This window comes from Monodelphis domestica, chromosome 4, assembly GCF_027887165.1.
Source record: "Monodelphis domestica isolate mMonDom1 chromosome 4, mMonDom1.pri, whole genome shotgun sequence".
In the NCBI taxonomy this organism is placed as follows: domain Eukaryota; kingdom Metazoa; phylum Chordata; class Mammalia; order Didelphimorphia; family Didelphidae; genus Monodelphis; species Monodelphis domestica.
The window spans coordinates 382135039-382205377 of NC_077230.1; the positions used below are offsets into that span (position 1 = coordinate 382135039).

Genomic DNA, 70339 nt, shown 5'->3' on the forward strand with positions numbered 1-70339 from the left:
GAAATACAGCTGTAATCTTCCTGCGCGTAAGGGCAAAGCCCCCTTGTTTCCTCCAAGCAATCAGCCTCTGAAATTAATTACAGCTCCACCAGGGCTGACAGTCATTAGGCCCTTTCCAGGGAGGTGGAAAAAAACTCTAATGGAGCCCGCACTGGGCCATGGAGACTGGCCAAGCCAGGGACCTGCTGGGCCAGGGGGCAAAGGACAGGCCAATGTTGTTCTCTCTACAACCCCCCAACTTCGCCTCCATCCCCAACCCTCCCACTCCCATCCCTGCAGTGGAGCTCCGGCCTGCTCCAGAAAGACCCAGGAAAAGCCGAAGGATTGGGGAACCTTTTACAGGAGCACCATTTGGAAACAGTTCATGACCTTGGATTAGTATCTCCCCACTCCACTTCAGGGCTGGTTACTCCAGGAAGAATCTCCATAAGGAGATGGGCTTTTAGAGGAATGGGAGAGAAAGGGGCAAATCAGGACTAAATTGGGTAGGAGGAAAGAATGTTAAGTCTGTGTGATGGAGTGAGAAAAAACTGGGCTGGACCCAGAGTCAGGAGGCTGGAGAGTTCCAAGTTCCATTTCCAGCTTTGCCAATAACTTGCCTTTTGACCTTGGACAACTTTACTTCCTTTTCTTTTTAGATTCCTTAAGACCAGGGGCCCAATTTTATTTAAATCTCCCCCCCCCCCCCTTGCTCAGCATCCAGTAGAGGGATCCATACACAGTAGAAATAGAAAACATTTTATTTATTATTAAATGAATGAATAGGGTAGCTTTGTATTCTCCTCCATATTTAACACATCTTCTAGATTCAAATAGATTCTAACTACATTCTCAGGTCACTCTAACATAGCATTATGTGTGCTAATCTTTGACATTATAAAATCCCTCTGATATTCTTTATTTCTAAGGACCCTCTCAGCTCTGGTATACTATGTTATACAGTCACATTACATTCTGACATTCTGTGTTCTAAGATCTCTCTCAGTTCTGATAATCCATCTTTTAAAGATTCCCCCAGCTCTAATATTCTAAGTTCTAAGGATCTTCTTAGCACTAACATTCTGGGTTCTAAGGGTCCTCCCAGTTCTAACATTCTGGGTTCTAAGGGTCCTCCCAGCTCTAACATTCTGGGTTCTAAGGGTCCTCCCAGCTCTGACATTCTGGGTTCTAAGAGTCCTCCCAGCTCTAATATTCTGGGTTCTAAGGGTCTTCCCAGCTCTAACATTCTGGGTTCTAAGGGTCCTCCCAGCTCTAACATTCTGGGTTCTAAGGGTCCTCCCAGCTCTAACATTCTGGGATCTAAGAGTCCTCCCAGCTCTAACATTCTGGGTTCTAAGGGTCCTCCCAGCTCTAACATTCTGGGTTCTAAGGGTCTTCCCAGCTCTGACATTCTTGATTCTTAGGTTCCTCCCAGCTCTAACATTCTGGGTTCTAAGGGTCCTCCCAGCTCTAACATTCTGGGTTCTAAGGGTCTTCCCAGCTCTGACATTCTTGATTCTTAGGTTCCTCCCAGCTCTAACATTCTGGGTTCTAAGGGTCCTCCCAGCTCTAACATTCTGGGTTCTAAGGGTCCTCCTAGTGCTAACATTCTGGGTTCTAAAGTCTCTTCTAGCTCTGATAGTCTCGGTTCCAAGACTCCTCCAATCTCTGACATTGTGTTCTAAGGGACCCCCTAGTTCTGACATTCTGAGTTCCAGGAGCTCTCTCAGCTCTAACATTCTGTATTCTAAGGCCCTTCCCAGCTCTAACATTCCAAGTTCTAATGTTCCTCCAGGTTTTGATTTTCAATTATTTCAGTTCTATAATCTTCATCTTGAGATTGATCCTGGCTGAATTTTTAACTTGGGAAATATTGAATGAGGTTGGAACAGGTACATAGGATGAATGGGTCAACAGAACCATAGAATGAACTTCCTCCATGAGCCAGGACCTTATAGAAATACCAATAGGGCACAGAGTGAAAGATCTCTGACCAGAGAACTGAGACACATTGATTCCAGTCCTGCTGTTTCACTAACTTCTTAAGTGACTGATTATGTAATTTCCAATCTCGGGGATTCGTTTTCCTCACAAAGGAGGGTGTTGGACTATATCATTTCTCAGATGCCTTCCAATTCTGTGTGACTACATTCTAAGCTCCCTTTCTGATCTCTGGCTCCTGCCAGGTGGGAGGTTGGAGGACAAGGAGATTACAGGGAGTGCTTCCCACAACTGGAAAGGAAGGATCTCAAGGGCTTTGTTCAGTGGCAGACAAGGAGAAAAATCCAGGGAGTGTTTGAGCTGAAGCTGGAAAGGGACACTACTTAGAGTACAGGTTTGGTTTGAGGATGCTCCAATTTGTAAAGCAGTTTCCTCGGGATATTTTTATAAAATAGGTAGATAGGATAGGGTTCATTGTATCCATTTTACAAATGAGGAACTTAAGGCTCAGAGTTGAGGTGACTCCCAGAATCACAGTTAGAAACTGTGTGCCACAGGATTTAAACCTTGAGTCTTTCTGCCTTCACTGCCCCACCCAACTCTTTCTTCCAACAATAATGGGTTTATCTACCCCGTCATTTGGCTAGCCAAGATAATAGCAGTGAAAAAGCAGGAAGAAATTGGGGAAAGGAAAATGGGATGAAGGAAAGAATGAAGAGTCAAAGGGAGAAGAGATGAAGTCGTGACAATTCTGAAGGTTATGAAGAGACCATAAGAAGAATTCAGACTAAAGGGATGCACAAAAGATAATGGGGATGATGTGGAAATGACTAGGCAGACTCTTCCCTGCTCAGTCTCCCAGATGGACCCTGCTTGCCAATATGCATCATGTAACACCCATCAGGAGGAGTAAGATTAGAATGGAAGCAACCTTTCATTGGAGTTGACTGGCCCCAAACAGATCAGCCATAGGATTATACAGGATTTAAGTTAAGAGGACCACAAAACCCAGAATGTCAGAGCTAGGAGAATACTTAGAGCACTAAATGCCAGAGCTGGGAGAATGAGCCTTAGAATATAGGATTTCAGAGCTGGGAGGACCCTTAAAACTCAGAATGTCAGAGCTGGGAGGAACCTTAGAACCCAGAATGTCAGAGCTGGAAAGGATCTTAGAACCCAGAATGTCAGAACTGGAAGGATCTTAGAACCCAAAATGTCAGAGCTGGGAGAATCCTTAGAGCACAGAATGTCAGAGCTGGGAGGACCCTTAGAATTCAGAATGTCAGAGCTGGGAGGAACCTTAGAACCCAGAATGTCAGAGCTGGGAGGAACCTTAGAACCCAGAATGTCAGAGCTGGAAAGGATCTTAGAACCCAGAATGTCAGAACTGGAAGGATCTTAGAACCCAAAATGTCAGAGCTGGGAGAATCCTTAGAGCACAGAATGTCAGAGCTGGGAGGACCCTTAGAATTCAGAATGTCAGAGCTGGGAGGAACCTTAGAACCCAGAATGTCAGAGCTGGGAGGAACCTTAGAACCCAGAATGTCAGAGCTGGGAGGAACCTTAGAACCTAGTATGTCAGAGCCAGGAAGGACCTTAGAGCACAGAATGTCAGAGCTGGGAGAGACCTTAGAACAGAGGATGTCAGAGCTGGGAGAGATCTTAGAACAGAGAATGTCAGAGCTGGGAGAGACCTTAGAACAGGGAATGTCAGAGCTGGGAGAGATATTAGAACAGAGAATGTCAGAGCTGGGAGAGACCTTAGAACAGACAATGTCAGAGCTGGGAGAGACCTTAGAACAGAGAATGTCAGAGCTGGGAGAGATCTTAGAACAGAGAATGTCAGAGCTGGGAGAGACTTTAGAACAGACAATGTCAGAGCTAGGAGAGACCTTAGAACCCAGAATGTCAGAGCTGTTAAGAAACCTTAGAATATAGAATGTTAGATCTGTGAGGCTAAGCTCTTCCATCTGAAAAGGGCCTTCAGTGCTGAGGCCCAGGGAAGGGAACTGCCTTGCCCCTATCCACACAGAACATTCGTGACTATGGTGCTGAGACTAAAGTCTAGGCCTGACTGAGCCCAGTGCTCCTTCTTCTATACCACAAAGTCTACTGAGTTGACTTTGGAACTTTTGGGGGCCATGAATTGTTAATGGGAAACTTCCGAAAGGGGATTTCTTTGAGGTTAATGCTAGCATTGTTGCAATTCAACCTCAGTTTACTGAATTAAAGCCCAGGAGGCTGCCTGAGGGAGGGGGAGCCATCTGGGCTAGTTCCCATGGAAGGGGACTGGTTCCCTCACTGACAGAGACCCTAGGGCCTTTAAATGTGAAGCTTCTTCCAATAAGATCCATGTTTGGTGGTGGGGTTAGGGGGAGAAGGGGAGGAGGGAAATGACACTGGCTATTAACCTCTGCTAAAACATAGCCAGGGAAGAGGCCTCAAAGGGAGCCAGATCTGATCTGTTAAGAGCTCTAAAATGCATTTCCCACAAGTCAATATGGACTGATTTCCCCCAGAAATGTAGACACGGAGAAACTCCATGTGGGACATGCGGTCAGAGACCCAATTGGGCTGCTCAACTTCTATTCTTCGCCATTCATCCATATATCCTGGCTCCCCCTTTCCTCTGTCCGGAGGCTGCTGGGAAACATGAGGGGGATGGGAGGAGGAGAAAGGGAATAGAAGGCTTTTTCTGAAAACCGACAAGCAATGCTGAATGGTGACAGACTCCAGCAGTATTAGAGCTCAGGGCTGGGAGGAATCTCAAAACACAATGGCTGAGCTGGGAGGGCCCCTAGAACAGACAATGTTATCGCTGTCAGAGCTCTTAGAACCCAGAATGTCAGAGCTAAGAGGAGCCTTAGAACAGAGAATGTCAGAGCTGGGAGAGAGCTTAGAACAGAGAATGTCAGAGCTGGGAGAGACCTTAGAACAGAGAATGTCAGAGCTGGGAGAGACCTTAGAACAGAGAATGTCAGAGCTGGGAGAGACCTTAGAACAGAGAATGTCAGAGCTGGGAGAGACCTCAGAACAGAGAATGTCAGAGCTGGGAGAGACCTTGGAACAGAGAATGTCAGAGCTGGGAGAGACCTTAGAACAGAGCTGGGAGAGACCTTAGAACAGAGAATGTCAGAGCTGGGAGAGACCTTAGAACAGAGAATGTCAGAGCTGGAAGAGACCTTGGAACAGAGAATGTCAGAGCTGGGAGAGAGCTTAGAACAGAGCTGGGAGAGACCTTAGAACAGAGAATGTCAGAGCTGGGAGAGACCTTGGAACAGAGAATGTCAGAGCTGGAAGAGACCTTAGAACAGAGAATGTCAGAGCTGGAAGAGACCTTGGAACAGAGAATGTCAGAGCTCAAAGTCTTAGAAAAGAGAATTTTAGAGCTGCAGGGCAGTTTCAAACCCAGAATGTCAGAGCTGGGAAGGAACTTAGAGCAAAGAATGTTAAAGCTGGAAAGGACCTTAAAACCCAGAATATCAGAACTGGAAGGAACTTAAAATACAAGATATCAGAACGGAGAGCTCTTAGAATGCTAAATGGAGGGAACTTAGAACATAGGGTATGAGAACTTGGAAGAACCTTAGAATACAGAATGTTAAAACTAAAAAGAGACCTGGGAGTATAGAATATCAGAGCTGGGAGGGTCCCTAGAAGTTGGAATAGACTTTATAAAAAAAGATAGGAAGGACTTTATAAAACAGACAGAGCTCCAGGGGCTATAAAGCTTTGAATGTCAGAGTTGGAATATGCTCTTAGAACACTAAATGTTAGAATTGTGACCTGGATGAAAATTTAGGACACAGAATACATAAGCTGACAAGAACGCCAGAATATATAATGTCAGAGCTGGAGAGGGATTTAAACCCAGTTTAGTTCAACTCTCACATTTTAAAGAAGAAGAAACTGGGGCTCAGAGAAGAGAATTTTCTAAGTTCTATAGTTCATAGTGATGGTAAAACTGAAGCCCAAGTATTCTGACTCACTGCTGAGTGATCTTTTCGTTGCCTTCTCTGAGGGTCCTTAAGCATCATGCCTAGAGGGACCATCTTGATTGATGTGGTCATGCCAGGGTTGGAAACTAACATGCAGGGAGAAGAAATGAGGGAAATGAAAGGACAGACACAGGTTGTTTGCTCTAGGAATACATGGTGTGAGTAGGATTGGGGGAAATTGCAAAATTGTACCTTGAGGTATCTTAGAGCACCATAGTAAAAACCTTCAGAATCACAAGACCTTTATTCTACCTTGGCTTCCCAACCTGCACTGGGCTAAAGGTAAAGGAGTCTGAATCTTTCAAAAAAAGAGGAGTTCAAGTATCTGGGTAAGAGCTGAGGAAAGAAGGAAGGAAGGAAGGAAGGAAGGAAGGAAGGAAGGAAGGAAGGAAGGAAGGAAGGAAGGAAGGAAGGAAGGAAGGAAGGAAGGAAGGAAGGAAGGAAGGAAGGAAGGAAGGAAGGAAGGAAAGAAGGAAGGAAGGAAGGAAGGAAGCAAGGAAGGAAGGAAGGAAGGAAGGAAGGAAGGAAGGAAGGAAGGAAGGAAGGAAGGAAGGAAGGAAGGGAAAGGAAAGGAAAAGAGGAAGGAAGCAAACAAGAGAGCAAGCAAGGAAAGAAGGAAGGAAGGGAAGGAGGGAGGGAGGGAAAGGAGGGAGGAAGGAAAGGAATGAGGAAGAGATAAAAAGGTGGCCTTCTTAAGACCTAGAACAAGGCAGAAATCACTTGGAAACAAATCTTCCTCCAACTTAAAGCAAAACTTGGAGACATTTGGATTCTGGCAGTTTTAAATTCTTTTAGTCTGTCTTTCAATCTCAAAATATTGTAGATGGGTACCTTGTCTAGGTCCATTTGGAGCATGGCTTTAGATCTAGAAAGCATTTTTCTACCTTTTGAGCCCAACCTGTCATTTGACAAATATGGAAACTAAGGTATTGAGAGGTTATTTGATTTGAATAGGATCATATAGTTAATAAATGACTTGGGTGGGATTTAGGAAATGCTTCATTTGACCATTAATTTGAATGGTTACACTGGTCACCAAAGAGTATTTCCCTTAGATCTTGACCTCCCTGATGAACTACTCTCTCTGCCTCTGGCCCTGACTGTTGTAGACATGTGGCTGCCCAGAAACTGTGTACAACTTACATTTCCAACCTTATTTCACTCCATTTATAGAATTTAGACATAGGCATACACAATTTCATTAGAGCAAATACTCCAAGAATTTTCTTTTAAAATGAAAATTTATTAAATTATTAAGAATAAAGGACTGTATTTTTATTAAACTTTTAAATTTTATTAATTTTAAATTAATTTGCTTAAATTATTAAATTGGTTTTATTAGTTAATTTTATTATTTTTATTACTTAAAACAATTTTAAATTAACAACTAAAATTGCTTTAAAATACAAACTTTAAAAGCAAGACATAAAATATCAAATTTTATGGGGAGATGCTAGGATATTCCTGGGTAAATGCAACGCATTTCCTATTAACTCCTATGGATTCAGAGCTGTATGGGACCTTAAATACCCTCTAACTCTTCACACCTGTCACAGAGCAGAGACCTGAAGCCAAAGCTTCTACCTCCAAACTCATTGTTCCCTCTGGGTCTCCCCACATGATTGTCCCTTCCACAATCCTGTATGTTGATGGCTATTTAAATGAATGGAAAGGGATGGATGAAAGCTATTCTTTGGGGGTTTGCTTAACAAATCTTGGCAATTGATTGGTTATGTGGAGAGAGGGAAATGAAAGAGGCTTGGATGACTTCAAGATGGCGAATCTTGGTGTCTTGAAGGATGGTGGTGAACTTGACAGAAACAAGGGAGCTAAGAGGACAAGGAGGGTCAAGGGAAGAAGATAATGAGTTTCATTTTGTTGAGTTTGAGTTGACTATGGAGTAACTGGTTGGAAATGCCCAAAAGGCAGTTGTGGATGTCAGAATGGAACTCAAGAGTCATGGGATGATTCTATCGACCTGGGAGTCACCTGCAGAGACAGAGATAATCATTGAGCCCATGGGAGGTGATGAATACCCAAAAGGGAGGAGATAGAAAAAGAAAAGAAGTGAATCCAGAGCAGAGCCTTGGCGCACACCTATACGGAGGGAGTGGGACATATATGATGAGCCAGAAAAAGAGATAGAAAAGGAGTGGTCAGACAGGTAAGAAAAGAACCCAGAGAGGACAGTCATAAAATCCTGAGGAGAGGCTGTCCAGGAGATCAGGATGATCAGGGAGGAAGAATATGGGGGGAAAGTTATTTAGATTTATGATTAAAAGAATGTCAGTAACCTTGGAAAGGCATTTGCAGTTGAGGAGTAAAGGTGCAAAGATGAAAGGGACCACTCCCTTGTATTTCTCTTAGTGTCTTTCCTCTGCTCTAATAACATTCTCAAGGATTATGAATTGAGAGCTAGAAGGGACCTTAGAGGCAGGCCATCAAGTCCAATGTCTTCATTTGACAAATAAGGAAACTGAGGCCCAGAGAGGTAAGTGACTTTCCCAAGGTCATCTTGGAGTGTTTGAGTCAGGATCTGAGCTCCCGTTTTATTGACTCCAAATTGGAGTATTCTCTAAGTCTCCTCCATAGCTGTCTAATATGGTATTTATTTGTTCACACAATAACTCATATATACATAGCACATATTGATGCTATAATACTTTAGCTATCAACTGGAATGGCATTCCAAGCCAAATGAATACTTGAATAACTATCTGAATTAGTCTTCATACATGTTATTAGCATAAATCAAACATTCTTATTATGAAGGGTACTTAAAATGTCTTTTTTATGTTTACTTTAAAGCATTTAAAAGTAAATATTTGAGAAGGACTGGCTAAGACATCTTTAATCAGTACTGTAACAGAGTAAAATGACTCACTCGGTTTATAATCTCTCCTTCATTTTCTAAAAAATTATTAAAGGCACTTTTGCAATGGAAAGCTAAAGTTTATTTTCCTCACGTAGTCTATGAGGAAGGTGGTTAAAAATAGTATTGGCTCCACTTTACAGAAAAGGAAACTGAGTTTTAGAAAGACTGTGACTCGTCTAGACTCACCTAGAAAGCAGGAGTGCCAAGTTCAAATCCCATCTCCAAGACCAGAACCCAGGTTTCCTTCTTCCACCTCCAGCATCTTCCAGTGACACCTTGCCACCTCAAGTATATCATTCTTCCTACTAGTCGGGAAATCCTTTGAGGTCTGGCGCCATGTCTTTTTTGCATCTTTATATTCCCAGGTACCCAGTACTGTACTTTATATAAGCTTCAGTCAGGCAATCAATGAATGTTTTAAACCCGTACTGTGTGCCAGGGGGTTTAAAGAAAGGCAAAAAAGACAGTCTCTCCTCTCAAGGAGCTCATAGTAGAATGGGTGGGCCAACATGCCAGTGATGATGCCCTAACAAGGTAGAGACCGAGAAGTTGGAAATAATCAACAGTGGAATTAAGCAGATATCAGGAATGGTTTCCCTCAGTAAGAAGAATTTTAGTTGAGGCTTTAATACTCCAGCCTCTGAGGTTGCCTTGCGTATATTGGGTACTTGGCATATGTGTTGAATTAAATGAACTCTGCCTACACCTCTTATCTCTTTCCTCAGGGAGAGGGAAAGGAGAAAGGAGATGGCTCAGCTCAGATCCCAGAGTCCTAAGAGGCTGTGGCCCCTTCTGAAGTGGAGAGTTGGATCTTACAAGACAGAATGTCAGAGCTGGGAGAGACCTTAGAACACAGGATGTCAGAACTGGGAGAGAGCTTAGAACAGAGAATGTCAGAGCTGGGAGAGACCTCAGAACAGAGAATGTCAGAGCTGGGAGAGACCTTAGAACAGAGAATGTCAGAGCTGGGAGAGACCTTAGAACAGAGACTGTCAGAGTCAGAGCTGGGAGAGAGCTTAGAACAGAGAATTGTCAGAGCTGGGAGAGACCTTAGAACAGAGAATGTCAGAGCTGGGAGGGACCTTAGAACAGAGAATGTCAGAGCTGGGAGAGACCTTAGAACAGAGAATGTCAGAGCTGGGAGAGACCTTAGAACAGAGACTGTCAGAGATGGGAGAGAGCTTAGAACAGAGAATGTCAGAGCTGGGAGAGACCTTAGAACAGAGAATGTCAGAGCTGGGAGAGATCTTAGAACAGAGACTGTCAGAGTCATGGGAGAGACCTTAGAACAGAGAATGTCAGAGCTGGGAGAGACCTTAGAACAGAGAATGTCAGAGCTGGGAGGGATCTTAGATTCCAGAATGTGAAAGCTAACCGGTACCTTAGTATATAGAATGTATGAATAGAGACTGTCAAAGGAGGAAGGGATCTTAAACCACAAAATGTCAGCTAAGAGGAGCCTTAGACACCATCAAGTCCTACCCTCTCAGTTTACAGAGGAAGATCCTGATATTTATTGAGCTTCTATTCTGTATAAGATTCACTAGTCACCTCTCTAGAGCAGGTATTCCATTGCCCACTAAGGCCCACCAGAGAGAGAACCCAGGACAACCTCCCACAATCTGCTCCCAGCAAAGAGCAGCATTCTCTTACATTCCTTTGAAAGTCTCCCCAGTGTCCTTGCATTTGGGACTAGGGTGGGGGCTAGAACCCTTATCAGACTTTCCTTGTTCTCCCTCTACCCCCAGTCTTCTCCAGTTGGGGATTCCCACTCTGACCCAAAGCCTTTCTTCCTTCATCCCCAGAATCCACAGCCGGTCCTTTGGGTCAAAATGCAAACAGCAAGGGTCAGGGAACCAGGAAAGGGGGGAGGCAGGAAACTGGAGGGAGGGGGAAGGGAAGATGAAAGAGGAACTGGGAATGAACCACCAGCCACCTGCATAGCAGCCTAGGCCCCACCCCCAGAAAGCTCCCTGCAAGTTCTAGCTCTTCCAAGGGCCCTACCTTTGGCCTAACTGGAAGAAGGGAGGAGGCTGGGACCTGAGTAAATACTTAGCTCTGCTGCCACCCACAAGCATTTCCTGCTACCTGGCCTCAGGATCATAGGCTTTAAAGCAGAAAGAGCCTTCAGATCTCCTATCTAATCCAAGCTGCTCATTTTTACATTGCAGGAAACTGAGGGAAAGTGATTTGAGTGGCACAGTGAAAAGCTGGTTCAAATCTCTGCAATTTACTACCTTGGGCAAGTCACTTAATAACCACCCTGGGTCTCAGTTTCCCCATCTGTAAAATGACTGGGATCAGACTGGACTTCGAAGATCTCTTTCAGCTCCAAATGTGTGATCCTGTGACTTACCCAAGCTCACAAAGGTATGGAGCTGGGAGTAGAGCCTAACCAACTTGTAGTTTTGTAGTTAAGGAAATAAGTCCATAGAGAAGATGTGACTTGCCCAAGATCACACAACTAGTGAGGAGCAGTAGAGCTAGAATTTAAACTTAAACTCAGGGGGTTTAACAGCAATTCCAGTTTTCTTGAAATGTCACCAGGGAGGTTTTTAATCTAGTGTAGAAAAGATTCCCTAATTCCATTCCAAATAGCCATAATAATTCCCCATTGTACAAAGCTCCAAGCCTTACAGAGTAGCATGCATTCATTCATTTGATCCTGGGCTTAGGAGCTTTTAGCACCATCCCCATTTTATGTGTGAGAAAAGCCAAGTGGGAGGAAAGAGAGAGAAAAGAGACAGAGCCAAAGAGATTGATTCCTGGCTTGGCCAGAGGCTCCCAGCTAGTAGGCATCTGAGGAGGGATTTGAACCCAGGTCTACCTGACTCCCGGTCTAGCCCTCTACCACATTCCTGTATTCCAGTTCCTGACAATTCAGGACTGTCCCAAAGTGGAGGGGGCTGTCTCCGGAGGTGGTGGGCAGAGGCTGAAAGGCCCTTATTGTACATTTCTGTCTGGTCTAGGCAGCATTGGATGGATCCTTTCTGGGGTGCCTTCCAAGGCAGCTGAAGCCTGGAGACAGGTAGATTTGAATTCAAACCCAGCCCCAGACACTGATCCTGGCAAGTTATTTAACGCCTGCCTCAGCTCCCTAAACTATCAAAGGGCCAAATGGGGCACTTAACCTCAGGGTTGTCTTAAGGATCAAATGAGATGAAATTGATAGAGCCCGTAGCCCAGAGCCTGGCCCATGGTAGGTGCTTAATCCAGGTTTCTTTCCTTCTCTGCCCCGCCCCACCCCCGCCCCCAAACTCGCGTTTCCCTGGGCCCAGTCTGGCCTCTTCCGCCTCCAGGGGCTCTCTCTCTGGTCCCGACTGGTGGAAACTTGCGGATCTCATAGCCCCTGGCCGGGGCTGCGGTGACGGCCGAGGGCTGAACGAGGAGCGGCAGGGATCGGACATTTCCCGAGCAGCCTCCGGGGCGGCTCCGCTGGGAGCTGGGCCGGCCGGCCGCTGAGCTCAGCGGCGGCCGCTGAAAATAACCGACGGGCTAAATATAACCCAGGGCGAGGGGGGAAAAATAACAACTTTCCGGAAAAATGAACCGTGAGGTGAATATTTATAGAAACCGTTTCCAATCAGGAGTCCCCCACGGCCCTGGAAACGTGTGGATCCCACCCAAGGCCTAGGCACCGCTGCCTGGCACACGTGGAGAAGCCTGGCAGCGGCGCCTATATGGACTTTAAGATCGCTGGCTGGGCCCCCCAGGGATCGGGTGGGACTGGGCCTGGGGGCAGATCCGGCGGGGCGCCCGGGGAAACGGACTCGCCAGCTGGAAACCCCGGGCGAGAGGCTAAGCTTAGAACCTTAGAACGCCGAACGTCACTTCGGAAAAGGGCTTTAGGAGCGCAAAGTCAGACCGAGCACAGGCTTTGGAGCCCAAAGGGGAAACTTTGGTGCTTCCGAAGCCGGGGTTTCTCTTTTTCACTGCTCCATCCTCAATAATGGCCATCCCACGGAGGAGAGACGGGATTAGGGGGAGGAGGGCGCTCGGAATTTTTGCTTTAGGGAAAATTATTTTGCGGGGGAGATTTAGGAGGGCTTTGAAGTGCATAGTGTGCTGCAAAGAATTGCTAAATTTGAATTCAATGAACCTGCAGTCCAATTCCTGCTCCTACACTTCCTATGTGGGCTTGTCTCTAGTCTCTAGAACTCAGAACATTTAATTGAGGAACCAGATTATCCCTAAAGTCCAGTTCAGTTCTAATTATGAGCCGGGAATTGCGGTAACTCGAGATCTGCGAGCGGCGGTCTACACAAACACCACCGGACGCTACCTGGTTGGTCCCCTTCTAGATCTTCTAGGTCCCTTCGTTTTTCCTCTCTTCCCTGTCCCCAAATTAAAAAGATCTAAGACAGTGGCCCGACAGTAAAAATAAGGATAATAAATGATGATTGGAACTGCTAAGGAGCTCAAAAAGCAAGTGGCAACCATTTTTTCAGGATTGGGGTAGGGAGGGAATTCTAAAGTCATGCCGAAATGGAGCCCGGTTCCGGGAAGATATGTGCTGGAGTTCTAGTCTGCCATTACTTCCCCCAGTGGCTTTGGATCAGTTATTTTCATCTCTTTGCCTCAGTTTCCTCGTCTGTAAAACGAGAGGATTAGACTTGATCTCCAACACTGTATATTCCCTGACCCCTGCCAGCTCTTTATATTCGATGCTCTTAGGTTCCTTCCTCCTTTGATATTCGATACCTTAAGAAGGCCCCAGCCAGCTCGGAGATCCTCCTTTATTCTTCGCTTCTGTCGGGGCCTTCTCGGTTTTTCAAAGAGAATTTCAGTTCGGCCACCTCCAGACCTACTCTCTGTCTCTTCAGACCCCAAGAGGAAAGACTGGCTGCATCCCCAGTTAGTTGGGGTTGGAGGGCCACAGCCAGGAGGACAGAAGAAGGCCCCAAGACAGGAAGGCAGGGCAGGTCTCTCCGAGAATGGAGAGGAGGGGCGCGGAGGCTGGTGGGGTAGGAAAACTGTACTCTACTCCACCCTCAGCCGGTTCGGGGAAGGCGGTGGGCGCCAGAGGAAGCACCGGCAGGCTCAGCCCCAGGCTCCCGGCTAGCCGAGGGAGGCTGTTGGCTGAGGACACGTGGCGCTCAAGGAGCGCTGTCACTTACCAGCCCAGCCCTCCCCGACGCCGGGCGCTGCGCCCTTCTTAGACCTGGCGGGAGCCCTCGGGGCCCCTAGTGAAGCTCCGGGCGGACTCTATTGGCGCGCGGTTCTGTCCTGCCCCGCCCCCCAACTCCCTTATTCCCTGGCTGCCTCCGAGGCACACACAGCACCTAACTTTCCGCATGCACTCCCGGGCTCACACAAAACATTCAGGCTTATATTTAATATCCCAACTCGTGCACACACCCTTTCAGCCCTCCATGGCTCAGACACGACAACGCACCCACCCATATGCCCATGTTCACAGGCACAGGCATACACCTATGGGACCACGGGCGCCCCTTTGAGCCCGATCTCGGGCCCCTAGAACACGCCCACGGAGACTCCTAGAGTGCCGACACCCAGTCAGGCTCACACAATTCAGGCATTCCCACGCAGGCCACAGGGAAAACCAGACCCACTCACAGGTTTCTATTCACACCTGTCCAGCTGGCCCTGAGTAGCTGTGTGCGCCCGAGGGAGTCTGACAGTTAACAGTGGCACAATTCCCACCCACGGAAGGGCCGGCTTCTTTCCCCTCTGCCTAGGAACTTCTTTTGCAGATCTTCGTATTTGGTGTCTAGAGTACAGCAGGCGTTTAAAAAATGCTTGTTGACTGAGCTGAAGAGCAGGGATTAAAGGATCCGCGGCGCTCTAGGGACCAGCTGTGTAACCCCCTGGAGGAGCGGGTCTGTCGGACCCAGGACCGGAGCCTGGAGGAAGAGGAGAGAGGGACTTTTCTGTTGCTCCGTTTGTTAAAGAGAAGCTCCAATGCCCTGCTCTGTCCAGGGCTCGGAAAAAAGAAAGGACAGTAACAGTCTGACGGGTGCTCATCTATCCAGAATGCTGGCGGAGGAAGGGCATGGTTTTAAAAGGATGGAGACAAGGAGTATCAGTGAGTTTGGCCTGGGAGAAAGATGGGTGTCGGTCAGGTGGAGAGGGGGAAGAAGGGCCCCAGAAGGCAGTGAAAAAAGGAGTGAGTCTATCCACCCTAGACGGGAAGGTAGATAGATGGGCGTCTGCCTGTCGTCGGGGAGAGGGGGAATGGGAGCCACGCACCCGTCTCTCCCGGGATCCGAACTGACAAGAACGAACAGGTCAGCCCCAAGTCGCAGCTGCCTCTGCCTGGACAGTGCCGGCCTCAGCTGGGACACATCTGTGCGCAAGGCGGGCAGAAGTTGGGGGAGGGGAAGGCGAGTAGCCACCGACGGGACGCAGGCTCCAACTAGCGGTTGCAACAGGAATAGCAAACCGTTGGGTCCCGCCCAGTCTCTTCCTCTCCTGGCTAGGGCCAGAGGGAGCCCCAACCTACGGAGAAAGGGAGGGAGGGAGGTGCGGATTCCAGGCCAGCCGCTTCCCCAGGCTGCCTGCCTTTCGGAGGGCTGCGGTTGCTCTCCCCTGTACCGGATGCAGTGGGACAGAGACAGCGCTACTCCGCCCCCCTCCGCGGTTACCAGATGGGGGAGAGGCCTCTCTTCACCCCGGGTGGCCTGTATGTTCTGTTCCTTTCCCCCTCTGCCCCCATTTCCCCACTCCGTCCTCAGCCCGACTTTGAGAAATGGGTTTTGTAACGTCCCCGCACGTTTGAAGAAGCCAGCCGAATGACTACCGATGGAGTCAGGAGAGCCGCGATGGCACACGACTTGCAAACTCCAAACTTTCTCGCCCTGTGACTTTGGGAAAATAGCTTAACCTCTCTGAGGCTCGTTTGCCTCTGGGCAAAAGTGGGGATAAGAATCGCTGGCTCCTACTATCGGAGCTTGTTGGAAAGAAGGTTCTTTGTACATTAGAAGGCATTGGAGTGGGAGCTGGATCGGAGTGAGGCTTTCAGGTCGTAGGGCTGCTTGGAGAAACCAAGGGAGCTGGGACGGGAGTCTGGGGAGACGGGGAGGAGACGTCAAATAGAGTGGAAAAGGAAGAAAACCTGAAAAGGAGGAAAGGACCGGACCATTGTCGTCCGCCTCTGACTTTTCCTGCACGGTTTTTCTTTCCAAATTGAAATTGGACTTTCCGCGAGAAAATTGCTGGGGCTTCACTAGTGGAAGGATTCCTTCTTTGGGAATCAAGGGAACTCATTTGGCACAGTTTCGAGGAGTGACCTTGGGCAAGCCTTTTCCCTGTGGCGAGCAGGACTCAGTTTCTACCTCTTTAAAATGGGACTAACAGCTTCAGCTCCGCCTCCTTGTATCAGTCGTCGGTCGCTGTATACGGGTGTAAAAGAGATTTGGACAGAGTAACGCAACGGTCCACTTGACAAATCTGGTTGTGACTTTTTCCTCTATAGATGAATCCTTATAATTATTGATTTGTCACGTGCTCATTAAGGCCCCGGAAGGCGTGTCCGAAGAAGAGGTTCATAATTGGCCATTCAGACCGCTCCCACTTCCCCCATTCTCCAGTTCTCGTTTGAGCATCCCCGAGATGCTCGGAGAGCAGGATTCTGAGGCCAACTGGGTTGAGCGAAGGGTCCAGGCGAGCCTCGTCTTGCTTCGGAATCTAGCCCTGAGAGCCTTTGCCTCCCTAAGTGGCACTACAGTGTCCAGGCCTGGGGGCGGCTGTTGGTTGACAAGCTAGAGAGGCAATAAGAGAAGGATGGCCCAGAGGATAATCATTATGCTATTTGCAACTAGCATTTACGGGGCACTTTGAGAGCTGCAAAGAGCTTTACAACTATTATTTCACTTTATCCTCACAAAACCCTGAAAAGGAGATGCTATGATTATCCCCATTTTACAGAAGAGGAAACCTAGACTGGCTAGTTAAACGATATATTAGGGTCATCCAGCAAAATGGAAGTCCCCTGAAAGGGGATTTGAACTCAGGAAGGAAGGAAGGAAGGAAGGAAGGAAGGAAGGAAGGAAGGAAGGAAGGAAGGAAGGAAGGAAGGAAGGAAGGAAGGAAGGAAGGAAGGAAGGAAGGAAGGAAGGAAGGAAGGAAGGAAGGAAGGAAGGAAGGAAGGAAGGAAGGAAGGAAGGAAGGAAGGAAGGAAGGAAGGAAGGAAGGAAGGAAATAAACATTTAGGCACTGTACTAAGGCTGTGGCATCTGAAGAAATGCAGAAAGAACAGGGGACAGGAAGCCTAGGAGGGATGATGGTGGGCTTTTTTCTCTAGTAGCTGAATGAAGGGGCGACCAGTGCAAGAAGGATTAGACTGGCTCTTTGTGGTCCACAGGGCTGAACTAAAAGCCGAGGTGGGCGCGAGGCAGATTAAGGGACAACTTCCAGAACTGGAAGGGAGGGAGCTGCCAGGAGAGGGAGAGAGCTTCAGTTTTTCAACGGAGGCGGAGGAACTAACATGATGCTCTCCCGCTCAGGTTCCCGCGGAACTCTAAGGACTCCGAGGTCATTTACAATTCTAAGGTTCTGTAATTTTATAGAGGAGGAAACTGAGTTTCAGACTCAGGAGTTTGTGCACCACGCAGGACTCGCTAGGGGCAGCGCCCATCCAGTACCCAATTTAGTTTGGAAGGAGTCCCTAATGCTGTTTTAGTCCAAACACCCGCGGGACTTTGCTTCCACTCTTACTCCCAGCACCCTTTCTGAAGTTCTGACGTCTATGTATCTAGGCCTATGACGCGGGGACCGAGCAAGGGGGAAGTAGAAGAGGAAAATCTGCCTATAAAATGCACAAATAATGAGGGAGTCAGTGCTGCTGTCCTAATCCATACAAAGCCCCAGGGCTTCGGTCAAAGACCAGCCAGCCTCCCGGACTTCCCAAACCACCCGGAATCCGGGCTCGGTGGGACCAGTTGGGATACAGGCTTGGGGAATAACATTGAGTCCTAATCCTTAAAGAGCAGCTAATTCCCATCCTTTTACAGGTGGGTAAAATGAGACCCAGAAAGGGCAAGTAACTTGCCCAAGGTCACCCACATTCGCAAAGAGCAGAGCCAGGATTGTAAACCAGGTCCCCCTGGCTGTTTCCCCGCTCTCTGTGAGCAGTGCCCAGTTTGTTTCTTTGAGGACCAAGCCTCCTTCCCCCGTCTCCCTGCAATTCACTGCAAGCGGTTCCGAGGGGCCGGAGAAAAAGACCCTGAGGTTGGGGAGGGATCGCAGGCAGGAGCCCAATCTCTGAGACTGGGACCAGAGCGCCACGGAGACCACTCTCCCTGCAGGCGAGGAATGAATGAATACTTGAGTTTTGGCTTCCCAGTAACTTTCCCCATTCCTTGCTTGGCCCGGCCCGAGAAGGGGCCCCGCGGGCAACATTCACGCTGACCTCGGTAGTTAGGGTAGATCGCGCTGGACAAAGGGCCTCCTAAGGGTGTCGGCGCTCAGCTGGGACGGCCCCTTAGAGATTCCCCCTACACTTCAATCATCTAAAAGCGTGTGTAGAGGAAATTCCCCTTTCCCCCTAAGAAAACTCCCTTTCCTAAGGGCTGGCGACTTCCCATTTCGTCCCCTCTCCAAACCGATCCTGTTCCCTCCATGGGCAGATTGTCCTCCGAGAACGTGCCTATGACAGAATAGCAGATTAGCGACCAGATGAAGCAAAGACCAGTCATCCGGACTCCCAACCCCAATTCTCCCTACTCCCCTCTAACGAAGGGGAAGGGCGGTGGCCCTGCCAGGTGTCTTCAGTATTTTAGAGCATTTTCTACAGCGCACTGGGCGCACCAAACTGCGTTAACCTAGCCAACCCTTCGCCCTGTCTGGCCAGGGACCCCGAAAACGCAATCTCGAGGTTGGGGCCAACGGCTCCTCCTAGGACACAAGGAGAACGGGGGCCCTAAGCCAGGAAGCCAAGCCCCGACCCAAGGCCGCAAAACGGGTGGCCTCTGAGAGCCCGTTTCCTTTCCTCTTTCTTGGAAAGGCATCTAGGATCGCCACGATGTCCCTAGGTCAGAGAACGGGCGCAAGCGGCCCAGAACCCCGGCCTGGAGGGTCCCCAGCGGGACCGGCTAGTTCCCAAGTCTCCTTCTCTGTCCTTGCGGCCGACTTCTAGAGAAAAAGCAAGCCTTAAAGCAGCGACTTGTTGAAATTTCGTTTACTCCGCGCCCCGCCCCTGTCTGGCTGCTACAGTCCCTGCCTTGGCTTTGAGGATTTCTTGGGGTTATGGGGGGAGGGAGGGAAGGGGTGGCAGGTTGGGGCGTCGGGGTGAGGTTAGAGCGTGGAAGAGTTTGGAAGGACGGCTGAAATTGGGGGTTAGAATAGGCTGGAGTGTCGGGGGCGGCAGGCGGAAGCTTCAAGCCCCAGCCGCTAATTGCGGCCACTTAACTCCCCCCCCCCCCACGTCGGATCCAAGGGGGCTCTAGGAGCCTACCCTGGGCAAGAGGGGAAATTTCGCTCCAGGCCCGAGCGTCTAGGGAACGCAAGGAGGAGACTGGGCTGGGGCCCAGACGGCGGCGCCCACCGGGCTGGGGAGCTGAAACGAGGGCGGGGGTGTGGGGAAAGGGAGGAAAGGATTAGAGAAGCAGTGCAACCTCCGGGGACTTCGGAAGCTTGAGTTTTAACTGGGTCGTTTAGAAAAGAAATAAATAAATAGGGCAAACAGCCCCCTCCCCCCTCATCTCACCCTCGAGGAGCCACAGCTCCCGGACTCTGCGCTCCAACACCCTCCGAGGGCGGTGCCTAGTTGCGGCCCCGCCCCCTCCGCGCTGGTTTTCTTTTCTTAATTTTTTTTTTAAGTAAATCCTTTCCCCAGTAGGCGACACGGATTGGCCGCTCGGGCCGTCGCTCGTGGTCAGCCCCGCCCCTCGGCGGGCCCCCGGGTAACTACCCTCCCTGGGTGGCTGCGGCGCCGCCGCTTGATTATATATTTTTTTAGCTGGTGTCAGAGTCGGCGAAACGTCTGTGGGAAGCGGAGAGCGGGGGAGGGGACGCTGCCGGCGGCTCGTAGAGTTCGGGCCGGCGGGACTCCGCTAGGGGAGAGGCCTCAGGACTCAGCCAGCCGCCGTCGGAATCCAGCGCCGCCGCCGCCCCGTCTCGGGGTTGGGGAAGACCTACCAGAGGGGACGCGCTGATGCTGCCCTAGGAGGCCGGGTGGGGTCTGGGCAGGGGCCGAGGAGAGCGCGCGCACCGGGCGGGCGCTGCAGGCCCCAGGGGAGGCTCTTCGGAAGCCCTGGACAGACCGCGCCCTCGAGGCGAGTTTGGCCGCCGCCTGGCTTCGCTGTCCGCGGGCTGGGGACGGCTCGGCTGCCCCGGCACCCACCCCCTGAGGCCCCGGAGCGTGCCGGGTACAGGCGGCGTGTCCCCCCCTCGGGACTCCCCCTGGGCGCTGCGCAGCAGCCCCGGCGCATTTCCTGAGCGCCTCCGGGCCGTGACCGCTTCTCCTTTTCGGCGTTTCTCTCCCCCTCTCTCCGAAGCGGCCCCCGAAGGAGCCCGCTCGAGCCTCGGGGGCGCGCGCCTCCCGCGCAGTCCCCGCTGCTGCCCCGCCGCCGGCCGGGTGCCCTGACTCCCGCTGTTATGCGTATTCCCGTAGACCCGAGCACCAGCCGGCGCTTCACACCTCCCTCCACGGCCTTCCCTTGCGGCAAGATGGGCGAGAACAGCGGGGCGCTGAGCACGCAGGCGACCACTGCCGGAGGGCCGAGCGGGCGCGCCAGGCCCGAAGTGCGCTCCGTGGTGGACGTGCTGGCTGACCACGCGGGCGAGCTGGTCCGCACCGACAGCCCGAACTTCCTGTGCTCCGTGCTCCCCTCGCACTGGCGCTGCAACAAGACGCTGCCCGTGGCCTTCAAGGTGAGTACTTCCTCCCGACCCTGCAGGACAGGGTACCCCGGGGAGTTGGGAGGGGACCTGCTGCCCCGACGGCTCTCGCTGTCCGAGCGGCTCCGCCCCCGCGGACGGACAGCCAGCCGGGATGACCAGACTCCCGGCCTTTGGGGAGCTGCCGGTGATTTCGCAGAATCTATTTCATTATTGTTTGGGAGAGGAGGAAGTTGCGGCAACCGGGTTTTAAGAGATTTAGGGCTGGCAACAAGGGATCTTGGAGGTTCTCTAGGTCAGTTCTCTCCACCGTCACCCATTTTATATAGAGGAAGCTGAGGGCCAAAAAGGTTGAGGTGACTTCCCCAAGGTCACAGGCCCTAAAGTAGCAGGGCCAAGAATTCATACCCCGGTCTTCTGACTGCCAGTCCAGGACTCTTGGCAGAGTACCCCACTGGTGCTCCTGGCTTGGATGCCCACCCCCCCTTTTACTCCCCAACCTGGAGCCCTAGATTTTTTTTTAATTTCTGCAAACCCTGAGCTGAGATATGGGAACCCCCCTCCGCTGTCATCTGGAGGGATCTTTCTCTGCAACGCGGAGGCAGGAACTGTTTCGTTTTCTTCTTTATTTTTAATTTTTTTAAAAAGAGGCGGCGATGAAATGAAAGCAGGCGGTTTTCCCCTAAAAAATCTGTGTGAAATTCGATCACACACATCGTGAGGATGGGCAGGAGGAAGAAGGGGGAGGGTGAGGACAATAGCAGCTGCTGGGTGCTGATCCACCTGAGCCAATTCATGACCCAGTGAGGCCTTGCCCCATTAAGCAACCCCACGTTGGAAAAAAGGGAGACTGCCCTTTTCTGAGGGTGACATCCAAAATTCCTGTAAAATGTATGGGGGTCAGAGGGGAGGGAGTGGCAGTTCATGGAGGGGGGAAAGCCACTGTGACTTGAATAGCCCCATCATGGGTTGCACTGTCATTCCAGGCTTAAAAGGCATCTTTTGAAATTAAAAGAAGACAGGATGCTGATAGGAAATCTGGCCTTTTTAATCAGACCCCCCCAAAAAATTTTCTCCTTGAAATTATTCCATCTGGATTCCCATTCTCTGAATGCAGAAGTCATGTTCAAGGGACTGGTATCCGGGCTCCCCACCCAGTGGCTAACCCCCTAACTTGCAGAATATGCATACCCCCCTCCTCCCAGCCATAAGGCACTCTGCAGCCCAGTCATTTGTGCCAAGTAGGCAACATCCCCAGCTTCCCCGCCCCCACCCCCCAGTTAGACTGACAGGTGCATCCTAGGCTGGGAAGACCCTTGTATTTCTCTCCCTTTAAAAGCTTAGCTAAAAGAATCCCCGGTTAGAACCTCCTTAACCCAAACACTCCCATGATCCACTCCCTCCCCCTGAAACAAAACAAATTTTAAAACAACCACCAACACCCCCCCCCCAAAAAAACTCGCATGTCCAAGCGTTTGGCAGCTTAAGTCAAGCCCATTTTCTGCAACCACTGTGGCTAGGATTCTAGGGTCACAGACTGAACCCACAAAGCAGGCATTTGTTTCTCCACCTTAATGGCATCAAGGAGGACATTCTTTAAAATTATCTGTTGAGTTTCTTTTGTCATCAACAAACATTATTTTTTTCCCTTTATTTCCTTTCTGTCTTTTGCCCAGGAATGTGGACAGTGTTCTAATTCTTCACTAGGCAGGCTAAGCAAAGTCCCAGCTGTAGATAGACAGAGATTGATAGATGGGTGGATAGATGATAGAGAGAAAGAAAGAACACTTGGTAACAGATAAAAATGATTTTCTGCAACAACCTTATGAGATTGATTAGTGAGGGTGTTCTCTCTCCTACTTTTTTCTTTAACCAGTAAGGAAACTGAGGAGTTTAGAATTAAAATGATTTGTTTTTTATTGGTCCAGTGTATTGTGTTTTTTGCCTCCCCTCCCCTCCTTTATGCTTGGTTTTTGGTTTTGTCATATGGTTTAAGGAAGGAGAGCTGACAGGATGGGAGGAGGATATTGTTTGGGGTTTGCAATTGTAGATTTTTTTTTTTAATTCTCATCAGGTCTCTTGAATAGTAGCTTAGAATGTCCCAGTTGGAAGGGAACTCAGAATAGATCATAGAGAGCCACTTTAGAGATTATGTAGTTCAGAAAACAGTGAGAAGGAGACTTGTACAAGGTCACTCAGAGATGAGGTCAAAGAATATTGGGGCTAGAAAGAGACCTTACAACCACTTAGCCCTGGACCTTCATTTTATTGAGAAGGGACCTCAGACACCATCTAGTCCAATTCCCTTATTTGATGTACGTGGCCAGCCCAGGGATTTTTCCCTTTCCTTTGGGAGGTAAGAACTCTGAGCACTGTAGCTCTCCTTCCCCAAGGGCTCCTCTCCAGGAGATCCTAAACTCTTTTCCCCATTCTTCACAACCCTACCCTAGGTGGTGGCCCTGGGGGATGTCCCTGATGGCACTGTGGTGACAGTGATGGCTGGCAATGATGAGAATTACTCGGCTGAACTTCGTAATGCTTCCGCCGTCATGAAGAACCAGGTGGCCCGATTTAACGACCTTCGGTTCGTTGGCCGAAGTGGCCGAGGTGAGGAACTGGGGTTTATCCTGGCAGGGGTGGGGTGGGGGGCCGAGATGCTCAGGGGAGTTTGGACCCTTCCCCATTGAAGCTGAGGAAAAGGGGCTCCCCAAAAGGAGACGGCTCTGACGAGATGCTGGGTCCAGACAAGGGAGAAAGATGCAGGATGAAACCTCCTTGGGCTTTGGAGCTGGCAAGGACCTAAGGGGTCGTCCCATCCAGCCTCCTCCTTCAATTTTTAGTGGAGAAAACCAAGGCACAGAGGGAAAGGTTCAGCGATTTGCCCGCCGTCACCCAGGTAGTGAATGAATTGTAGACCTGAGATTGCAGACCCAGGTCCTCTGTCTCCAAATGCAGCCACTTTGCTTTGGGATCAGAATACATGAGAAGGGGAAATTCTGGCAGATGAGCTGTCTGGGAGCAAGTGATGGAGGCTCCGGGAACGGGATCCCCTCAGGATGGTGTTGTGTCTTGGGGCCCAGCCCAGCCGGAGGAGGTGAAAAGCCTCAGGGCCTCAGAGGTGGTGAGGAGGCCTCTGCGGGCAGGCTCTGTAGACCCAGCCTCAGTGTGGGTGACAGGCGGTTTAGATCTGAAACCTCCCTGGGACTTACATCGTGTCCCCAGCAGTGGGTAGGGGAGGACAAAAAGCTGGGGGCCGTGGGCCTCAGATGACTCTGGGGAGGCAAGGGACTCCATGCCGCCGGTGGCAGCAAATTATTAGCAGGGCGAATGCCCTCCCTCCATCCAGGCCCTCCTGGGGGCGACGGATCTGCCTGCCAGCCGGCTCTGTAAGGAAACCCAGTGGTGTTCCTTTGCCATCCCCTCCCTGATTCTGTATAAACTGTGAGGGTTTTGATGCTCAGTAAACAGAATTGTGCATTTCATCACCAATAAACAAGGACAGGGGAAAGGCTTTCGTTCCTTAGAAAGGGCCAATCTTGCGTTTAACTGGCATCTGGGCTGCATTTTTCCTCTTTAACTATTCAAATGTATACATCCAAACGTCAAACATATTTTGACTTTTCAGCATTAATTAAAACCAGGGCATTATTTGCATGTAATAACTGTTTATTCGTGCTTTTTATGAAACTGGAATAGTTTACATTCTTTTAGACGTTTCCTGTTCCTGCTGGCCTGATTTCCCGGTCGCAGATTTCTTTCAAACACTGCCCTTAACTGGTTACAGGTTGATGGATGGAAAATGTTTTCTTTTATGAATTAAGCTTTCATTGCTGCGCTAAATTATTCTGTTGGGCTCTTTTATTTTTTTTTTCATCCCCAAATTTCCAAACTGCGTGGAACTGAATCTGAGCCCCAATCTGGGACTCTGGATTCCCTCTCTCTGAATCTGGAGAATATCCTTGTTTTGGATGAGGTGATACAAAGTGGAGCAAAGGCACTCTAACCCTGGACACCCCTCCTCTTGCCTGAGGCTGCCCCTCAAACCTCTCCAGGCCTGACTGTGCCAGGAGCCCTCTCTGCCTTTGGGATGAGGTATATCAAGGCACTTTGGAGTGGTGGCTCCCAGGACCATTTGGGGACCAATCCCTTCTCTGTCTTTTCCCTTTGTGGACCCCCAAGGGACTCGCCTCTCCCCCCATTTCTCCTGTTTCCACAAATCGCCCTTTGTTCCCTCTCATGTATTCACTGATTGATCTCTTCTCACTCCTCTCCCCCTTTTAGTAGCAAATGGCTCATTCGTCTCTCCCTTTCTGTGCCCCCACAATTGGGCACCTCTTCATCCGTGTACCTTTAAGTTCTCACTTCTCCCTCCTCCCCACCCCACAAATCATTCATCTGTCTTCTCTGCCCCATGCAGCCAGAAATTGCTTTCTTCTCACTCCCTCCCTCAGACCCTCAAATTGTTACCTCTCGCTGCATAACTTCAGATTTCTCCCACCTCCCTAGGGGCCCAGGAGTCACCCACATCTCTGCCCTCTCCCACAGCAGACCCACAGATCACTCATCCGTCTCCCAAGTCCTTCTGAATCCCTCCCATCTTCCTCCTATCTCCGCAAATCAATGACTTATCCTACCTACTCGGGAATCTCTGTCCTCTCCTTCCTCTTCCCAATATCCCCACAGATCCATCGTCTTCCCTTCCTTTTCCCCGTGGACCGGTGAATCGATAATCGATCCCCTCTCCTTCTTCTTCCTGATTTCTCCACCATTCTCTCCCCTCCTCTCCTTCCCTTCCCCACTCACTCCCCCGGCCTTCCCCTATTTTTCTCCTCCCCTTCTCTGGGCTCCCCATCGGACCCAATCGCGTCCTCTGCCCGGACATAATCGCTTGAACACCCACGCGCACTTATCTGCTAAAGGAGAGGGCTCGAAGAGAACTGGGTATAAGTCCTGACAGCCAGAGACTTCCCCCCCTCCACCCAGAGCTTCAGGAAGTTGCCATCACCAGCAATCTTGTTTGGGCGGAAGGACCGATAAAACGGCAAACCCCAGCCCCAAGCCTCAACCCCAAAGCACACACAGACACACACATCCCCCCCAAAGGATTTCTGGGGTCGCTTAGTCGCGCGTGGTCCGACGGGAGCCTCTGCTCGTTTTATTCCTCCCTCCCAGGACATCCAGCCTGGTTCCTTTTCTGTTCTTGCCTCCTTTGCCTGCCCCCTCCTCGTGAGTGACTCGTGAGATGCTGCCGGGGGTCCACGGGGAGGGATGAGATGGAAAAGTCAGCGGAACGCAGATTCTTGGCTTTTTTCAGATCTCGGAGCTCTCCCCTCTCTCGTCACCGTCTGCTCCTTGGGCCAGCCTTTAGAGGGAGAGGCAGGGCAAGGATGGAGGCCCAATAGAGAGAGCGTAGAGGAAAAATAGAGGAAAATCCCTCCAGTGGAGGGCCGTGGCTTGCCCAAGGTCAGAGAAAGGACTGGAATTGGAACGCAGGTCCCCCGACTCCTCATTAAGTCAGTCCACGAAGGCAGGCTGTTGTGGTCAGCAGGAAGAATCCTGGCTCCAGACCCCACCTCGGACGCTCTGTGTCTCCGTGTCCTCCCCTGTAAATGAAGAGGTTGATCCAGATGACTCTGGAGGTCCCCTCCCAGCGCTAAAGGCGATCCCTAGATGGGGAAGGAGTCAGGGCGCAGACAGCTGACCCCGCACTGCTCCCAGCCACCCCCTGCCCTGGCCCCAGCGCCCAGCCCTCTCCCAGCCGGGGCTCCAGAACAGAGATGATTTGGGGCAGGGAAAGGTACAGGAAATCCCAGGAGATGCAAATCGTCTGGCAGGGTGGAAGAGGTAGAGGGTTCCCGCTATGAGTAAGCCGGCCTGTGCCTGTCCTGCTAAAGAGATCCATTTTACAGATTGGGAAACCCCCTTTAGAGAGAGCAAGCCTGTGATTGACAAGGGGGGGCAGGGAAGGCAGGATGGGGAGGCGCCTTCTTCCCCAATTATCCATCCCCCGCATCGAGGGAGTTAGACCCGTGGCCGGGGTCCGGGGCTCCCCCACGTCTGTAGGGCAAGCTGCCGGCAGAGACAGAACTATCCCCAGAAGGAAGGGGGCCTGGCAGAGCCAGCACCGGACCCTCTGTTACTTTTTTTACCCGTGTGAGTGGGGCAAATTGATTCCCCTCTCGGGGCTCCCTCTGTAACAGGAGGGGGTGCCCACGAGGTCCCAGGAGGTCCCTTCGGGCTCAAAAAGGGGTGTCTGGGTGGAGGAGGATGCCGAGAATAAAGCCCGAAGGCTCAGGCCTGCCGCCTTCTCTTCCTAAACCTCTATTTTCTGGGAGATGGAGGTCGTGATGCGTGTACTTCTCTTTCCTCCTGGGGTGGTTGTAAGGAAAGTGCTTTGAGATCCTTGGAGCCCCACAGAAATATTTTGTAGCCCCGGAGGCCACTGGATCCAGCCTTCTCGTTATACAGATGAAAACTCGGAACCCCAGAGAGAGCATCATCATTCCTTTATTGATGGCCCGAATGACGATTGCCATTAATTATCATTTACAAGATCTGATATTGATGGAGTACTTTAAGGTTTGCAAAGCACTTTACGGATATATCCTTTGACCTTCTCCATGACCCTGGGACCGAGTGCTGTTATTATCCCTGTTTTACACGTGAAGAAACAAGGCAGGCAACAATGAAGTGACTCGCCCAGGGTCACACAGCTAGTTAGTGTTGGACACTGAATTTGAATTCAGATCTTCCTGACCCCAGGCCCAGGCCCTCTTCACCAGGCCACCTGGCCACCCCTGAGTCTGGCACCAAAAGGGCAAGCTTGCTTTAAGAGAGAGGTGGTCAGACCAGACAGACCCATGGGGATGGATGGTCGTAGGGTCAGACTCACCTCGGCCCACCGGCATTTATTAAGCTCTAGGCTTTGGGGAGACAGAAACAAAGCAAATCTCACACTCTGGGGGTGCAGACATCCTCCAGGCTGGGTGTTGGGGTCCACAGTGGGAAGCCACAGCCTTATAGCCCCCCCTTCCCAGTGTTGGGAGAGACCTGAGCATCTCCCCTCACCACCACCAAGAGATGGGGCGGCTGTCATCTCTGGGAGTGGTCAGGTACTCCCCCTTCCCTCCTTCTACCAGAGCCCCCCATTCCTGCCTTCACTTCTCTCCATGCCCCAGAGGTTGGCCCCTCTCTATCCCTGAGGAGCCCCCTTGGAGAGAAAGCTTGTCTGGGATGGGGTCCTGGGGATGTGTGCCCCAGGGGAGGCCTGAACCCCGAGTCTGGCCCTCCTCCACCTCCAGGAATGGCTTCCAAGGACCATCAGACAGGGTGGGCCTGGAGTTTGCCCTGGGCTGTCAAAAGAGGAACCTAGGCTCCCTCTGGGATGGCAAAGGTCCTTCCAGTTGCACATATTCGTTTTTTAAACATTTCACTTCAGTTTTAGAACAGTGGAAGATGGGGAAGGGGGAGGCAGTGAAGCTTAAGGTTCTGGCCTGGAGTCTCTGATCTCTCTCCAGGCTGCCCTTTTGGGGTCTCAAGTTCCCCCTGGGGAAGGGGAACCCCAGCATGCAGATCCTCCCTTCTCTCCAGCCCCTGGCACGGTTGGGGCCTCCCAGGAGAACATGCTCCTGGCACATCCATGGCAGAACCCAGGAGCTAAGGATGGGGCTAGCCCAGGGCAGGCCGAGGTGAGCTAGCACATGCACTTCCTTTTGTTAGAAATAAATTTATCTGGAGTTTCCCTGGGACTTCTGGAACCAGAGTAATGAAAATAGAGCTTTGAGGTTGGCAGACCCCACCGTCCAAAGATCTCATTCGATCCTCAACCCTATGAGAGGGGCGCTGTTATTATCCTCCCATTTTACACGTGAGGAAACTGAGGCAGGGAGCAGGACCCAGAGTCTCACAGCCCAGAAAGGCCAGAGGCTAGATTTGAACTCTGCGTCTTCCTGATTTTAGCACCCCGTCTTCAGCACCACCTACTATCCCCTGTGCTTTCAACCTATAGAAAGTACATTTTTTGTCTTGGAGAGAGGGTGGGAAGATTTCACTTCTCAGTCATTCTGCTCTAAGGACTCCTGGGTCCTTAGATTTCAGATTTGAATTTTCCCAGGGATCTAGACCTGCTTTCACTCACAAATGCTGTGCAGACCATACGTTTTCCATGATAAAATTAACCTCAATCAAGCATGAGAAAAAGCATACTTAACACCAATTCCAAATTCTTTAGATAGATAGAAGATAGAATTCTTTAGATGATAGAAGGAGCAATTACATTTCTAGATATGCCCGGAACTCCCACTGTGGAAACCCCCTTCGCTGATGCAGCTTGGCACCTTATGCGTACGTTAGTCTTTTTTGGGGAAACCCTCCCCTTCTGTCTTAGAGTCAGTGCTGGAGCAGCAAGCAAGGGCCGGGCAGCGAGGCTCAGTGACCTCCACACACCAGTACGTATCTAGAGCTGTACGTGCAGACACACGCCAGTGTATACATATACTCCTGTGCCCATTTGGTTCACTTGTGTCATCTGTTATATATGCAGTTGTTTGAGTCTTGTCTCCCCCACTAGACGGGGAGCCCCTTGAGGGCAGTACTGTCTGGCATGTATCCCTGACGCTTAGGACACAGTGCCTGGCCCAGATCTGTCCTTAAACACTTGCTAGCTGTGTGACCCTGGACAAGTCCTTTTACCTCTGCCTCAGGTTTTGTTTTGGTTTTTTCAATTGTAAAATGGGAACATTAACAGAACAGCACCTATCTCAAAGGATGGTTGTGAGGATCAAATGAGAGGATATTTGTAAAGTGCTTAGCACAGGGTCTGGCACAGAGGAGATGCTATAAAAATGCTTATTTCCCTCCCCGGTATTGATTAACTGGCTGATTGGTTGATAAGTGCTTTTGACTTACCTTATGTCCTTACCACATTTTAAAAATATAATCATCATATAGGTTTATATGTCCTTTCTTTCCTTCTTTCTTCCTTCCCTCCCTTCTTTCTCTCTCCTCCCCTCCCTCCCTTCCTTCCTTCCTTTCTTTTTCTTTCTGTCTCTCTTCCTTCCGTCCTCCCTTCCTTCTTTCCCTCCTTCCCTTCCTTCCTTTCTCTTTCTTTGTCTCCTTCCTTCCTTTGTCTCTTTCATTCTTTTTCTCCCTCCCTTCCTTTCTCTTTTCCTTCCTTCCTTTCTTTCTCTCTCTCTCTTCCTTCCTTCCTTCTTTTCTCTCATTCTTTCTCTCCTTCCTTCCTTCTTCCCTATCAATTCTAAAACAGATGGGTAATAAAGACTAGGTAGTTGGGGTTAATTGCAAGTGTCCAGGGTCACATAGCCAGGAAGTTGCCTGAGGCCATATTTTAATCCAGGTCCTCTTGACTTCAGACCTGTCACTCTATCTGTGCTCCCTAGCTGTCCCTCTGTGCCATTTCTAATCCGGCTTTGTTTTATATCATTGGGTATAAAATGTTTCCATCTTTGTATTCCTCACATTTATCTTTATTTATGATACGATATTATTCTATTAGATAGATGGGAAGAGCCTGGGATTTGGAGTTTCTCTCTATCTATCTATATATGTATGTCATCACAAATACCTTCTCTGTTTCTTTATTGGTAAAATTATAGAGTTGGACCAGGTGGTCACTAAGGATACTTCCAGATCTAATTCCTATGGTAGGCTACAATTTGTTCACTCATTCCTTGATCTTGTTTATATAGGCTGATTAGATTATTATTTTTTTTTTTGCAAAACAAATATATTTTGAAATTGCTTTTTTTCCCTTTGATCAGTTACCCCCTTGGGATAATTCTAGCAGAGGGATCTTTAAGTTGAAGGTTAAAATGAGTTTTGCAATTTCCACTGAAAATCACCAGACTGTTCTCCAGAAAGATGGTACCAGTTGGCTGTTTTACCCATAATGCAATAGTTTTCCTGTTTCCTCACGGCCTATCCTGGAGGAAGGATTAGATGTCCACTGAGACTAATGATCCCTGCTGGGAAAATCAGTGTGAGCTGGCACCTTGATGTTCTATGACTCTCTTTGCCCATATGATGGGAATATCATCTCTTGGATCTCTCTCTTTCTCTTTCTTTTAGAGATACTTCCAATGCATGTTTTTATTGTATTTTCTTTTTTAAACTTTTTGGTCTACCATCTTCAGCTTTCCACTTTCTACCCCTGGGAGGTGAGGGGAAAGATTATGTTTCCTTTTCTCCCTGCCCAAGTTATCAGTGAGACAGAGAGCCCGTTTATTCCTTTCCCCCCAAGCATACCAAACATTAGGGTTTGTAAGAAAATCAGGAATGAGAGCTCCCTTGGCTTTCTAGTGGGTTAAAAATCCAGGATCCAGGAACTTTCACTGGGCTGTGGTGGCTTAGTCCGTACCTGTAGGTCAGTCTCTTCATACTTTGCTCAGCCAGGGCTCGATTTTCCCTTCAGCATTTCACAGGCTCACCTTACATCAAGCACCTGCTAATTATAGGAGCTCCAAGTGACCCCCATCCAGGGGATGAAAAAATATTCTTTCCCTATATGGACCTCTAGCATAATCTTGGCGGGAGATTACGATCCTGCCTGCAGTGGGCATGCAAAGGTGCTGGGAGGTCAGACCAAGGTGACGGGGGGGGGGGCGCAAGGGCGCAGCGCATAGAGCCCTGAACCTAGCATCAAAAAGACCTGAGTTCAAATTTACCCTCAAACACTTAACTAGCTATGTGACCTTCTGAGCCCTGCTCAAATAGGAAAGTCACTTAACCTCTCTCAGCCTCAGTTTCCTGAACTGTAAAATGGGGATGCTAGTAATATAACCTGCCTCCCTTATTAGTAGTAAGTATGAAATGGCATCCTATTAGTAAAGCACCTCTTTATACAGTGCCTGGTATGAAGCAGTAGTTTAATGAATGCTTATTCCTGTCCCCTTTTCCCAGCGCACTCTGGGCCTGTGGGGTAGGGAAGGTAGGAAGGCCTGCGGCCCACTTGGGACCTTACCAAGAACTGGATTATTAAGACAGTGAAGGCCGGTGCCCAGTCGTCCGGGAGAGCCGACTCATAGAACAGATTCTGACCACAAGGCATCAGATAGCATCTGGCTCTGCCCTACGCAGGGTGCTGGGACTTTAGCTCTGGCCTTGGGAGGGAAGCAAGAAGGGGTTCTAGGTAGGTCCTAGCCACAAACTCCAGTGGGAGATCATGGCCACATCACCCCCTTGATGGTCCTTCGTTTCCTTCTTTGTAACAGGAAAGAGTTGGATTAGGTGGCCTCTAAGGCTTGTCCTAGCTGGGGGCATGCTCCAGACTCTTCTCAGCTCTCACATTCTGTGTTCTAGGGGCTTTTTCAGCTCTGAAACGATTCCAAGGTACTCGCTAGCTCTGATTTCCTGTGGTCTAAGGCACCCCCCACCTCAGCTCTGACATGCTCTTTTCTAAGGTCTCTCCCAGCCCTGACATTCTCTGTTCTAAGGTCTCTCCAAGTTCTGACAGTCTCTGTTCTAAGCTCTCTCCCAGCTCTGACAGTCTCTGTTCTAAGGTCTCTCCCAGCTCTGACATTCTCTGTTCTAAGCTCTCTCCCAGCTCTGACAGTCTCTGTTCTAAGGTCTCTCCCAGATCTGACATTCTCTGTTCCAAGCTCTCTCCCAGCTCTGACAGTCTCTGTTCTAAGGTCTCTCCCAGCTCTGACATTCTCTGTTCTAAGGTCTCTCCCAGCTCTGACAGTCTCTGTTCTAAGGTCTCTCCCAGCTCTGACATTCTCTGTTCTAAGGTCTCTCCCAGCTCTGACATTCTCTGTTCTAAGGTCTCTCCCAGCTCTGACATTCTGGGTTCTAAGCTCTCTCCCAGCTCTGACATTCCCTGTTCTAAGCTCTCTCCCAGCTCTGACTTTCTGTATTCTAAGCTCTCTCCCAGCTCTGACATTCTCTGTTCTAAGGTCTCTCCCAGCTCTGACATCCTGTGTTCTAAGCTCTCTCCCAGCTCTGACATTCTCTGTTCTAAGGTCTCTCCCAGCTCTGACATTCTCTGTTCTAAGGTCTCTCCCAGCTCTGACATTGTCTGTTCTAACCTCTCTCCCAGCTCTGACATTCTCTGTTCTAAGGTCTCTCCCAGCTCTCACATCCTCTGTTCTAAGGTCTCTCCCAGCTCTGACATTCCCTGTTCTAAGCTCTCTCCCAGCTCTGACATTCTCTGTTCTAAGGTCTCTCCCAGCTCTGACATTCTCTGTTCTAAGGTCTCTCCCAGCTCTGACATTGTCTGTTCTAAGCTCTCTCCCAGCTCTGACATTCTCTGTTCTAAGGTCTCTCCCAGCTCTGACATTCTCTGTTCTAAGGTCTCTCCCAGCTCTGACATTCTCTGTTCTAAGGTCTCTCCCAGCTCTGACATTCCCTGTTCTAAGCTCTCTCCCAGCTCTGACATTCTGTGTTCTAAGGTCTCTCCCAGCTCTGACATTCTCTGCTCTAAGGTCTCTCCCAGCTCTGCCATTCCCTGTTCTAAGCTCTCTCCCAGCTCTGACATTCTGGATTCTAAGGTCTCTCCCAGCTCTGACGTGCTCTTTTCTAAGGTCTCTCCCAGCCCTGACATTCTCTGTTCTAAGGACTCTCCCAGCTCTGACAGTCTCTGTTCTAAGGTCTCTCCCAGATCTGACATTCTCTGTTCCAAGCTCTCTCCCAGCTCTGACAGTCTCTGTTCTAAGCTCTCTCCCAGCTCTGACAGTCTCTGTTCTAAGGTCTCTCCCAGATCTGACATTCTCTGTTCCAAGCTCTCTCCCAGCTCTGACAGTCTCTGTTCTAAGGTCTCTCCCAGCTCTCACATCCTGTGTTCTAAGGTCTCTCCCAGCTCTGACATTCCCTGTTCTAAGCTCTCTCCCAGCTCTGACATTCCCTGTTCTAAGCTCTCTCCCAGCTCTGACATTCTGGGTTCGGAGGCTCCTTCTTGCTCTACCATCCCATATTCTAAGGTTTTGCAGTTCTGTGAAGTTCCTGGGTAGTAGTTGGCAGTTGAGCTGATGTCAGGCTAGAGAGTTAACCGAGAGGGGCTATGGAGGCAGAGAAAGGCCACTCGATCCACATTATGTGTGTTAGCTAGTCCAAGGAGAAATAAGTGATCACCTAAGAGACGGGGGCCCTTCGGGCACAGAATGTCAGAGCTAGAAGGAGCCTTTGAACCCAGGATTTCAGAGCTAGAAGGCCTTTAGAATCCAGGATGTCAGAGTTCATGTTCTGTATTAAATGGTAGGATTTTAGGGCTAGAAGAGATAACCTAGCCCACTCCCCTCATTTTATAGAGGAGGGAATTAAGGCCCAAAGAGGATAGAGGACCCTCTGGGGTCACTTGGGCAGTTATCAGCAGAACCAGTGCTAGAACCCAGGGCTCCTGACCTGAGGCTGCTGCTTGAAGCCAGGAGGCAGTGTTATATGGTACAGAGAAAAACTGGCTTTGGAGTCACAGGATCTGAGTTCAAATGTCATCTGTCATGCGCTGAACCGCCCTAGACTCAGTTTCCTCCTCTGTAAATGGCTTCCAGCAGCAGTATGGATCCTGCATGACTCAGTGCAGTGCCTGCTCCTCCCCTAAGTGCTCTCTTAGCCCCTGGCTCTCAGGCCTCAGCAGTGGGGGCTGCTGGGGCCAGTCCCTGGGGTGACCGACAGTTCTTTCCCCACCACGGACGTTCTGGCCCCTTCCCCCGCACTTTCCGCTGGACCGCCTTACCCTGATCTCACCTGTCCTTCCCCAACCTTTTCTCACCCGCAGGGAAGAGCTTCACACTGACCATCACCGTGTTTACCAACCCCACCCAAGTGGCCACCTACCACCGGGCCATCAAGGTGACCGTGGACGGGCCTCGAGAGCCAAGAAGTAAGTGGTTCCCGGCGGCAGAGCCTGCTGGGCCTGGGGGGGTAGCGGGGGGGCCAGAGGCAGGAGGACCTCAAGCTCCCTCCCCTCAGGGGGCCCCAGCCTGGCAGCAGAGCTCCATAGAGGCTGCAGCACTCAGCAGGGGCTCTTTCAGCACTCCGATGATGGACAGGGCACAGGACCTGCAGGGGTGGGGCTGATAGAGGATCCAGTCAGTGTAAGGGAGAGTCGTTCTGTCAGCTCTGGAGGCATCTGTTGGCATTTTGACTCTGCCCCTAACTTTCCTGGGAGAAATGGGAAATAAAAGGACCAAGGAAGCAGCCAGTGTGCCATGGTGGGGAAAGGGTTAGCTCTGAAGTCCAAGGTCCTGGGTTCTAATCCCACCCACACCATTTACTACCTGTGTAACCCTAGGCAAGTTACACAAACTCCACTACTAGAAGAGGATAAAAGAAGGTGAAAAAGCAGACCCAGTTCAGGAGAGGTGATCTGTGTGGCAGATTAAACACTGGAGTCAGGTTCAAATCCTACCTTTGATGATGCTGGACAACTCTCTGAACTCTTCTGGGCCTCAGTTTCCTCATCTGTAAAATGACAGGGGTATTCTACTTTTTAAATGAGGGGTATTCTATTGTCCCTGAGAAAACTAGTGAAACTTTGGAAAATTAAAGGCCTCCGGGACATCCTGGATTCAAATCTAGCCTTGGAACCTTCCTAACTGTGTGACCATGGCCAAGTCATTTAGCCCCTATTGCCTAGCCCTTTCCATTATTCTGCCTTAGAATCAATAATTAGTATGGATTCTAAGGCGAAAGGCAAGGGTTTAAAAAAAAAGAAAATTACAGATCTCTGGAGTTGCCCTCGGAGAGGTGGAGGACTATGGGTGCAGAATATTATTGCATGTCTGTCAACTGAGGGCATTGGCTTGGTTTTCCTTAGTTGTTTTTCTATTACAAGGGGCCCTTTATCTTGGGCCTGAAGCCACTGAGGAGTTTGTGATTAATGGTGAGAAATATATGGTCTTTTCTAGTTCTGACATTCCATATCCTAAGGGCCCTTCTAGTTCTGACATTCTGTGTTCTAAGGCCTCCCCCAGCTCTGACATTCTCTGTTCTAAGCTCTCTCCCAGCTCTGACATTCCCTGTTCTAAGCTCTCTCCCAGCTCTGACATTCCCTGTTCTAAGGTCTCTCCCAGCTCTGACATTCTCTGTTCTAAGATCTCTCCCAGCTCTGACATTCCGTGTTCTAAGCTCTCTCCCAGCTCTGACATTCCCTGTTCTAAGATCCCTCCCAGCTCTCACATTCCCTGTTCTAAGATCTCTCCCAGCTCTGACATTCTGTGTTCTAAGGCCTCTCCCAGCTCTGACATTCTCTGTTCTAAGGTCTCTCCCAGCTCTGACATTCCGTGTTCTAGGCTCTCTCCCAGCTCTGACATTCCCTGTTCTAAGGTCTCTCCCAGCTCTGACATTCTCTGTTCTAAGGTCTCTCCCAGCTCTGACATTCTCTGTTCTAAGGTCTCTCCCAGCTCTGACATTCTCTGTTCTGAGGTCTCTCCCAGCTCTGACGTTCCGTGTTCTAAGCTCTCTCCCAGCTCTGACATTCCCTGTTCTAAAGTCTCTCCCAGCTCTGACATTCTCTGTTCTAAGGTCTCTCCCAGCTCTGACATTCTCTGTTCTGAGGTCTCTCCCAGCTCTGACGTTCCGTGTTCTAAGCTCTCTCCCAGCTCTGACATTCTCTGTTCTGAGGTCTCTCCCAGCTCTGACGTTCCGTGTTCTAGGCTCTCTCCCAGCTCTGACATTCCCTGTTCTAAGGTCTCTCCCAGCTCTGACATTCTCTGTTCTAAGGTCTCTCCCAGCTCTGACATCCTATATTCTAAGGTCTCTCCCAGCTCTGACATTCCTGTTCTAAGATCTCTCCCAGCTCTGACATTCTCTGTTCTAAGGTCTCTCCCAGCTCTGACATTCTCTGTTCTAAGGTCTCTCCCAGCTCTGACATTCTCTGTTCTAAGGTCTCTCCCAGCTCTGACATTCTCTGTTCTGAGGTCTCTCCCAGCTCTGACATTCTGGGTTTGAAAGGCCCTTCTAGCTCTGGCATTCTGTGCCAAATTGTTCTGGCAGTTCACTATCTTCAGTCTCCCCCAGGTCCTCTTCCTGATGCCTGGCCCAGATTTTAGAAGCTCTTTCCCTTCCCTCTCCTTCATTCACGCTAAACAGTCTTCTTTCTGGATCTGGCTCCGGGTGAACGCTGCCCTCTCAGCTCACTTTGAGTTCTGCTGTCCCTTCCAGAGACACTTAGATGTCAGAGAAAAGCCCTGGAATAGACAATGCTTCACCAAGTGGAGTGACTCACTAATGATGGAATTTCAAATGCTTAAGGGCAGAGGATTGGCCTTTTCCCAGTGTCCTCAGATCAAGCCAGGCCTTTGGGATGCTTCTAGAGACAAGAATCCTCTTCTCCGTGGCTCAATCATTACTGAAAACTGATGAGTCTGAATGGTTCTAAGGGTTTTACAGAAGTGGTTTCCATGGTCTGTCTCCTCATGGCCTCCCTGGTCAGCCCTGCCTCAAGGAGCCACAGGGATTTGTTGTCCCCCAAGGTCGCACATCTAGTAGGTGTCAGAGCAGGATTTGAACCCAGGGATTCTGACTTTAAGGCCTCTGCAAGCCATAGAATCACAGCATAGGAGAGACCTTGGGAAACATCTGGCCAGACTCCTTTTCAGAGGAGAAAAATGAGGCTCTGAGTGGTCTAGTGTCTTAGTCAGTTAAAGTCATAGTAAATGATAGAGCCAGAATTCAAACTCACCTCCTCTAACTCCAAATGCATGTTATTAGTCCATTCAGAAGACTTGAGATTAGCCTATGAGCCTTAAAATCCTTAAGTGGATTTTCTTCTTGGGTGGGTGTCTAGCTTTCCACCCCTCCCTCTGTCACCCAGCAAAGAGATAGGAAGGATCCCAGAGGGGAACATTCCTTCCCCCCCTCCCATGTCTTAGGGCCCATGAGGAAGAAGAGGAACCACTTGAACCCTGCGTGAAAAGGCCTGGAGAGGGACCCAGAAACTTGTTTCTGAGAATCCCCAGGGAAAGCCCCAGAGTCTTTCTAATAACAGATGGGAAGGACCTTGTGACAACTGGAGGAAAGCAACCTGACAAAGCACAGAGGGCCCTGAGTTCTTCTGTAAAACAGGCCTGGGCCAGAGCTGAATGAGGTCCTCATGGATTCTTGGTTTTAAAGATCTACCTCCAACTTTGTCTGTGTTTACAGTTGTTCTATTTTAGTGTTCTAAGCCACCACCACCCAACTCTGACATTCTGGGTTCTAAGCTCCTTCCCAGCTCTGATATTCTGTGTTCTAAGCTCCTTCCCAGCTCTGATATTCTCTGTTCTAAGGTCCCTCCCAGCTCTGACATCCTCTGTTCTAAGGTCTCTCCCAGCTCTGACATTCTGTGTTCTAAGGTCTCTCCCAGCTCCGACATTCCCTGTTCTAAGGACTCTCCCAGCTCTGACATCCTCTATTCTAAGGTCCCTCCCAGCTCTGACATTCTCTGTTCTAAGGACTCTCCCAGCTCTGACATCCTCTGTTCTAAGGTCTCTCCCAGCTCTGACATTCTGTGTTCTAAGGGCTCTCCCAGCTCTGACATTCTCTGTTCTAAGGGCTCTCCCAGCTCTGACATTCTCTGTTCTAAGCTCTCTCCCAGCTCTGACAGTCTCTGTTCTAAGCTCCCTCCCAGCTCTGACATTCTCTGTTCTAAGGTCTCTCCCAGCTCTGACATTCCCTGTTCTAAGCTCCCTCCCAGCTCTGACATTCTCTGTTCTAAGGACTCTCCCAGCTCTGACATTCTGGGTTCTAAGGTCTCTCCCAGCTCTGACATTCTCTGTTCTAAGGTCTCTCCCAGCTCTGACATTCCCTGTTCTAAGCTCCCTCCCAGCTCTGACATTCTCCATTCTAAGGTCTCTCCCAGCTCTGACAGTCTCTGTTCTAAGCTCCCTCCCAGCTCTGACATTCTCTGTTCTAAGGACTCTCCCAGCTCTGACATTCTGGGTTCTAAGGTCTCTCCCAGCTCTGACATTCTGTGTTCTAAGGTCTCTCCCAGCTCTGACATTCTCTGTTCTAAGGTCTCTCCCAGCTCTGACATTCTCTGTTCTAAGGGCTCTCCCAGCTCTGACATTCTCTGTTCTAAGCTCTCTCCCAGCTCTGACAGTCTCTGTTCTAAGCTCCCTCCCAGCTCTGACATTCTCCATTCTAAGGGCTCTCCCAGCTCTGACATTCTCTGTTCTAAGCTCTCTCCCAGCTCTGACAGTCTCTGTTCTAAGCTCCCTCCCAGCTCTGACATTCTCTGTTCTAAGGACTCTCCCAGCTCTGACATTCTGGGTTCTAAGGTCTCTCCCAGCTCTGACATTCTCTGTTCTAAGGGCTCTCCCAGCTCTGACATTCTCTGTTCTAAGCTCTCTCCCAGCTCTGACAGTCTCTGTTCTAAGCTCCCTCCCAGCTCTGACATTCTCCATTCTAAGGTCCCTCCCAGCTCTGACATTCTGGGTTCTAAGGTCTCTCCCAGCTCTGACATTCTCTGTTCTAAGGGCTCTCCCAGCTCTGACATTCTCTGTTCTAAGCTCTCTCCCAGCTCTGACAGTCTCTGTTCTAAGCTCCCTCCCAGCTCTGACATTCTCCATTCTAAGGTCCCTCCCAGCTCTGACATTCTGGGTTCTAAGGTCTCTCCCAGCTCTGACATTCTCTGTTCTAAGGTCTCTCCCAGCTCTGACATTCCCTGTTCTAAGCTCCCTCCACAATCTGGCAGTGTCTCGTAAGGCCCTCCCAGTCTTCCTCTCATTCTGTGTTATAAGGACCTTTCCAACACTTCCACTGCGTTCTCCAGACTTACATTAGGCAGGAAGCATTGAGTAAGCACCTGCTACCTCCCAAGGCTCGTGTGAGGCTGTCAGGCTATGAGGAAAGGCAGGAGTCGGCCGCTGCTCTCCAGGAGCCCCCGGCGGCGTGGGGGAGAGAACAGAGGAACCGCCGGGACACGTCGTCACTTGCAGACAGGAGAGAGTGGCGCTCCCATTCGTTGGGGCCGTTGCTTACTCCCGGGACAGCAGCCGAGTTAGGGATGGTCAGGAAGGGCTTCCTGCGGCACGTGGAGCTCTTGCTAGGACTTGAAGGAAGCCCGTCAGGCCCGGAGGGTGAGAGCAGGCGAGGGCCGGGCACGCGTGACTCGGAGATGGAGGCGGAGCCGTCTGGTCCTTCGGAGAGCTTCCATTCTGGGGGGTCCCGTGTACACAGGCAACTCAGCCAGGGTCATTTGAAAGAGGCGAAGGGGAAGACCCCCCGCCAGGTAGGGAGAGGAAGGGAGGGGAGCAGGAGGGGCCGCAGCTCACCGGCACCATCCCGACGGCAGGAAAGGCCCGAGTTCAGACACTAGCTGAGGGACCCTCCGTAAGTCACCGAGCCCCAGTGGCTTCCGTGTCCTCATATGTGAAATGGGCTGGAGAAGGAGAGGCCGAGCCACTCCCGTGTCTGCCAAGAAAGCCCGAAGCGGGTGACAGGCCGACGGGACGGAAGCGCAGCGGCCGAAGGAGGGGGACCGTAGAGGGAAAGCGACGTTCACGCCACCATCAGCCATCCATTGGCCGGAACAGAGAAGGCACAAAGCTGAATGAGGGCCAGTCAGGCGGAACCCCTGCCCTAGCCGGCGCCCAGTGCCAGGCTGGGAGCGTGCATTTAACCTGGAGCAGGGGCTCTGCCTGGCGTCTGGACGGGCGGGGGGCGCTCAGAGAGAGGTCGGTGGCTGGCTTTCCGCACGATTGGCTTCCTGTGTAATGCATCCACTTCATCTTATGCCTTTAAAAATGGGGCTGCACAGGGGTCCCAAGGCTTCGCCAGACTGCCCACGGGGCCCCCAGTGCAAAAAATCGGGGTTTCCTGCTCTCCTGCAGCTCCTCGTTTTGCAGAGAAGGAAACTGAGGTCCCAAGAGGGGGAAAATGACTTGCCCCAAAGGTGGCACTTCTAGTCAGGGCTCCTGAACCCCAGACTTTGCAGATGGTGCTCTGTGCTGTTCTGTCTTTCACGTTGCTGAAGGAGACGGGGAGCCCCCTGGCCCAGGCCTCGGGCTCTGCCGCTCCCCGTGTTTCTGGGGGTTTCCATGATGTGTCCCTGCGAAAAGCGGAAGGGGGGCCATTCCCTGCTGTCTGACCCCAGGGGGGAGGAGGCTGCAGGACGGATGATGCTTGTCGCGTTGGGGCTGGGTTAAACGTTCAAGAGAGCTTGTGATGCAGCCGAGCAGACAGACCTCGGGAGGGAGGGGAGGCCCGTGGGGCCAGCACGAGCCCGTTTCCCCTAGAGGGGATCCCCCTCGTGGGAGACGTGGGGGGCGGCAGATGGTAGGAGGCTTGTTTAGCTGGTGAGACCTTGAACCCTGACGGTGGGGAAGGGGCTCCGGAGATGTGGCCGCTCCAGCGCTGGGAGGGAGCTCGGGGGAGGCTGTTAGAACCAGGAGGGAAGAGAGCCTGAAGGGAGCTCGGATGCCCTTTAGACCCCGGAGCGCCAGGACCCCTAGAATGGAGTGCCGGGGCCTTTCCTCTGGCCATTTATCCGGTCAGGCCTTGTCTCACAGACAGAAAAGAGGTGCTTAATAAACGCTCACTGACTGCCTCCCTCCAGCCAAGACCACTTCCCCTCCATTCCCTTTGGGGCTTCCTCCTGCTCAGCACTTCCAGACCTCCATCTGGTTTCCTGTCCGTTGGCTTAGCCGTGGGTCTCTGGGCTCCTGGCTTGCCTCCCCCGCCCCAGTCTGGCGTGGGGTCGCGGCCTTCCCAGTGGCTCTGGGACGCCTTCATCCCTGCAAAGCTCCCGACTGTTCCCTCCCATTGTAATCTAATTTGTGCCGCATCATGAGCCCCCGAGGTCCGGGACTGGCCTCGAGAGGGGTCTGCAGGGTTCCACGGTCCTCCATTGCCGCCTCCTGAGGGGTCCTTAGCTCCATTTTGTGCTGGGGAGACCCTCTGCTCAGGAGGGCCTAGTCTGGCCTGCCTCCGCTTCCCTGGGGGGCTTCCCATGGAGATGTTCTTCCCCGCCTTGGGGGCAGCGGCGTCCTGGGGTCTGGCTCTGAGGCTTCCTGGGCCTTCCCAGCCTCACTCCAAAGGGAAGGGCGCCCTTGGGGGAGTACCCATCCCCCATAGACCCAGCTCCCCACTTGAGCCCTCTGACTGGCCCAGGGCACCTCCAAGGGGCACGAAGGCCAGGCTGACTGCTCCGAGCTCTGAGACTGCCGCCATCTTTCTCCAGTGGGGAGCCTGCCCTGCTTCACCTGCAGAGGGCTCTCCGCACCCCCACTCAGCTCTCCACCCCTGAGCCTGTCACAGCAGCCACATCTTGGGCCCGCAGGTGTGCCAGATCACAAAGGAAGCAGTTCTGAGGCAGCCGGGGGTGCCACTCTCTAGCTGAACCCCGAGCTGGAAAGAGCTGAGTTCAAATCCCATCTAGCCAGGTGACCCTGGGCGAGTCAGTTGATGCGGTTTGCCTCAGTTTCCTCCTCTGGAAAATAGGGATCTATATTGAACGTTGATCCTCAATCATTATGGAGGATAAAATCAAAGAATGTGTGTAAAACATTCCTATAGTATCTATAAAACACTTTGCAGAGTTCCTCGCGCGTAGTAGGCGCTCCGTCAATGCTGGTCATTGTTATTAGCAATTATACTGGAATATAAGTATAAAAATATCTCTAAAAGAAGTGTGTGGCACCTCTCACCAGAGCCTCACACCCTGGCACAGAACCAGAAGCCCCGCTTTGGAATCCTGTTTCTGGCACTGCCAGCAGGCCCTTCCTGCCCCCTGGAGCTTCTTCCTCCTATGCTGTCACATGACTGCGGTAGGACTTCCGTGTCTCCGTCCTTGTGAGGAGAGCCCTTTGTAGCCCTGGAAGTGCCGAACAAATGGGAGTCCTTGGGGTGTTCTTCCTGTATGGTTCCCTTAAACCCAGGGCCCCGCTGTGTTTTCAGGAACCCCCGAGGGGGACGAGTAAAGACGGAGGCTTATTTTAAGGGGTGACGCTGAACCTCGGGACTCCCAAGGAGCCCCCATTCGGAGAAGCAAGGCAGTCTTTGGAGAACTTCCCTCCCCTGGGAGAAACTGAGTCCTTGCTTCCTTCACCCCAGCTTATCTTGTGGGGAGCCCAGGGAAAGGTGGGAACCCTGGGACTCTGGGGCATGAATTCCCCCTGCACCCCCTCTGCACCCCAGCCTCCGTGGCCTCCTTCAGAGCCATAGCGTGCCCCCAATCCTCAGGGAAGTTGTTCTCAGATGCCATAAGGACCCCGGCCGGCCCAGCTCCCAGAGTCCCCCTGGCCTCAGCCCTGCCCCTTCCTGCCCAGAAGGCCTTCCCCTCCGGCATCCCTTCTCCCCCTGTCCTTTGTGGCGTCCCAGGATGGAGCTGGCCCCTCGTGCGGGCCCCCTCCCGTGCCTAGTCAGCGTTCTCATTCGCTCCTCACCCCACTCTGAAAAGTAAAACAACCGCTCGACATCCACCCTGGCCTCGCAATCCGAGTTCCATCTTAGAACCGGTGCTGCGTCTGGGTTCGAGGGCAGAAGCGCGGTAAGGGCCAGGCCGTGGCACCAGGGGTGCAGCTTGTCTGGACAGCGTCCGAGGCTAGCAGTGACCTCTGTCTGTCCCTTCTGTCTTGGGAGTCGTCAGGGCTGGGCCGTGGGGTGACCTGGAAGGGCTTAGAGAAGAGGGAGGCAAGGAAGGGGAGGCCCGAGGAGCGCCTGGGGACACCCAGCTTAGTAGAAGGATGAGGATGGCCTCCTGACTGCAGAAGGGTTAGCAGGGAAGTGTGAGCACTTGTGTAGACGGCGTTCTCAGGGAGCTTTGCGGCACTGGACGAAGGAGTCTGCCAGGAGGCAGCATGGGAGCATCTAGAAAGGATCTGTTAAGACTGGAGCAGGGAGTTGCTGGGGGCCTCGGTGCATAGAGACAGGAGGTCCTGGGTTCAAATGTGACCTCAGCCACTTCCCAGCTGTGTGACCCTGGACAAGTCACTTAACCCCCATTGCCTAGCCCTGACCACTCTTCTGCCTTGGAGCCAATACACAGTACCTATTCTAAGGGTTTTGTTAAAAAAAAATAAAAAGGAGGAGGAGGAGGAGATGCAGGCAGAAGCTGGTGGAAGGGGAGAGTCTGAAGAGTAGAGAGTGGGGGGATCGCAGGGTCAGCGTCTGAGGAGCAGGGGGGACGGGATCCAGGGTGCAGGCAGAAGAGACGCTTCTCCATCTGAGCAGGCGTGTCCAAGGCAGAACTCAAACTCAGGTCTCTGGGGCTCCATCGGGGCTATGACATCTGACTAGGCATTTTTTCTCCATCCCAAACCGTTTGGCCTCTGTTTGGAGCCCGGGGTCGGGCTCCTTGCAGTGTGTGCAGAGGCCTGTGAGGTGTGCAGCGCACTTATAGCTCTCCTCTCACTGGTGGGCACTGTGGCTGCCCTCACTTTACAGATGGGGACACTGAGGCAGGCACGTATGGGCTCCTGAGGCTCAGGCTCGTTCGCTTCCTTTAGGTTTGCAGCCTCTTATGGACCCCCAAGAGACTCCCTTCCTGGGTCCCGGCTGGCCCTCCCAGCCTCCGCACTGCGCCTGGCACAGAGGCAGGAGCGGCCTCCCTGCTGGGGAGGCCTGGCGCTCCATCCTCGAGCCATCGCGCTGCCCCTCCGAGGATGCAGCCCGCCTCCTCTCTGCAGGGGCAGCCTCCGATGACAGGATGCACAGAAAAGCAAGCCCGACAGCTCTAGCACTATCCCCCGCCATGCTGGGTGGATGAGAAGACCGAGGCCCTCCGGGCCTCTTCCAACTCCACTTCGCGCCTTTCCCAGTCCTGTTTATTCACTACAGCCTTGCTGAGCTTTGCCTCTTGGCCAAGAGATGCAGCCCCCGTTTAAGGCGCTCAGGGATGGCGTTCCAGGTGGGAGGAACTGCAGGAGCAAAGACAGGGTGTGGGGGGGGGATCCAAACCGGAATTGGCTTTCCACGTGATTCAGATTCCTTTTAAGGCATGATTTGGGGGGATCCGGCTGCGGATTTCATGGCTCTGCGGATGTTTTACGCCTTTTTGGTGTCACGGACTCCTTGGGGAGTCTGGTAAAGCCTATGACATCTTCTCACAATATTTTTGAGGTGCATAAAACGAAATCTACAGGCTCGTGGGGGGAATCAATACTATTGAAATTCCATTAGCAAAATATTTGTTTAAAAAGTCTGGTTCAGACAGCTGGGTGGCTCAGTGGATGGAGACACGGGAGGTCCTGGGTTCAAATGTGACCACGGACACTTCCTAGTCCCTAGTATGGTTCTGAGACGGATGGCAGGGGTTAAAAAGAGCCCCAAAGCTCCCCTCCTCAGGGAAGCTTTCCTGTTTCCCTCTCCCCACCTTTGCCAGTAGTATAGCTCTCCCTGTGTGTGCGTTCCCGTCACCCCCACCCCCATTGACAGTGAACTTCTGGAAGGCCCGCCGGGTTTTGCTTTCGCCTCTGTGCTCTGGTGCCTGCAGCAGCGAGGGGGAGCTCGCAGGTGTGGCTGCCTTGAGCTCTCCTCCTCTTCTGTAGGGAGCCTCCTCAGGTGCTTCAGACATAGGACTTAAGAGCAGAGAGAAGCCTGCCTCCTCTCCAGGCCCTCATTTTACAAAGGAGGAAACAGGCGCGGGAGGGTGAAGGAGCCTGCCTGGGGCCTCGCAGCAGAGGGCTGGTCCTCAGACACCCCAGCCGATGCCGCTTCCATTCTGTGGTCCTGGCTGTTGGGGGCGGGGGCTTGGGCGGAGGAGATCCCCAGGAGACCCTTCCCCGCCGGGTCGGGGAGGCTCTCCTTGGCTGGGTCAGCAGAGGGCGGGCCAGAGGACAGACTTCCCGAACGCAGTGCTGACGGCCTTTCCTTCCTCCCTCCTCTCAGGGCATAGGCAGAAAATGGAAGACCAGCCAAAGGCCTTCCCTGATCGATTTGGTGACCTGGACCGGCTGCGGATGCGAGTGACGCCAACCACTCCCAGTCCCCGGGGCTCCCTGGTCACCTCCACTCACTTCAGCACTCAGGCTACTGCACAAGGTAGGGGCCGGGGGAGGCCGGGGCTGCGCTTCCCCCTTTGGGGCCACCCTCGCCGCTTAGGGCACGTCAGGAGAGTTGCAGGAGTATTTCTGTCCGTCGCGCCTGCACCTCTGTGGGTACAAATCCTGACGAGCTAGCGGGGGCGGCACCCCAAGCCAGGCTAGAGATGCGGGTAAGAGGAGAGGAAGCCGGGGCTCTGACCCATACTGACCGGTGGGTCCCTGTCCTTGAGGATGCAAAGGAAGGTGGGCGTCCGGCTCCAGGGACAGAGGCCATGGCCGAGGCCCAGCTGTCCCCCGTGAAGTGCATTTAGGGAGAACCCCCTGTGCCCAGGCTGGAGAGGGGCAGACACAAACCGGGGTACGCTCTGCCCTCTGGGAGTCCCCCTGTCCCAGGAGACCCGGTGTCCTCGCTAGCATTGTAACGTCTGTATCAGGGAGTGGGGGGCCATCTGAAATGGGGAGCCTGCTTTTTGGAGGCCTCCCCAAAGGGGCTTCTGCAGAGAAGGCACAGGGAGGGCAAAGGTGAGACAGGAGACAGGCTAGAGATGGGCGGGGGACCTAGGGAACCCCAGTCTGGAGGGGGAGTTAGAGGGAGGAGGGCTGGATTAGGAAATAGAGCGGGAGAGAGAACAGAAATGTGGGGGAGCTGCGGGCGACTCTCCCCGGCCCCTGAGACATGGGCCTCTTTCGCCCACGCTGCTTCCTCCATGGAGGGCTGAGCCACCCTCAACATGGCCGTCCCGTGCAGCCTGGGGGGGGGGGTCCCAGCCAGGGACACCTGCCAAGGCAAAAGCCCAGGACGCAGTTTTAAATCATTGCCACGGCCGGGCTCGCTGGGTGCTGTCTCATCCTTATCACAGCAAGAAAGAACGCCAGCCTGTGTGACCTTGGGCAAGTCCCTTCAGCTCTGCCTCAATTGTCCAGTCTGTAAAAGGGGCCGATCCTAGCACCCACCTCCCAGGGCTGTTACAAGGCTGAAATGGGGTCCTGTAAGGTGCTTCCTAAGCGCTTGTGTTCTCCTCCCCAGCCCACAGTGTGCTCATGCTCAGCTCTGGCTTCCCCACTATAAAAAGTAATGGGGCTGGGCTAGATCCTCTCTCGGCCTTCCGGCTCTCCCCTTCTCTCTTCTCAGGCCCTCCTGGTCTCCCTATTCTAAAGACGCTTCAAGCCGCCAAAGAGGCTAAGATCCTTTCGAGTCCGACATTTCGTGTGCTTTCTTTTTTTAACCCTCACCTTCCCAACTTAGAATCAATGCAAGTGTCGGTTCCAGAGCAGAAGGGCAGTGAGAGCTAGGCAGCGGGGGCCACGTGACTTGCCCAGGGTCACTGTGCCAGGAAGCACCGGGGGCCTCATTGTAACACTTTACGTTCTAAGGCCCCTTCCAGCCCTAACCTTTTATGTTCCACGGTCTCTTCGAGCTCGGACAGGTCTATCTTCTTCCATCTCTTCCAACGCTCATGTTCTTTGTTCTAAAGTGGGGCTGATAGTGTTTGTTCTAAGACTTCTTCTAACTCTGAACGTGGTGTCCTCCAAGATTCTGCTCTAACTTTCTGTGTTCTAGGAACTCTTGTGGCTCTAAAATATTTTATTCTAATCATCTCCTCATAGCTAACAATTCTATGTTCTCAGACCCCTTCTGGCTCTGACCCTCGGTGACTGACCCTGGAGGGAGTTTTCCTCTTGAGTAGGAAAAAAATGCTAAGGCTTCAGGCACATGCCCTAGTGCCACTGTAGAAAATGTGATAATCACAGAGTGTCCGAGTTGGGAGAGACCTTAGAACAGAGAATGTCAGAGCTGGGAGATTCCTTAGAACACAGAATGTCAGAGCTGGGAGAGACCTTAGAACAGAGAATGTCAGAGCTGAGAGAGACCTTAGAACAGAGAATGTCAGAGCTGGGAGAGACCTTAGAACAGAGAATGTCAGAGCTGGGAGAGACCTTAGAACAGAGAATATCAGAGCTGGAGGGAGCTTAGAACAGAGAATGTCAGAGCTGGGAGAGACCTTAGAACAGAGAGTGTCAGAGCTGGGAGAGAGCTTAGAACAGAGAATGTCAGAGCTGGGAGAGACCTTAGAACAGAGAATGTCAGAGCTGGGAGAGATCTTAGAACAGAGAATGTCAGAGCTGGAGGGAGCTTAGAACAGAGAATGTCAGAGCTGGGAGAGACCTTAGAACAGAGAATGTCAGAGCTGGGAGATTCCTTAGAACACAGAATGTCAGAGCTGGGAGAGACCTTAGAACACAGAATGTCAGAGCTGGGAGAGACCTTAGAACAGGGAATGTCAGAGCTGGGAGAGACCATAGAACAGAGAATGTGAGAGCTGGGAGAGACCTTAGAACAGAGAATGTCAGAGCTGGGAGAGACCTTAGAACAGAGAATGTCAGAGCTGGGAGAGACCTTAGAACAGAGAATGTCAGAGCTGGGAGAGACCTTAGAACAGAGAATGTCAGAGCTGGGAGAGACCTTAGAACAGAGAGTGTCAGAGCTGGGAGAGAGCTTAGAACAGAGAATGTCAGAGCTGGGAGAGAGCTTAGAACAGGGAATATCAGAGCTGGGAGAGAGCTTAGAACAGAGAATGTCAGAGCTGGGAGAGACCTTAGAACAGAGAATGTCAGAGCTGGGAGAGACCTTAGAACAGAGAGTGTCAGAGCTGGGAGAGACCTTAGAACAGAGAATGTCAGAGCTGGGAGAGACCTTAGAACAGAGAATGTCAGAGCTGGGAGAGACCTTAGAACAGAGAGTGTCAGAGCTGGGAGAGACCTTAGAACAGAGAATGTCAGAGCTGGGAGAGACCTTAGAACAGAGAATGTCAGAGCTGGGAGAGACCTTAGAACAGAGAATGTCAGAGCTGGGAGGGAGCTTAGAACACAGAATGTCAGAGCTGGGAGGGACCTTAGAACAGAGAATGTCAGAGCTGGGAGAGACCTTAGAACAGAGACTGTCAGAGCTGGGAGAGACCTTAGAACAGAGAATGTCAGAGCTGGGAGAGACCTTAGAATGGAGAATGTCAGAGCTGGGAGAGACCTTAGAACAGAGAATGTCAGAGCTGGGAGGGAGCTTAGAACACAGAATGTCAGAGCTGGGAGGGACCTTAGAACACAGAATGTCAGAGCTGGGAAATTCCTTAGAACAGAGAATGTCAGAGCTGGAGGGAGCTTAGAACAGAGAATGTCAGAGCTGGGAGAGACCTTAGAACAGAGAATGTCAGAGCTGGGAGAGACCTTAGAACAGAGAATGTCAGAGCTGGGAGATTCCTTAGAACAGAGAATGTCAGAGCTGGGAGAGACCTTAGAACAGAGAATGTCAGAGCTGGGAGAGACCTTAGAACAGAGAATGTCAGAGCTGGGAGAGACCTTAGAACAGAGAATGTCAGAGCTGGGAGAGAGCTTAGAACAGAGAATGTCAGAGCTGGGAGAGACCTTAGAACAGAGAATGTCAGAGCTGGGAGAGACCTTAGAACAGAGAATGTCAGAGCTGGGAGAGACCTTAGAACAGGGAATGTCAGAGCTGGGAGAGACCTTAGAACAGAGAATGTCAGAGCTGGGAGAGACCTTAGAACAGAATGTCAGAGTTGGGAGAGAGCTTAGAATAGAGAATGTCAGAGCTGGGAGAGAGCTTAGAACAGAGAATGTCAGAGCTGGGAGAGACCTTAGAACAGAGAATGTCAGAGCTGGGAGAGACCTTAGAACAGAGAATGTCAGAGCTGGGAGAGAGCTTAGAACAGGGAATGTCAGAGCTGGGAGAGACCTCAGAACAGAGAATGTCAGAGCTGGGAGAGACCTTAGAACACAGGATGTCAGAGCTAGAGATGTCAGAGGTGGAAGACACTCTAGAATATAGTGTCAGAGATAACAGATACAATTCAGCTCAAGAAACCTTTCTTAAGTCCCTCCTATGAGTCAGGGACTGTGTGAAGACTACAAAGACACAAACTCAAGGATTCCTTCACAAAGCTTCTAGGCTTTCATGCTAGAAGGACAGGATGAGGAGCATCCTTGGAACGTAAGCTGGGACCCCTGGAATGAGCTTGCCGGAGCCCCCAGCTTCTAGAAAGTTGGAAGACGGGTTCTCGGGTCCTGCTAGCTCTGATTTTCTAAGTCTGAACCCAGGTGGGAGCTTAGAAATGAGGAGGATGTCAGAGGATGTTCCCAGAGGCCTGGAACACAGACTCACTTGTGTGCATGTATGTTTGTGTGTGTGTGTGTATTTTTTAAAAAGCTTTCCTCACTTTCTCCTCTGATCTGGTCATTTTATACAACTTGTAAAACCCTCGCCTAGGTCATAGCTAGTAAATAAATAAACCTTTGACTCCCGGTGTTTGACGCCTGAACAAACAGGAGCCTTTCCTGCCTCTTCTCTCTGGATCCTTGGCTGAGGCCTCCTGCAGGGGCTCCTGGGACGGCTCCTCCTCTCCCAGGAGTGGCGTCATTTGGGAAAGGTGGCTGGGAGTTCATTTCTGAGGACAGACGCTGGCAGCGGGCTTTGCCTTTCTTTGCAGAGATGCCCCCGGCGGCCATAGGTGGGGGAGAGGGCCTGGGAAGGAGGCCCAGGGCTCTGGAGGGGCCGTCCACAGGGCTGGTCGCAGGCCGTGGCGCTGCGTCCTGAGGGCCGCGCGTTCTCTGCTCTATCTTACACTGTTCTTGAAGGCAGAAACGGTTTCATTTGGGTCTTTTCCCCTCTAAAGCCAAGCTCAGTCACGGATGTATTTAATAAATGCTTGTTGACTGGCCGCCCGGCCCCTTCGGCCTCTGGCCCTTTCCTTGGTCTCCGGCCCTCTGAAAAGAGGCCTGGCCTTGCCGTGGGGAAGACATTCCAGCCAGAAGGCCTCGTTCTCTCCCTGCTGACTTGGAACATGCCTTTCTCAAGGCTAAATCAGTGCCCTCCCCAGCCCGGTGAGACTGTTTGGAGAGGAAGGAAGTTAGGCCGGCTGAGGGAGGAAGCGTGGCCTGTGGCCTTTCTCAGTGACTGAAGCCCGGGAAGAGGCCTCGGCGTCTGCCACGAGGAGCGATGGCGAGGCCGAGCCGTGCGGGCTCCGTCTTGAGGGAGTCCCTCACTTATGGCCCTCGCAGGGGGCCCGGCGTCCGTGTCCATTGAAAGGAGGGCCTCGTCTGCGCCGTCACGGAGGGGGAGAAAGCCAGCGGCCTCCAGGAGGGAGCTGGGGGAGGCGGGGGAGGACGAGGGCCCAGGCCTGGCGCGAGCCTGCCGCTGAGCAGGAGGCCGTCCCGGCCCTGAGCGCAGCTGCGCGGAGTACAAGGCCTCAGCCACGCTTGCTGGGGGAGGCCCTTCGGATCCCGTTCTAGAAGGCTCCGGCTGTTCTTTAGAAGGCGGAATGGTGGAATTGGAGGACTAAGCGCAGGAATAGGCAGGGCTGGGAAGGGCGGGAGAAGGCTGACCATCAGCGCGGGGAGGGTCTCTCCCTAGTTTCCAGGTCCCGGAGCTCCCCAGCCCCCAGTCTGGCGGGTAATAAGGGACTGCGCTGGGCAGCTGGACCCGCTCTCCTGGGTGCTGGGGATTTGAACCCGGCACTCTGGCCACTTTCTCCCAGATTCCCCTTCTCTTCTCTCCCCTCAGCCTCCACATCCCCACCTCTCCTCTCCCGGCCTTCCTCCTTCATCTATTAATAGACTAATAGCTTCTGTTTATCTCCGACCAGACCAGTGGGCGGCCCAGGCCCCAAGGAAGCGGCAGCCCCAGGGGGTGAGGGGAGCCGGCCCTCCTGCGGCCGCCCTCTGGGGGATGGGCCGGGCACCGCCCACCGCCCAGGAATTCTTACACTCAATGGGTTCATTCAGTCAGGGCAATTTTGAGGAGAAAATAAACATTTCCTTCCAGTATTTTCATTGGCCGCCGCACAGCAGCCGTACCCATCTCCGATTTCCAGGGGCCGCCCTGGCCTGGCCTGGGGGAGGTGGAGCCGCCACTGCGGCCCTGGCGGGGTGGGGGAGGCCGGGGGCCAGGGCAGGGCGGGCAGGGGGAGCCCCGGCCGTCCCCCCACGGCCTTCACTGACGGCTTCTCTTTGCTCTCGCAGGCACGTCCGACTTGAGCTCCTTCTCAGACCCCCGCCAGTTCGATCGCTCTTTCTCCAGCCTCCCCGGCCTCCCCGAGCCCAGGTTCTCGGACCCCAGGATGCATTACCCGGGGGCCATGCCGGCCGCCTTCTCCTACACGGCCAACCCCTCCCCCACGGGCATCGGCGGCCTCAGCATGACGGGCATGCCGGCGGCCACGCGCTTCCACCACACGTACCTGCCGCCCCCCTACCCCGGCTCCACCCAGAACCAGAGCGGGCCCTTCCAGGGCAACCCCTCCCCCTACCACCTGTACTACGGCACCTCGTCGGGCTCCTACCAGTTCTCCATGGTGGCGGGCGGCGAGCGCTCCCCCACCCGCATGCTGTCCTCCTGCACCAGCGCCGCGGCCGGCAACAACCTCATGAACCCCAGCCTGGCCAACCAGAGCGACGGCGTGGAGGCCGACGGCAGCCACAGCAACTCCCCGACGGCCATGACCACCCCGGGGAGGATGGACGAGTCCGTGTGGAGGCCGTACTGAGGGCGCCCGAGGCCGGAGCCCCCGAGAGGGAAGGAGCTTTGTGTGGTGACTGTGGGACCGTCCCAAGAGGCAGCCCGGGAAACTGGGCTTGGCGGGCCCCCCTGGCCTGCACTTTCCTCCTCTGCAAAGTGAGGGAGCCTAACGGACCTCCCGGCCCAGGCCTCGGGGTCCTCGGAGCACCTTCCCCACACACAGGCCCTGGGGGGCGGGAGAGCTCCCCGACTTCCTCCTCCTGGGGACCTCGTGTCCGTGGGGGGTTTGGAACTGAGCGGGGCTGCCCGCGGCGCCCCCCACCCAAGCCTCTCCTGCTGGCTCCTAAGTCCATCCGGCTGTTTCTACATGGGCTCGGGGGATGGGAATGAAGTGAGTTTTCCCCTTTCAGGACTGCTCTGTGCCTCCAGGAGAGGGAAGAGGGATGGAGAAGGATAAAGCTAGATCTCGTCCCCCAACACCATGTAGGAAAATACTGTGGGAGGCAGCCAAGGCCCTTCGCTGGACCCCCGAAGGCTCGCCTTCCCCTGGGCACCCAGAACAGGGCCACGGGCCGAAGGCCACCCATTTCCTCTCGTTCTCCTTTTCCTCCTTGGAGGGTCGGATCGCACGACCTGCCAGGTGCTTTTTCTGCCCCAATACCAGCTTTTTTATGATAGCCGAGGCCCTCCCAGGCTGCCAGCTCTTCCCACTCCCAAAACCTACACCCTTCAGTATTCTGTTCTAAGTACTCTGGTTCAGTTCGTCGGGCCCCTTCCCAGCCTGTCATTCTGGGTCAGACCCCCATCAAGCTCTGGAGTTCTGGGGCCACTCCTCCACTGCCTCCCAGCTCTAGCACTGTTCTAAAGCCCTCCAGCTCGAGCATCCTCCATCTTCCCATCCCTCCCAGCTCTAGCACTCTGTTCTAAAGCCCTCCAGCTCTGGCTTCTTCCATCTTCCCATCCCTCCAAGCTTGAGCATCCTCCATCCTCTACTCCCTCCCAGCTCTAGCACTCTGTTCTAAAGCCCTCCAGCTCTGGCTTCTTCCATCTTCCCATCCCTCCCAGCTCTAGCACTCTGTTCTAAAGCCCTCCAGCTCTGGCTTCTTCCATCTTCCCATCCCTCCCAGCTCTAGCACTCTGTTCTAAAGCCCTCCAGCTCTGGCTTCTTCCATCTTCCCATCCCTCCCAGCTCTAGCACTCTGTTCTAAAGCCCTCCAGCTCTGGCTTCTTCCATCTTCCCATCCCTCCCAGCTCTAGCACTCTGTTCTAAAGCCCTCCAGCTCTGGCTTCTTCCATCTTCCCATCCCTCCCAGCTCTAGCACTCTGTTCTAAAGCCCTCCAGCGCAAGCATCCTCCATCTTCCCATCCCTCCAAGCTTGAGCATCCTCCATCCTCCACTCCCTCCCAGCTCTAGCACTCTGTTCTAAAGCCCTCCAGCTCAAGCATCCTCCATCTTCCCATCCCTCCCAGCTCTAGCACTCTGTTCTAAAGCCCTCCAGCTCAAGCATCCTCCATCTTCCCATCCCTCCCAATTCGAGCATCCTCCCTCCTCCACTCCCTCCCAGCTCTAACACTGTTCTAAAGCCCTCCAGCTCTGGCTTCTTCCATCTTCCCATCCCTCCAAGCTTGAGCATCCTCCATCCTCCACTTCCTCCCAGCTCAAGCACTCTGTTCTAAAGCCCTCCAGCTCTGGCTTCCTCCATCCTCAGGTCCTTCCCAGCACTGATGTCCCCTGTTTTCTAAGGAACCTCCTAGCCCTGATGCTCTGCATGAGGTCTAAGGTTCCTCCCAGCATTGACATCTTGTGTTCTAAAGCCCCTCGCAGTTCTGACATTCTCCCTGAGTTTCCTATGGCTCAGTTCTCTGTTTCCTACCTACAGGGCAGTCAACACCAGGTACTTTTGTATAGAAAGTCACTGTTAAGTGAAAAAGACTTAGGAGGAAAGAAGTTTTTTGTACAGGACTTATCCACTGCCTCAAGTTTGCCATCTGCAGATAAGAAAGCACTTAGTACTTCGGACTGTTTGCTGGGATGTGGAAACAATTTCTGGTAGAAAAGGGGGGGAAACCCTTTGTTGTATTGGGGTTTGTCTCAATGGGATTGCCCGTCCATCCGCCCCGCCTGCCACTGAGCTCTTGGCCTTCTGTTCATAGGAAAGTTTCCTCTAAATCTAGGAAGCCAGTCTGAAGAGGCCACCCAAATTCCAGCTTGATATCGTTTTACTTTCTAGTTGACGTCCTTGCTCTGTGTTCACAGGAGCAGAAGGCACCGTCACCACCTTCTCAAAGACTATTTTATTCAAACATCCTCATCCTGGCCTTTTGGAGATCTGAAAACTCACCGTCAGGGGGGCCATCCCGCTTGTGTGGCCACAAGCTGCTCCCCTTCCTGCAGAGCCCTCTGGCGCTGCCCATCCACCATGAGGAAGTGCCCACAGAAATAGGCTTCCCACTGGGCTGTGGCTTCTTCCAAGTCATGGTGCCAAGCCCAGGGGAGGCAGGCTCACAGACCCTGATCTCCGCCCAGAAAGAACGTAGAACAGGTCCGCCCTATCCTCGAGACAAGTAGCCAGGCTCCTCCACGTGCCCGGGTCATTGACCCCCTTCCATCCTGAGGCCAGGTACCAGCCCTGCCCGAGCGTCTTTGGAAGACTTATCTACCCCCGCCCCTCCTCTTGTTGGATGGTGACAATATGCTTTGCACTGTCATTTGCTTGAGTGGAGTATTTTTAATGCTTATATGGTAAGCCACCTGGGTCTTCCTTCTGAACTATTTAATGGTAAAATCCAATTTTGTTGTACTTGTTATAATAATATAATTCTGAAAGACATTGAAACAACTGACTAAGGCTTTGTGTGTTTTTGCATGTGTGTGTGTGTGTGCCAGTGTGCCACTGGCCCTTAGTGTGTTTGTGCCCATGTGAACTGACCCTTAGTCAAAGCCAAGGCTAATGTTGCTAGCTGATGTAACAGAGTGGTGGTCAGTCATGGTGGAAAGATAACTAAGAAAGAAGAGATCAGTCAAGTAACTCAATAAGAACCCTAAGTCCTTACTGGGTTTCTGGCCTCCCTGGGAGCCCTGATAGCCTCTCCTCCAGAACTCCAGAAAGCCAAAGAAGGGTCTAATAGAAGGTTCCCAGTTTCCTTAAGGGTCTTGGTTGCTTCAAGAACTGGATGCCTTTAGATAGCAACATGGTAGAGGGAGAGAAAAATCCAATCTTCACATTGAAGGATTGGGGGGGGGGGCACAAAAGGAACCATCCTATAACAGACTTAAGAAGTTGACCTCCGTATTGGAAGATCTCCAAGAAGAGGGAAGCTGCCACCTCCTTAGTCTCTTTAGGAAGCTTTTCCTGACTCCATTGGCTTCTTGGTGGCACTCATCAATTGCTCTGATTCCACCCAATCTCTTCTCAGTCTAGCCTTTCAGAGATTTGAAGACAGTTAACATGAGTTTTCCCTTCTCTAAACACACCCCATTCCTTCAACCGACCCCTAAATGACAGGGACTCACAGCTCTTTGCCATTCTGATTTCCTTCCTCTCTGGTTTATCAGTGTCCTTAAACCCTTTCACCCAGAATTGACCATAGTGCTGAGATAGGATGATGGCAAAGGACAGTGGGACTCATCCTAGGAGCCCCACCCCTCTTAATACAATCCAAGATCTCATTAGTTTTTTGTAGACACTCTCCCACTGTGGATTTGTATTGAGCTTGAAGTCTCCTCATACCCTCAGATCTTCAGAACAACTGCAATCCATCCAAGCCTTCCCTATTGTTTACTTGTAACATTGACTTTTTGTATCCAAGTTGTAACACTTTTCATTTATCCCCATTGAGTTTCTTTGATTAGATACAGGACAATATTCTTTTTTTTTAAGTCCTCATCTTCCATTTTAGAATCAATGGTGTGTATTCTTTCCAAGGTAGAAGAGTGATAGGGATTAGGCAATGGCAGTTAAGTGACTTGCCCAGGGTCACACAGTGTCTTGGGTCAGATTTGAACTTAGAATCTACCATCTTCAGATCTAGCTCCCAATCCTGAGCCACTTACCTGCCCCCCAAGACAATGTTCTAACTTGTCAAGATTCTTTTGGACTGATGGGAATTTTTTTTTTACTATACTTCAAGTGAATCTAAAAAAGCAGGAGTCACAATAACACTATCTGACAAAGCAAAAACAATTATTCCAAAAATAAAAGGAGATAAAAAAGGAAACTGTATTATGCTGAAAGGAGCCATAAACAACAAATCACTATTAGTAAAAATCTTTTATGGACCAAATGCTTTAGCATCCAAATTCACAAAGAAATCATTAACTGAGCTTTAAAAAGTTATAGACTGGGACAGCTAAGTGGCTCAATGGAGAGGGATCCAGGCATGGAGGTAGTCCTGCGTTCACATCTAGCCTCAGACACTTATTAGCCGTGTGACCCTGGACAAGCCACTTAACCCCAGTAGTCTAGCCCTTACCATGCCTTAGAATCAAGACTTTTTAAAAAGGCATAGACATTAATACAATAGTTCTAGGAAATTTCCAATATCCCCTTCTCAGTTTTGGGTAAATCTAACAGGAAGATGACCCAAAGGGAAAACATGGAACTAAAGATCAATTGCATTAACCATCTTTGGGTCAAAAGCAAATTTGGTGCTCAGACCATCTATACCTTCATCCAAGTCAGTATCAAAAAATTGCAAACAACACAGGACCAAGCATAGATCCCTGGGGCATTGCAGTGGAAGTGACTTACCCATGGTCACATAGCTAAGAAATATCTGGGTCAGATTTGAACCCAGGACCTCCCATCTCTAGGCTTCGCTCTCTATCCACTGATCCACATAGGTACCCCATAATTGCTTCCTTTTCCTTCCCTTTTAGAATATCACTAACCATTCTTTTACTGACTTGCTCTAGGTTTTTCCAGGAATCTAAGTCAAGTTCTCTGGCCTATAGTTGACAGGTGCTGTTCTTTTCCATTTTTGAAAACTGGGACATTTGTCCTCCAATCTTGTGCTCTGTTCCCATTTTCTATGATCTTTCAAATATCTCTGGCAGTGTCTTGGAATCAGCTTGAACATATATCCAAGAGCCAATTCTTAAGTTTTCAGTGTGAGCATTTATACCTTGGAAGCAAATGCTAAAATCAGGACTTGATTTCTTATTTTGTTGATTGCTTAGACTTAAGAAAGTCCAGTTTTAATAAGAACTTAATTAAAGTCAATAATGCAAATAGAACTGCAATGTTTGTAATTTTCCCAAAAAATATTTCTCCAAAAATATATTCCCCAAAAGATGATTGTTAAACAATTACTAATACACCACTAAAAATCAGTGGTAGTGACTCATCCACATGCTTGTCATTCTTTTAGTATCTGAGGATATTGTTCATCTGAGCCAGAGGACTTTAATTCATCAAACAGCTACGAGCTCTCTTACCATCTTTTTTATCTGTTGGCTATCAACCAAGAGTATGCTGGTAAAGATTTAACAACCAGCTCTTCAAACATGTACTCCTAGCATACTTTAATCTTCATTGTTAACATTTCTCCATTGCTTTCTTAAATCTAGATAATCAACCAAACTATAAATCAAACTCTGATTTGTAGTATTGTCCAATTTCTTTCTTTCTTTTTCTTTTTTTGTTTTTAAAATTTTTTTTTTATGTCCAATTTCTGAAGTGAAAATGTTCACAGTGAAAATTTAACCATTGGTCCCTTCAAGCTGGCTTCAGCACATTACTGGTCTCGACTCCTCATGAATCACTTTTATTGTAAAAATTCCAATTCAGAAAAAGCAAAGGCAAAATCAAGATCTCTCTGTTTTATGTTATTATTTATTCATTAGTCATGTCTGACTCTTACTTCAGTTGGGATTTTCTTTGCAAAGATAGTGGAGCAATTTTCCATTTCCTTTTCCATCTCATTTGACAGATGAGGAAACTGAGGCCAACAGGGTTAAGTGACTTGCCCAGGGCCACATAGCTAGTAAGTGTCTGAGGATTGGATTTGAACTCAGGAAGATGAGTCTTCCTGACTACAGGCCCAGTGCTCTACTGCCCTGTTGTCTGTAAGTACAACTAACCTATTCACCCTCAAAACTAGTCCTATCCCTTCTTTGATTGTCTTTTTTCTCTTGATATAAATTTTTAAATCCTTTAAATTGGTCTAATGCATTCTTACCAGCCTTTGTTAGGTGTGTTCCATCTTTGGCAAAGAATTTGTCATCCCTATAATTTTAAGCCATGGTCCAGAGGTCCAAATCCCATATGCAGATACCACTTTCCTTCTTAGCCAATTGTTCACTTCCTAAATTAGTTTTCCTCCTTTTCATCTCTTGTTTTAATGGATAAATATGAGGGGAAACACCTTGTGCCCTCGTGGTCTTTATTTTCTTGCTGAAGACTTCAGATTTCTTACCAGAGCTTGTGAGTTTCATTCTGGCATTTTGAGGTAACTGTCATCTGTTTTGATAAGTCTTCGAAGATTCTCTGTTAGCCCTTGCCCAGGAAGACAACAGATTTGTCTGTGGTTGTTAGCAGGTTGCCAAATAGGTTCCTCAATGCATACACCTGGTTAAAGAACCATCTTCTCTTCTTCTTCTACCTTCTACCCATAATGGTCTCCCACCCAATAGATCCCCTGGCTCTACCCTAGCATTCCTGGGAGGACAGGCAGCTTTTTCCCTCCTCAGATTAATCCTTTCTCTTCATAAAGGGCTCTAAATCCATTTCTAAGCTCTAATTGGATGACTGTCCTCGACCATCTCCATCTCTATCTAGTGTGTAGCATTCATCTACTCCCAAACATCCTGATAATGATGATGACCCCTTCTCTACCCCAACTCCCACCAGTTTTTCTCATTAAAGATTCCATGATATTTCCTCTAGTATCACTAACAACCTAGAACATGAAGAGGCATTCTTTGGGTCTCTTTACTTTCTTTTCCAGAATACAGATGAGCCTAAACTTGGATATAAATGATGGTTATCTGGCTGTGGAGGAAATGGAAGCATCTGCACACTTAATGTAGGTCATAGCACAATTTCTCCTACTCTCTAAGATGACTGAGGTTTTTATCTTTTATTTGGTTTTGTTTTTAACAAGTTGTGAGTGATTAAGCTCCAACCCAGCTGGTTAAAACATTTACATTCATTTAATAAAATAATAATAATCATCCTCCAGTCAACTTCTTTTCCATTGGTCTGAATAACTCCATACCCACCTTCCCTGGAGGGGCAGCTAGCTGGTGTAATGGATAGAGCATCAGCCCTGGAGTCAGGAAGACCCATCTTCATGGGTTCAAATCCAGCCTCAGACACTTACTAGCTCTATGACCCTGGGCAAATCACTTCACCCTGTTGGCCTCAGTTTTCTCATTTGTGAAATGAGTTAGAGAAGGAAATGGCCAACCATTCTGATGTCTTTGCCAAGAAAAGGACAAATGGGGTCATGAAGAATCAGACGTGACTATATAAAATGACTGAACAACAACAAAAGGAGCCTGTTTCACCAATCTCCCCTACGCAACATTTCATTCTCTCCATTAACCTTATCTTCTAATTCTAGCACTTTCTTTGTCCTGTCTTGCCAACTATCTTCTCCTTTTCCTTCTTGAGTCTACCCCTTCCATTTCTATTCCCTATTTCTCCTTTACCCTTCTTAATCTTCCACTGTAATCTTTCTCTATCTTTGCTCCTACTTCTCCTCCAAGTAGAATCTGGTCCGGGATTTGGACCTAGAAGTTGTTCTCTTTGAGGGTGTCCTCAATATGTCTTAAATGTCACCAATTTCCCCTTCCCAAATCCAATCTTTGACCTACTTTATTAGTGTAGAGACCTTCAAGTCATCACCACAGTATCCTTCTCTTTCTTAGTCCTTAAAGTCCTCTTTTCTCTAATTTTTTCAACTATGGAAGTAAGAAGTTAAAATCTAAGATCTCCCACTTCTCCCATGCTTCCCACCTCTATGATTTCATAAGTTATAGAGAAGTGCTTAAAGTCAGAAAAGAGAGAGCTCACTTTGGGTTGGAGTGATCAAGGAAGTCTAGTGGAGAAGACAGAATTTAACTGAATCTTGAAAGACCAGTTTCCCCCCTGCCTAATCCAGGGTAAGAGCCAATTCTTCCCAGTGTCCAAGGAAAGTTGGTGATGGGAAGGAAGTAGTGACTGAAGCCATGACGGAGAAATAAGGTTTAACCTTTGACCACTGCTTCCCTCCTTCCATTAGCTCAGGATCATAGGATCTTAGATTTGGAGCTGGAAGGGACCTCAGAGGTCCTTGAACCCAATTCTCTCATTTTACAGATGAGAAAACTGGGGCTAAGAGATTAAGTGACTTGCCCCAGGCTACACAACTAGTAAATATCTGAGGCAAGATTCAAATTCAGGTTTTTATGATTCCAAGACCACTGGACCACCTACCTTCCTGCCCCAAGTCTTTGGATGCTGAGCTCTCCCTCAGTCCTACCTTAGAATGTCATTTTGTGTATTAGCCACAAGACTAAACAGTAATTCAGAGAAGCCTACTTCCAACCCTTGGCCTACATCCTTCCAGGAATGCCCTCTGAATCTTTGAAAAGGCAGCCTGAACAGAGAGGGGGCTGCTCTCACCTTTTTTCATTAGGGGCCATTCATTCCAAGAAGGCCTGTGTCTCTGTCCTCAGAATGACTTTAAATATCCTTTACAGTCTTTGAGAAACCACCTATTAAGGGATTCAGACATTGATGGGACTTGAAGCATCATGGCTTGCTCATTTCCAAAGAGAAGTTGTTGGAAAGGGACTTCTGCAGAGGGTATTTGCCCACTCCTCAACCCCAGAATGGGAGAGTTGAGCTGGTGTATCTTTCTTTCCTCTTCAAGAAAGAACTGGGATCAGCCCTCCTTGGAGGAAGTCAGGCAGCAGGACTTAAACTAAACTCAATTTTTTCTCTCTTTCAAAATATAATTTATTTCTTTCAATTAACATGCATTTTTCTCTCTCTTTCACATTCTGCTCCTAACTCTCCAAAACTTCTAATAAACATGCATAATCGAATGAAAGTAGCTCCACATTTGTCAGGTCCCCAAATAAGTCTCATTCTGCACCCCGAGTTCACCCCCTCCTCTGGAAGAAGGTAGGGATGGCCCCTCTACGGTCATGTCTGGTCATTGCATTGATTGGAGTTCTGAAGTCTTTTTTAAGTTGTGGTTGTATAAATTGCTCTCCTGGTTCTTCTCACTTCACTCTGCATCAGTTCATAGAAGTTTCCCCAGGTTTTTCACCTGGGGATTAAATGAGCAAATGATGATATATGACTATGCTGAATTCATACTGTGCCCAACCTAGTTTTGAAAATCCAATCCCTGCCCAGCCAAAGCAATACTTTTCCTTCTTGCTGTGTATATCCTCTCTGATTCCCAAACTGTCAAATCTGAAAGGCAGCAAAGAAATCATCTTTTTCAAACTTCTCATTTAATATAGGAGGAAACTGAATCCCCCAAGAGAGGATTCATAGAAGTCCAGAATAAAAGAGTTGGAAGAGACCTCAGAGGCTAAAAAGACCAATTCATGCCAAATAGCATCCCTTCCTCAATCTGCTTGATGAATGGCAGTACAGAATTTTGATGACTGCCAGGGACGGGGAACTCATTCCTTCCTAAGATAAGCTACTCCATTTGGGGAATCGTCCTTAAATTGTTATGAAGTTTTTGCTTACATCAAGTGGAAATGTGCTTCTTGGCAATGTCTATCCAACTGCTCCCAGATGTGTCCTCTGGGGCCAAGCAGAACAAATCCACTCTATCTTTCTCATAATAGCCCTTCAAGTACATAAAAAGAGTTATCACATTTCCCATGTCTTCTCTTCTCCCTGCCAAATGTCCCCAGTTCTTCTAACCAATCTTCAAATAGTATGATCTTAGGCTCTTCACCCTTCCTCCCTATGCCCTCTAACCCATAAATGTCTCTCCTCAAACATGACCTGAACTCATTTCTGGACCTAGTCCTCCAGATGGAATCTAGAAAAGGAAGAGTTCAGCAGGAGTCTTATCTCTCTATTCTGGGATATCATGCCCCTCTTAATGCAGTCCTAGAGTATGTCCTTTCTTGGCCGCCATATTGTATTGTTGATTCATCTTGAGCTTATAGTCCATTGGCACATCTTGGTTCTTTATCAAGTGAATCTCTATCTTCCCCCGGCTTGTGCTTGTGAAATTGATTTTTTTAACCCAAGGGGTTAAACTCAATTAAGTGCTAGCTAGAGTTTTCCATTTTCCAGCATTTTTTTGGCAGCCTGATTGTTGATTGTCATGCATCCTGTCATGCTGCCCAATTCAACATCATTACAAATTTGGTATGAGCAACTTCTGTACCTTTGTCAAAGTCATTGATTCAGATTGCTAACTAGCCTAAAGTCAAGTGAACATTCATGGGACATTCCTCTGGAAACCTCTTTCCAAGTTTATGTTGAGCCATTAATGATTTGGTGTAGTAGATATTGTGATGGATGAAGAACTGGGTTCAAATGCCACCTCAGACATTTACCAGCTGTGTGAACCACAACAAACCACCTGACCTCTCTAGGCCCTAGTTGGTTGTATATAAAATGAAAGGATTGACTTGTAAGGTCCTTTCAGGTCCTTTCTTTGCATCTCTCTATTCAACCAATTTCAAAATTCACTTATTATCTTGGGGAGGTTGTTTATATGTCTCTGGCACTTAATTTCCTCACTTCTACTTCATAGAATTAGAGCTGGAAGGAAATTTAGAAAACGCTCGGTCCATTTTCTTGAGAAGGGAAACTAAGAGCTAGAAAAAGAAAGTGACTTGGCCAAGATCATACAGATAAGTACATTAAGTAGTAGAGAGGGAAATTTAAACTGGGGCCTCTGACATCCAGTCCTTCAGGGATCTTCAGTGGGTGCTCCCTCCAACAGTAGGAATCACCAGCTATTTACAACTTAGGGAGGTGAATGAGTTGTAGCTAAACAATGTGTCACCCCAGAACTAACTGACTTAGTGATCCAACTTAGCAAGTTTGGTCCTTGGCCAGTGGCTCAACAAGACCTACCAGAGCTTGGGTTGTGTCAACAGGGCCTCTAAGAACATAAGATCACCTCCTTTTCCAGCATGATGGTGTCTCAAGAGCCTTCAATGGAATTTCCACATTTATAAAATGGGGATAATAGTCCTCCACCCACTTAGCACAAAGGAGAGTAGAGGAACAAGAAAATAAGCATGGCATTCTTGAATTCAGAGCCTTTGAGTTGGAAGAGACCTTGAAGGCCATTTGGGTCAACTCATATTTGACTCAATCCCTCTAACCTCAATGACTGTCCATCCACTTTCAATCTTCAGTAAGAGAAAACTCATTAATTTTTTCTTTTAATATTTTCTGTTTAAAATTATCTTTGTTTTTCTAAATATTTCCCAATTCCATGCAAACATTTTTTAACAATTTTTAAAAAATTGAGTTCCAAGTTTCCTCCCTCCATCTCACCACTCTTCCTTCCCCGAGAAGGCAAGCAGTTTGATTTCAATTGTACATGTGAGTGGGGCAGCTGAGTGGTAAAGTGGATACAGTGCTGGAGCTGGAGTTAGAAAGCCTCATCGTCCTGAGTTCCAATCTGGCCTCAGACACTTTACTAATAACTGTGTGACCCTGAGCAAGTCATTTAACCCTATTTACCTCTTTTTCCTCATTTGTAAAATAGAGAGAAGAATCTCACCTATCTCCCAGGGTTGTTGTAAGGACCTAATGAGGTAATATAATATTTTTAAGAATATAATTTAAGAATTTCACAAACCTCAAAATGCTACATAAATACTAGTTATTATTATTATCACCATTAAACTGGTGTGTGTCCCCCAGGCAAGTCTCTTAACCCCCATTACCTGGCCCTTACCACTCTTCTGCCCTAGAACTGATACATAGTATTGATTCTGAGACAGAAGGCAAAGGCAAAAACAAAAACAAAACCTTACAACTTCTGTCTCAGAATCAATACTATGTATCAGTTCTAGGGCAGAACAGTGATAAGGGGTAGGCAATAGGGGTTAAGTGACTTGCCCAGGGTCACATGGCTAGGCAGTATCTGAGGGCAGATTTCAAAAGGTAAAACTTAAAATTAAAAAAAAAAGGAATCATGATACAAATGAAAAATGATTGAACAACAAGGAAACCAAGTGGCTGGCCCCATTAGCCAGAGCATAGCTTGGTATGAAAGGACCTTCATACCTTCATACTTCAGGATCATAGATTGAGAACCAGGAGGAATCTTAGAGATTCTCTGGCCTAATCCTCTCTCTCTTTTTTAATTAAAATTTTTAAATTTGTAAAAATTTATTTATTTAATTAATTAAATTAGAATATTTTCCATGGTTCCATGATTCATGATTTTTCCCTCCCTGCTCCCAGAGCCGACGAGCAGTTCCACTGGGTTTTACATGTATCATTGTTCAAAACCTATTTCCATGTTATTCATATTTGCAATAGAGAAATCATTTAACATCCAGATCTCCAATCATATCCCCATCGACCCATGTGATCAAGCAGTTGTTTCTCTTCTGTATTTCTGCTCCCACAGTTCTTCCTCAGGATGTGGATAGTGTTCTTTCTCATAAGTCCCTCAGAACTGTCCTGTATCATTGCATTGCTGCTAGTAGAGAAGTTCATTAGGTTAGATTGTGCCACAGTGTATCTGTCTCTGGGTACAATGTTCTCCTGGTTCTGCTCCCACAGTTCTTTCTCTGGATGCAGATAGTGTTCTTTCTCTGGATGCAGATAGTGTTCTTTCTCATAAGTCCCTCAGAATTGTCCTGGGTCATTGCATTGCTGCTAGCAGAGAAGTCCATTGCATTAAATTGTGCTACAGTGTATCAGTCTCTCTGTACAATGTTCTCCTGGATCTGCTCCTTTTGTTCTGCATCACTTCCAGGAGGTCGTTCCAGTTCACATGGAATCCTTCCAGTTCGTTATTCCTTTGAGCACAATAGTATTCCATCACCAACAGATACCCCAATTTGTTCAGCCATTCCCCAATTGATGGACTTAATCCTCTCATTTTACAGATGAGGAAACAGAGGCCCTGGGAGAAGAGGCTCTCCTAAGATGACATAAATGGGCAATGGTATAGCCTAAATTCAAACTCGGGGCCAATGATTCCCAGTTCAATGGTCTTTCCAGTACTGGGATGGCATGAGTGCCAGAAGGGGGATAGAGGGCTAAAAGGAGATGTCACCAGCCAGGGGCTCAGAGCTGACTCAGGCTTTCTTCTTCCAGGCCAGAGCCCTGTCCATTGCCATCTGCTAATGGTTCCTAGAAGACCCTCTTGGTCTCTCCCTTCATTCTCCTGAGCCCGCCCTCCCCAGCTATAGTGAATGGACTTTCCCGTCCTTCCTTCTGCACGGGATTTCTGGAGGCCCCTGGCAGCTCTCCAGGCAGCATAGTTTGCTTGTGGTGGGGGAAGGGAGGGGTCTTTACCTTTCCTCAAGTAAGCAGGGAGGCCCTGGGGTCTGAAAAAAAATTAGAGAAACACTGCACTGTTTTGCTGCTGAAAATCAGGAGCTGAGGTGGGCCGGGGCAGAGAGAACTTTATGGTCCCTCTCCCCCAGGCTAATTCAGGAACCGTAATAACGATATAATTCTCTCCTGGAGACAGACACACTCATACACCCCCCCAACCTCTCCTAGCCTCAGATATCACCGGGGGTCTCCCAGCCCCCCCCCCAGAGGGTCCCAGGGCTCCCTTCCTGGGTTTTGGCCTCGACCTGTCACCTGGTGGGCTCCTCTGACAGCGCCGAAGGCCCAGGTTTTTTTGCCATCATGTGTGGTGAAACCTAGTGAGTAGATTCATTCCTTAGTCATAAACGAAATGGGCTGTAAAGCAGTGATGGGGCCTGGGGGGCCCAAATGAAAGCCTGGGCTGTTCCTCCCCACACCGGGAGCGGAAACCTGCAATGCCCCGTAGATCCCGACCCAGACAGGCTGGGGCTGGCCGGGCTGGCCAAGCCTGCGTCTGGGTGGTCTGGTGCTGAGAGGGACTGGGGTCCGGATTCCTGCCTTCCTGTTTTGCAGCGTGAAACAAGTAAGAGAGACCCTGATGAGAGGGAAATTCCACCTCCTGGGCCACAGGGCACACAGTCTTTGCTGCCCACTGCCGAGGGTGAGATCTGGGGCGATACCTCTGGCCCACCGTCATCTCAGTTCAATTGAGCAAGCATTCCTTGAGTGCTTGTCCTATTGGGGCATCTGCTAGGTCCTGAAGATACGAATCAGTCAATCCAAACAAGTATTTATTAGGCATCAACAAACATTTGTTTATTTTTAAATCCTTATCTTCCGTTTTGGAGTCAATACTGTATATTGGTTCCAAGGCAGAAAATCGGTCAAGGCTAGGCAATGGGGGCTAAGTGACTTGCCCAGGGTCACACAGCTGGGAAGTGTCTGAGATCAGATTTGAACTCTGTGTCTCCCATCTCTAGGCCTGACTCTCTCGATCCACTGAGCCACCCAACTGCCCCCTCCCATCAACAAATCTTTATTAAGAACCTACTATGTGCCACCCATCAACAAATATTAAATACTACTGTGTACTGCCCATCAACAAACATGTAAGTCCCTATTACAACAAACATTTATTAAGTCCTTACTATGTGCCATCCACTCAAAATCTTTTATTAGCACCTATTATGTTCCACCCATCAACAAACCTTAAGCCCTTATTAAGGTGCTGCCCATCAACAAATATGTTATGCCCCTTTTATGTACCTCCCATCAACAAACATGTATTAAGCCCCTGCTATGTGCCACCCACCCCAAAACATTTATTAGCACTTATTATGTGCCACCTATCAATAAGCATTAAGCACCTCCTATGTGCTGCCCATCAACAAACATTTATTAAATCTCTATCATGTGCCACCCACCCAAAAACATTTATTAAACCTTACTATGTACCACCCACCAACAAACATTAAGCACCTACTATGTGCCACCCATCAATAAACATTTATTAGCACTTATTTGCCACCTATCGATAAACATCAAGCACCTCCTATGTGCTGCCCATCAACAAACATTTATTAAATCTTTACCATGTGCCACCCACCCAAAAACATTTATTAAACCTTACTATGTACCACCCACCAACAAATATTAAGCACCTACTATGTGCTGCCCATCAAGAAACATTTAAGTCCCTATTATGTGCCACCCATCAATAAACATTTATTAAGCACTTATTATATGCCAGGCACTGTTCTAAGCACCAGGGTAATACAGATAAGAGATGAAAAAATGTACTTGTCCTCCAGGAGCTCACATTCTATCAGGGAGACGGCAGGTGAGAATAAAGCAAACTAGAACTAAAATGAAAATAAATGCAATTCTGTTTGGTGGGGAGAGGAGAGGACAGCACAGCAGCTAGGAGGCTTCTTCTACGTTGTGGCACTTTAAGCAGATTTTGAAGGAAACAGCAACTTGTAAGAGGCAGCAGTAAGGAGAGAGGATATTCCAGGCAAAAGTGTGGGAGCGGGAGATGGAGGGTCAGTGTGTGAGGATCAGCAGGATCGATGGTCTGAGCCATCACCCTAGGAAGGTGGGGAGGTCTAATGGCTTCGGAAAGGTTGAGGAGCTTGGGGCCAGATTACGAAGGACATTAAAAACCAAAGGCGGGAGCGGATGTTTGCTCTTAGAAGCAAGGAGGAACCAATGGAATTGATTCTACTGGGGGCATCGCTTAGTGATTTCCTACTGCCAGTGAGCAGTGTGCAAGGTGGATTGATTTGAGGCAGGAAGCTGTTGTTAAAGTCCAAAATGAGAGGAAGTTCTTGCTCTCAAGGTAGCTGGGTGGCATAATGGCTGGTCCTGAAGTCAGGAAGACTTGAGAATCATTTTTGAAATTTTTCTTCAAGGAATCAATTTCAAATTTCAATCAATTTCAATTATTTCAATGACTCAGAATCCCAGAAGGCCTGGGTTCTAGCTTACGTCATCACTCATTAACTATAAGACAGTGAGTGAGTGGTTATCAGAATATTTTAAAGTCCAGCCAGGGCAGATAGATGACTCAGTAGATGTGAGAGCCAGGCCTGGATGCAGGAGGTCCTGGGTTCAAATCTAGCCTCAGATACTTCTTAGCTGTGTGACCCTGGGCAAGTCACTTAACCCCCATTGCCTAGCCCTTACCGCTCTTCTGCCTTGGAGCCAATACACAGTGTTGATTCTAAGATGGAAGGTCAAGGTTTAAAAAAAATTTTTTTAAGTCTTTTTGCTGGTCTCAGATACTTCCTGGCTGTGTGACCCTGGGCAAGTCACTTGACCCCCATTGCCTAGCCCTGATCGCTCTTCTGCCTTGGAACCAATACACAGTATTGATTCTAAGATGGAAGGTAAGGGTTTAAAGAAATAATTTTTAAAATAAACAAGCCCACGAGCCCCAGGTTGGGAATCCTTGACCTGAATGATCTCTCGGGTTGCCCGTTAGCCCTGGCGGCGAGTCTCTGGTTCATAATAAACAGACACTTCGCTTACAATGCCGGAGAGTCCGTGGGCATCCGCCCTTTACCAAGGGAGGTGGAGGGACAAAGGCTTGCTCTGTAGCCCACCCTCCCGCTTGCCAGTCGCTGTATAAACACACGCCGGCTCTACAGACAGGAGGGGAATAACTGCCGAGGTAGCACTTTCATTCCCTTCCCCGCTCAATGAAAACACCTCAGGCCCAAATCACCAAGGCCTGAAATTATAGAGCTACGAGGCCCATATTATCATAAAAATATCTGAGCACAGTAAGGCCCTATTGGTGACGAGCCAGGGCGGCCAATTTCTCTAAATCGCTCTGTTTCAGCAGTGTCCCCCTGGAAATACTCAGAGGCAAGAGAAATTTGGTTTTCATTAACCAGTGAATGTGAGGAGTTCTGTCACTTTGAATGGGGCTTTGATTCTGGCTGACGGTGGAATCTTTCCAGGAGCGGGGGGTGGGGGGGGTTGGGGTGATGGGGGGGTTGTTTCTTATAGAATGGCCCCCCCTCTATCTTATATCTCCCCAAACTACACGCGAGCTCGACAACACCTCAACCCCTCCACTCCCCAGAAGCTGTAAAGTCAACAGCTGGGTGGGTTGTGAGAGGCGAACGAGACCATTTACCTTTATTGACTCTGAGGTTTTATTAAAAACATTATGATGTTTTCTTGCGGCCTGGGTCAAACCCATCTGGGAGCATGGGCCAACCAGAGGTTGGCAGAGCGGGCAGGGATTCCATGGATCCAGAAAGGGTAGGTCAAGGGGTACCACCTTTGGATTTACCCCATTCACCTTTCTAAATGGGGTTTTCTACTGCACGAACCTTCTTCTCGGAACATAGAATGGTAGAATATAGAACATTAGAGGAGGGCTCTTAGAACCCAGAATGTCAGAGCTGGGAGGGAGCTTAGAACAGAGACTGTCAGAGCTGGGAGGGACCTTAGAACAGAGAATGTCAGAGCTGGGAGAGACCTTAGAACAGAGAATGTCAGAGCTGGGAGGGAGCTTAGAACAGAGACTGTCAGAGCTGGGAGGGACCTTAGAACAGAGAATGTCAGAGCTGGGAGAGACCTTAGAACAGAGAATGTCAGAGCTGGAGAGACCTTAGAACACAGAATGCCAGAGCTGGGAGGACCCTTAGAACAGAGAATGTCAGAGCTGGGAGAGACCTTAGAACACAGAATGTCAGAGCTGGGAGAGACCTTAGAACAGAGAATGTCAGAGCTGGGAGAGACCTTAGAACACAGAATGTCAGAGCTGGGGGAGACCTTAGAACAGAGAATGTCAGAGCTGGGAGAGACCTTAGAACAGAGAATGTCAGAGCTGGGAGAGACCTTAGAACAGGGAATGTCAGAGCTGGGAGAGACCTTAGAACAGAGAATGTCAGAGCTGGGAGAGACCTTAGACTAGAGAATGTCTGAGCTGGGAGAGACCTTAGAACAGAGAATGTCAGAGCTGGGAGAGACCTTAGAACAGAGAATGTCAGAGCTGGGAGAGACCTCAGAACAGAGAATGTCAGAGCTGGGAGAGACCTTAGAACAAAGAATGTCAGAGCTGGGAGAGACCTTAGAACAGAGACTGTCAGAGCTGGGAGAGACCTCAGAACAGAGAATGTCAGAGCTGGGAGAGACCTCAGAACAGAGAATTTCAGAGCTGGGAGGGTCCTTAGAACAGAGAATGTCAGAGCTGGGAGAGTCCTTAGAACAGAGAATGTCAGGGCTGGGAGAGACCTTAGAACAGAGAATGTCAGAGCTGGGAGAGACCTTAGAACAGAGAATGTCAGAGCTGGGAGAGACCTTAGAAC

General features: G+C 50.1%; 1 protein-coding gene across 1 annotated transcript; it reads left to right on the plus strand.

Annotated features, from left to right (window-relative positions):
* Window positions 1–19685: 19685 nt before the first annotated feature.
* Window positions 19686–54866, plus strand: RUNX3 (RUNX family transcription factor 3). Its single transcript, XM_056795528.1, has 5 exons — window positions 19686–20625; window positions 23043–23199; window positions 34322–34426; window positions 45355–45507; window positions 51540–54866. The coding sequence occupies exons 1-5, from the start codon at window positions 20350–20352 to the stop codon at window positions 52061–52063; spliced, it is 1215 nt and encodes a 404-aa protein (XP_056651506.1). The 5' UTR covers window positions 19686–20349; the 3' UTR covers window positions 52064–54866.
* The last annotated feature ends 15473 nt before the right edge of the window (window positions 54867–70339 follow it).

What these genes read in the sequence shown, in the direction of transcription:
- RUNX3 (XM_056795528.1), top strand. Translation starts at nt 20,350, where the DNA reads ATGCGTATTCCCGTAGACCCGAGCACCAGCCGGCGCTTCACACCTCCC. An exon ending in CGGGCCTCGAGAGCCAAGAA is followed by an intron (nt 34,427 to 45,354) that starts GTAAGTGGTTCC and finishes CCCTCCTCTCAG; the next exon opens with GGCATAGGCAGAAAATGGAA. An exon ending in CACTCAGGCTACTGCACAAG is followed by an intron (nt 45,508 to 51,539) that starts GTAGGGGCCGGG and finishes TTGCTCTCGCAG; the next exon opens with GCACGTCCGACTTGAGCTCC.